The sequence below is a fragment of the Hevea brasiliensis genome, chromosome 14 (genome assembly GCF_030052815.1).
Source record: "Hevea brasiliensis isolate MT/VB/25A 57/8 chromosome 14, ASM3005281v1, whole genome shotgun sequence".
In the NCBI taxonomy this organism is placed as follows: Eukaryota; Viridiplantae; Streptophyta; class Magnoliopsida; order Malpighiales; family Euphorbiaceae; genus Hevea; species Hevea brasiliensis.
Window position 1 is genome coordinate 22471893 of NC_079506.1, and position 72089 is coordinate 22543981.

Below are 72089 nucleotides of genomic sequence, written 5' to 3' on the forward strand. Positions count from 1 at the left end.
AAATTAAAAAAAAGTTCCATTATTTTTTTTTTCCCATCGAAAATGTATGCGTAAATAGTGTGAACTTAAGGGATATGTTGAGTTAGTAAATAACATTAATCACCGATGGTGGATGAATTTCGAACTCATAGAATCCTAGATGATGTCTGCTAGTTATTTCTAGACTTAGGTTTTGAAAATTTACCAGTTCAATATTATTTTCTTTATTAAAGGAGGTTTTTTACTCGCAATCAATTTTGCAAAAGAATTTTTTTTTTATTTTTTTAAATCTGCAAAAAGAAAGTTAAATTTATCGATATTAAATCAAGATGCCCAATTGTTGTTTTAATTAATTTATAATATTATTTATAGTATATAATATTGCAAGCCTGCAATATACATATATTTTTACAAAATTATTACCTCTTCATATTTTAAAGATAACTAATATCCTCTAATATGGTAAGAAACTATATATCTTTCCATAATAATTATTTATTAAATATATTTAGAAACCACAATTTTTTTTGTGCTAACTATGGAAGACCATTAAAAATAAATATATCTAATTACAATAAAATAAATATTTTTAGGGACCATAATTTTTTTTGTCCTCTAATATTTTTTCCTTTTCTCACAATTTTTGTAATCGATGGCTTATTCATTATTATATATATATATATATATATATATATATATATATATATATATATATATATATATATATATATATATATATATATATATGGGTAACTTGATATGGCATGAATGACCATGGTTATCCCTCTTCTCCATAATTTAAAATGTCAAAGAAAATTGGAGAAATTACCAAAGAAAATATCCACTTATAATTTTTTTAATTATACTCTGTATTAATTAAATTATTAATAAATCTTATGTTTTTTAATTTTTTCTAATTATATTTTATTGTCATTGGGCTTATTAATTATTTAACGAACTAATCATGTCAGATGCCACGCTACATTACATCAGATGCTACGTCATGTTAATAAACTGGTGGCAGTAAGATTAAAAAAGTTGAAAAACATAGAGTTCAATTGGTATTTTAATTAGTATGGATTATAATTATATATAAAAAAAATGAAAGTACAAAGTTATTTTCGATAATTTCCTCTAAAAATATTAAATTTTAATTTTTTATACCTTCTAACTTTTTTACTTTATAAAAAATAAATCTCACTTATATAATATAAAATGTTTTTCTTGATAAATCTCTTGTGTTGTGAGACATGTAAATTTATTTTATATTTATTAAGATATTATTAATTGTTATAAATTTATAAGGTATAAGATTCTTTTGATAGAATAGAAATTATTATTTTTAATTTTATTCTTGATAGTAATTTAAAAATAAAAATAAATAAATTTCAATTATGAAATTATACTAAATATAAATTATATAAAATTTAATTGAATTCTATATTTTAAAATGTGTTATATCAAATAGTGAAATTCATTTCACATTATTTTATTTAGAATTCAATTAAATCCCAAAAAATTATAAGTTCACTTTTATTTTCTTTTTTTAAAGGAGGTTTTCTACTCCAATCAATTTTGTAAAAGAAAGTTGAATTTTACCATTACAGCCTAAACGCACTCGATTGTTATGTGATTGTATTTTGGACCAAAATCAGGCCCACATGGGTCAACAACGATCCATGATCCATAGAGTATAAATGAAAAAAAAAAAAAAAAAAAACTCAAATTAAAAAATAAATTGTAAATATTTACATATCGGGCAAGTTAAAAGAATTCCAATGTCCATGTAGGAGTAGGAAATCAGTTTCATTTCCAGATTATTACTTGTAAATAGCTACTCAATAATAATTTCAATTTCTATGTAGAGTAGGAAATCAGTTTCCTTTTAGGATTAGGATTCTTAAATTACTTATAAGTGGCTGCGGCTGTATTTTCAAAGCATTCAATAACTTTGATTTTAACTGATTTCTTGCAATCATAGATGATGATAAAACATCGTGGTAGAGGTAGGCCGAGGAAGAATTCTCTCAACACAATCAAGAAACCAAGGACGAATTCTCTCAACACAACCAAGAAACCAAGGAAGAATTCTCTCAACACAATCAAGAAACCAAGGACGAATTCTCTCAACACAACCAAGAAACCAAGGACGAATTCTCTCAACACAACCAAGAAACCAAGGACTCAATCCAGAAAATGTGCTTCAAAGAGGTATCCTCCCAGCTTGGATTTGGTTTCTTATGCGAGAGAAATTAATCCACATTGGCCTAAGAAATCACGGACTCAACCAAGAAAATGTGCTCCGAAGAGACATCCTCCCAACTTGGATTTGAGTGCTTATGTTAGAGAAATTAAGCCACATTGGCCTAAGGAAGGAATGACTAGAATTGCTGAAAATCGAAACAAGGAATCCACTCCATCTGCAAACTTAGACAACGAAATTCCTGATCTAGATTCTCTAAATTTAGAATATAGTGGTTGTTTATGGGATTTACTTTCTGATATATCAGAATCAGATGATTAATTAGTTTCTATTCTTTGTATAAATATACAATTTATTTAATGAAAAAGATTTTCTACTGATAAATTAATTACTAGATCAACGGTGACTAGAAAAGCACTAGCCACCCATGAGACGACCCAACACACCAAACATCATCACTACTACCAATGTTCTTGATCTGATATTGTCCTCAAGGCTAAAGAAGCAAGGAGCTTGATGTTCTTGATTGCCAGGGAGTTGGAGCCATGGTGTTTGGTGCAAAGAAGAGAAGTAGGAATGCCACGAAGAACAAACAGTCTTGCAGCGAATGATTTGTAGGAAAGATAGCTTTGAAAGTATAAATTCCAGAAGTTCAGGTCGAAGATAACTTTGAAAGTATAAATTCTAGAAGTTCAGGTCGAAGGTCAGACCAGTTTGGTTTGACAGTGAAAGAATCCTCAACAAAAGAAAGCCGTAATCTTTTGGAGTTCATACTCTGGTTTTTCGCCATGGTAGCAGAAGTAGAAATTAAAGAGAAGTCTTTTTTATTGCCACTGCTGTAGAAGTACTAGAAAGGATGATAAATAAATAAATAAAAAGTAAAAAAATAAAAATATCAAGAATTTCAATTTACATAGGAGTAGGAAATCAGATTCCTTTCCGGATTAGGTTTCTGAAATTACTTTTAAATAGATACTCAATCAGATGTATTTTCAAAACATTATTATTCACATCTATAACTTTGATTTCAACTGATTTCTTACAATATAAAATTGATGATGATAAAACACCGTGGTAGAGGAAGGCCGAGGAGGAAGAATTCTCCTAACAGTAAACCCTTTTCACCAAACATGACCAAGAAACCAAGGATTCAACCAAGAAAATTTGCTTCGAAGAGGTATACTTCCAGCTTGGATTTGGTTTCTTACGTTAGTGAAATTAAGCCACATTGGCCCAAGAAACCAAGGACTCAGCCAAGAATTAAATGTGCTTCGAAGAAATATCCGAACCAGCATGGATTTGGGTGCTTATGTTAGAGAAATTAAGCCGCATTGGCCTAAGAAAGGAGAGACTAAAATTGCTGATAATGGACACAAGGAATCCACTGCATATGCAAACTTAGACGATGGAATTCCTGATCTTGATTCTCTAATATTAGAATATAATGGCAATTTGTGGAATTTCTTTTCTGATTTACCAGAATCGGATGATTAATTTGTTTCTATTATTTGTATAAACACACAATTTATTTAATGAAAAAGATTTTCCTCTGATAAATTAAATTACTAGATCTGCAGTAATTTGAAAAATTAAAGGCTTACACAAGATTGCTTAGCTGGATTGATTTGCTTCTCATTATTGATTTGATTCAACGTTGGAGCTAAGAAAGATTCTTAAAACTCAAACGATGTTAATATAAGGCAGATTGAATTATTGTTGTTGTTATTGATTGAAAATTCAATCAATAATATTTTATTAATTGAATTAATGATAAACGCTTAGTTTTATATAAAAATTATTTTCAAGTACTTTTATCTATTATTAATGATAGTTTAAATTCAGGTTGAGAGATGAATTTCGCATCCAAAATTAATATTTTTATTAGAATCGCGTGCACACACACACTATATATATATATATATATATATATATATATATATATATATATATATATATATAAAATATTTATGCATGGTGAATGAAAAATTAATTATATATATATAACGTTTATGCATGATGGATGAAAAATTAATTAATTATATATATATATATATATATATATAATGTTTATGCATGGTGGATGAAAAATTAATTAATTAAATAAAATTTTCAACATCAAGGCAAGGTGCCCAATTATCATTTTATACAATTTATATATTATATAATATTGCAAAGCACATGCAATTCGACCTTTGACCAACTATTGAATGATACATATAACAAAGTTTTCTTTTCTTTTTTTTTTTTTTTTTTAAATAAGAACCGAAAAAGTAAGAATTCTAATCTAAATTTACCTGATAATTTATATATTTTCATTCACTAAATCAAATTGGTTAAATTATATACAAATATTTAACTAAAAGGATATCAGTATGTTATAACATCATATTTTGTATGAACTTGCAGAAAGAATTTACAATTAAAACCAAGCTACTTACAATAGTGATGCTTTATACTAGGTCAAACATGTATAGTATGCTTGTATAACTAGTTAATTAGTTGACAATTTTTCTACGTAAATGACTTGATTTGGCATTGATTGATCCAATGTAATTTGATTTGATATGCAATTTATTCAATTTCGTTCAAATAATTCTGGTTTCATCAAATATGTGAACATTGATCTTATCTAGCATAAACAAACCAAAATTGATCCTTCTTATACTTTATTAAATTGAAACAAACTATTTAATCTGGCAGCTTGATTGTTAACATGAAGGAAGAACATTATGATGTGTGTACACATTAATTTGTTTGACATATATACAAAGGAAAAAAAGAAAAACTTATTTGAATTTGATTTATTATGAATATAAGATGCAAAAATGTGAATATTACTTATTTTATATTTGAATTTCACCATGCATATTGTATTTTCAGTTTATAAGGGCTAATCTAGACAAATTTCAAAAAAAATTATATTAAATGGTAAAAGATCATTGATTCATAAATGATAAATTACAATTTGAAACAATTAAAAGGTATTAAAAAATTTCTAAGAAGTTTTTCAGTCTAGTGGCATTACAGGTAGCTTTGGCGCTAGCTATACCCTTTCTCTTCTAATGATAATTTTTTTTAGGCACAATCTAAACTATGGTTTCACCTGCAATGAATCCTTGTATTAGACGAATTTCCTTCTAAGTGCATGACTTCTACTTCTGGGATACAAATTTGCCTTGGCATCATTATCATCTTCTCTAAATGAACAAGCTCTATCCTCATCAATTCTTCCGATCTTTCCTACCCCAACACTGTAACTCCTCTTCATCCCATTAGACCCCTGGCTATATGATCTCCCATCACCTTCCCTGCAATGGAGATAGCTCTCCAGTTCACTTATTCCCTTAGCAGATAACAACCGCAGAAGTTTCTTGAACTCCTCATCATCATCCACTGCCCTCGAAGAATTGACACTAAAACTCTTAGGCAATTGAGCAGTTCCACCACCTATGCCTCCATAACCAACCTTACCACTACCAGCAAATTTCAACATGCTCTTCACATAAAAGTCCCTTGCCTTGCACATAACTCTAATGGGTGCTCTTGTCATTTGCACCAGCTTGCTCACCTTGTTTGCTTTGCTTCTAATCATTGTTGATTTGATCGAACGTTGTGAATCAAAGGAAGATTAGCTTGAATATTGTTGTTGAGATATTGGGATGAAGATGACTAGTCTTCACACATGAGGGGGTATATATAGGTATAGAGTTTTGATTTAACATGGTTGCTGAAGTAGTTTCTTGGAAGCAACATTGGACATAGATTAAAGCATGTGAAAGTTTCAAACAGAAATTGAAATAAATTTGTTTAAAAACCTGATAAAAAACTAATAGGAAGATGGTGAGTGGTGAGTCTTCTACATTGTGCGCTGAATGCTCTTCGGAGGTTTTTGACTTCTTGGGATTCTCTTGTCAAAGGCGATGGGTTCCTGTGGTCAATGTTCGCCAGTATTATTTTTTTAAATGATGTTGAAATGTATGCAAGCGCAAGATTTAATCTTTCTGCTATTTGGGAATTTTTTTGTAGCCTTCACTTATTATTTGGACTTGTTATTGCATGCCTTTATGTTTTTTTATTTTTATAATCAATTAATAAAGGTACATGGACCTAATTATGTTAACATTAATAAATTAACTAATGTTGATTTGAACTCTTAACGAGAGAATTCCATTGTTGCATAGATGGCATGAGGTATTTTTGAGTATTTAATTCAATTAAATTTTATTAGAAAGATTTTGGATAATAAATAAATAAATTTGAGATGATTTCGAATTCAAAAATAGTACACGTATTAAATTTATATTGAATTTAAATTTTACATATAAGATACTCATTATTTAAATTCGTTTATATAAATAATTAATTAAATATAATATATATATATATATATATATATATATATATAATATTTGAAATAAATAGAGTTTCAATGTTTGATAGTATTAGAAATTTTTTGAAATGTAAATTATGAATAAAATAAATTATTAATTAAGAAAAGCTAAACCGAATTGGATATTATTTGAGTAATAATTAAATTTAGGACAATTAAAATTAGTTTAGGACGAATTTTATTCGAATTTAAAATATATTTTGGTATTAAAATTATTAACTGAACTTTTGATTTGAATAGATTAATTTTGCGGATACCTTAGCCTTTGTCACCTCTAGCTGCAATCAGCTATTAGCCATCAAAGATTGAGTGATTAGTAAAAATTTTAACTTTGACTATTGGTTCTTAAAAAATTAATCTAAAATTAAAGAGTGTTTGATTTCACTATAAGCAAAAATTCATAAGAAGATTGATATTTGATTTGATTTATAAGTTTAAAAAAATATTTAAAATAAGTCAGAAGTTATAAATAAAAATATTTTATTTATAACTTATCTACTTATTTTACAATTACTATTTAACTAAGTGGGTGTTTGGTTTACCTGTTGGGTGCAGCTGATAGCTGATAGACACCCAAATAGGTAAATTGTGGTGTTTGGTAAGTTTAAAAAAATAGAGCTGATAGCTGATGGGCAACTGAAATGATACCTATCAGCTGCAGTTTGTATCAGCTCTATTTTTTAGAGTTATTTCTCATCAGCTGATAGCTGATCTGGTTTTATTTTTTATTTTGACCATATTATCCTTTTTTATTTAACTTGAAAATTAATATTATTAATATTTTTATTTTTTTATTTATAATTTTAATATTTTAATTAACGTATTTCAACTTTGTTAAAATATTTTTTATTAATAACATAAAATATAAAATATTTATTTATATCCAAAAACTTAAAATTAATTATAAATTTTTCTAATAAAATAATAATTATTTTATTATTTTATCTATATTTTTAAAATTATTTAATTATTTTAAAAAATAATTATTTTCTTATTTCAATAATAAAATAAATGATATAATATAAAAGATTAATAATTATATATTTATTTAAATAATATAATATATTAATTTAATAATTATATTTAATTTAATAATAAAATAAATAATATAATGTAATAAATTTATAATTTTATATTTATTTAAATAATAAAATAAATTATATGATATATACCCTTATTAGTCATTTCACATATTAACAGCAACAGCTAAATATAATTTTACCAAACACTTAATATAAAACAGCTATCAGTTATCAGCTATCAGCTAACAGTAACAGCTATCCGCTGTATTCAACGGTTAATCCAAACAGGCCCTAAGTAAAAAACTATATTACGTTAATAATTTTTAAATACATTAATATTATCCTCATTTTAACAATTACAACACTTAATTACATATCTTTCTTTTTATAATTTTAACTAATTAAACTACTTTTAAGCACATTTTAATCAAACACTTAAAATATTTAAAAGTTATTTTAAGTAATTTTACTAAACAATTAATTACTCATTTTCAATTTGACTCATTAGTTAAAAAATATATTTTAAGTCAAAAATTAAAAATAAATAGCCAAATCAAATACCCTCTTAATAATTAAAATTATCAATTGAATTATTACTCTACCAAACAAATACTTAAGCTAGCGAGATTCAGTCTTAACCACTCAAAGATAGTCTACCTCCAGCATGTCGTTGTCTTGGATATCGACGAAAGGCAAGTGAATGTAAAAGGGAAAAAAAATAAAAAATTTCAATTTCCATGTGGAAGTAGTAAATCAGTTTCCTTTCAGGATTAGAATTCTTAAACTACTTATAAATAGCCGCTTAATCGGCTGTATATTCAAAACATTATTATTCATATCTATAACTTTAATTTAACTGATTTCTTGCAATCTAAAATAGATGATAATAAAACACTATGGTAGAGATAGGCCGCGGAAGAATTCTCTTAACACCGCATTCTTTTCATCAAACATAACCAAGAAACCAAGAACTCAACCAAGAAAATGTGCTTTGAAGAGGTATCCTCCCAGCTTGGATTTGGTTTCTTATGTTAGAGAAATTAAGCCACATTGGCTTAAGAGCCAAGAAAATGTGCTTCCAAAAGATATCCTCCCAGCTAGGATTTGGGTGCTTATGTTAGAGAAATTAAGCCACATTGGCCTAAGAAAGGAGAGACTAAAATTGCTGAAAATGGAAACAAGGAATCCACTGCATCTGCAAAGAGATGGATTTTAGACATTGCAATTCCTGGGACAATTCCTTATCTAAAATCTCTAAAATTAGAACACAATGGTATTTTGTGGAATTTCTTTTCTAATACCAGATGATTAATTTCACATGGTGTGCAAATCAAGACCAAATTGGAATACCTGTATTTTCAAAATTATTCAATAAAATTTTCTTTTTCACAAAACTTTGTTTTGCTTTACTTATCCTTCAACTTTAGATTAAGTCTTGTTACTTCAAGATCTTATATTACATCTTATTTATTTTCAAGGGTTTAATAGTGTATTCATCACTTTCTGCATTACAAGCTGCATTATTATTTTTTTCTATTTATTGTATAAATACAAAATTTATTTAATAACAAGATTTTCCATTATTAAATTAATTACTAGATCAGTCGCAACTCGAAAAATTGAAGTTTGAGTAGTGTATGTAAAAATTAGATTGAATAAAATTTTAATCTTTAATATTTTTATATAAAAATTAAAAAATTCCAGCTTGTTTTAAAGCATCAGCTTTGAACCTACTATATTTTCATTTTTTTATTAAGTTTTTCATTATTATTAATATTTGTGATTGAATTACACAATGAATAGTATTTTTAGAATAATAATATGATATTAATATAGGACAAAAGCTAATATGCAATAAGAAAATAGAAATTAAATAGCTTTTGTGCCAATTATAGATAGAAAAATCTTGTATAGATACAATTGATATTGGACTTAACATATTAATATAACTCATATATTTATATTTTAAATATATATGAAAAGCAAGTTTATCTCGTGTCAAATACCCTTTTATGGAATTATCTATCTACACGAATTTCCTTCTTATTGCGTGGCTTCTACTTCTGGGATACAAATTTGACTTGCATCATTATCATCTTCTCTAAATGAACAAGTTCTATCCTCATCAATTCTCCCGATCTTTCCTACCCAACACTGCAACTCCTCTTCATCCCACTAGACCCCTTGCCATGTGATCTTTCATCACCTTGCCTGCAAGGGAGAAAGGTCTCCACTTTACTTATTCCCTTCGCCGATAACAATTGCAGAAGTTCCTTGAGCCCCTGATCCTCCACTGCCCTTGAAGAATTGACACTAAAACTCTTAGGCAATTGAGCAGTTCCACCACCTATGCTTCCATAACCAACCCTGCCACTACCAGCAAAGTCCAACATGCTTTTCACATAAAAGTTTTTGCCTTGCACAGAACTCCAATGGGTGTTCGTGAAATTTGCACGAGTTTGCTCAGCTTGATTGCTTTGCTTTCATTGTTGATTTAGTTCAACGATGAAGCTAAGAAAGACTCAAAAGTTGTGAATCTAAGGCAGATTTGAATTACTGTTTTTGTTTTTGAGATTTTGTGATGGAGTAGTTTACGTCCCACTGGGCGCAAATATATAGCCATGGAGTTTGGAAATGGTGTTGACGTTGTTTCTTGGAAACCATACTAACCACTGACTAAGTGATTGTTTGGCATTGCGTTTGAAGGCTTGAAACTGTTTTTTTAAATAAAAGCACCATTTTAAACACTTTTAAGAAAGTAATTTGGAAAAAATTATTTTGTTATTTTAGTGTTCTTATAACTAAAACTTATCAAATTTAATTTTAAATTATTTTTTAATACTTGCTAACTAATATATCTAAAAAAATGATTTTTTCAATATCAGTTCTAACAGTAATGCCAAACAAGCTATAAAGAATATGAAAAATATAACTAAAATATATATTCAACCCTATACAATAAATATTTATATAATAAAATATAATATTTTATTTATTGAATGAAAAGTTGAGCCTAGTTTTATATAAAAATTAATTATTTTTAAGTTTGGCTTACTACAAATACAAGTTGAATGTCAAATTGAGAGATAAATGTCAAATTTAATATAAAAATATTTATTATTCAGTTCAAATTTAATATTCATTATAATAATTTTAGGCTTTAAAAGCATACCTCACTGTTTTATAGCACTATTGTCACGACCCAACCTATGGGCCGGACCGGCACTAGGACCTGGGCCAGCTTAAAGCCCCCGAGGCCCATAGTAAGCCTAACTATTCCTCAAATCCATAACCAGGCCCACAATTTAGGCCCAACATGCACATAAATTAATTTAAATTAAACTGTTATAATTATATTTTGAGCCAACTTAACCCAGAAATTTTCCGAAACTAAAATCAGGGGGAGCCCAGCTCAACCCTGTTACCTCATTTACAAACTGTTTAAATACCATACAAATCTTCATTTATTAATTTTAAAAATTTAAATTAACACAATTTCTAACAAGGTCCACACTATTACTAACACATGCGGAGTTCTAGATTTTAAATTTAGAAAAGATAGTAAAACAATTAAATAATCGACGTTAAACCTGCGAGGAAGAAAACAGGTTGCTCTGTAAAATAACTCCTCTTGTGGCCTGAAAAAATATTGAACAGGAATGAGCGTTCGACTCAGAGAGTAAAATATCAATTTTAACCATAATTTCTATAACTATCTAAAACTAATGCACTCTGTAGAGTGAAATGCAACATCAGTAATAAATTCACATCATAACAGCAAAAAGTAATTTGGAGCACTCACACACTCAGTAATGTCAATCATAATATATGGGAGCTGATCCCCTATACAGCTCTCTTAAATCCAACCTGATGCCAGCGAAGAACTCAAGCCGGACTTTCGCTTAATAAACCAAATCGGGGTCCCAGCGAAGAACTCAAGCCGTGACTACCCCCGAAGGATTGGGTTCCAGCGAAGATCTCAAGCCGTGACTACCCATCCTATCCATAGTCCACACCACATCACACGCACGCCAACGCACGCACGCCAATGCACGCACACTGCTCCAAATTACCACAACAACATCCATGGCACTTTAACAGTTATGAATGCAACATAAATCGTGCCTAGAGTTTAACTACATAGATATATGCATATAAGTGATGCATGGGCATGCTTGAACATATAATAATATCGAAATTACAATTAAAATTAATATTTTACTCACAGTACACCGATGACTATTGTGGCTGCTGAATGCAGAAAATAGCTGACCTCGATCACCTAATAATTAAATTATAAATTTATTAGTACTAAGTTAAGATAAAACTCTAAAGAGGCAATAGACAGCCTAATTCATGCCGGAAATCCGGCAGAGTTTCCCCTATACCTGGAACCTACCCAACCTGCAAAAAGGCTCAAATAACACTTATAAATTCTCAATTTCCACAATCACATCTCATCAATATCACATGGCCCCTCCTGGGCCCTCCAAATCAGACAATACTCAAAATCTTCAAAATTACGTTTTAATCCCTATAATTGACATTTTTCAAAAATCCACTCAAACAAACTCTAAAAATTTTAAAATTTTGCCCCGCGGTCCTTAATAATATTATAAGGCTATTGCAAAATGAATTGTAATTTTCTAATCACCCACGAATATTTTATTTAAGAATTTTACTCGATTCCATAAGTTTCCAACATCTAACGTATTCTTAATTTAACCCAATTAAATATTTACATATTTAAACCTCCATCCTCAAGCTTCAACCAATTATATAAAATTTAATTATCTTAATTTCAAATAATCTTATATGCCCATATGCTAAAAATCTAACTAAAATTCATCTATATTTTTCAAAAATATTCTACAATCACTCAAAAATTCAACAATCACCATAGAATATCTCTAAATAATTTTACTTTCATCATATATTTTTCTTAGAATTTTTCTCCAATTTTTCCTGTTTAAGAAACACTGTATTTATGCTCCACAGACAGAGAAATAATAAAAATTGTCTTACCCAAAGTTTATCTGTGTCTCAAAAATTCTAAAAATTTATGAGGAAGCCTCTGGAAGTTGAATCATCTCCATAGCCCACCGGAGCCACCGCTGGAACCACCGCGCACGGTAGCTGGCCGCCGGCGACATTTGTCGGATCTGATCATACCACCATGTTCCTCTTCTCTTCCTCAGTCCATAGGTGGTCTCGGATAGTCGATCCAACGGTCGGATCGTCGATCCAACGGTCGGATCGTCGTAGATATGACGAAAAAGCTTGAAAAACCAGAAACTTCTCTCCTCCATATCTCACTCATCCGACCTCCATTTGCTACAAAATTGGTATCAAAAGAAAGGTCTCGGAACAAGCTTTCCAACGCCACCTGAATCGCCTCGATCGGACATCGGATGAAGCCGGAATCGCGCCGGAAAGTCGCTGTCCACTGTGCGCGCGTTTTCTCTCTCTTCTCCCTCTCTTGCCGCCGTTTCTGGTGTCTGGCCGTCGCCGAAGGGTCGCCGGCCAGGTGGGGAGCTGCTCGGGAGGTCACCGGCCGGTCATGTGATTATGTATCATAACTCCAAAATCATGTAATTGTGTCTTTCATGATCCATGGAGCACGCATTTTGCATGTTTTTAATTTTTAATTTCATTCTTATTAAAAAAAATAATTTCATTCTAATATAATCATATAAAATAATTAAATATCTATTTTATATTGAACATATAAAAGAAAAATAAATTATATAAAATGTTAATTTCCCACTTAGAATATTTCATATATATGACTGATATCAGAATTTACATTTAATATAAATTTGACTTTTTATAAAAATAAATTAAATATTTTTATATTATGGGAATTTTTTTTATTGTGAATATCCAAGAAACAGGTACACCTACAACACACCGGATCTCAACCCAAACAAGTCAAAAGAAATAGCCGACGGCAAATGGCAAAATCGTAATAAAGAGAGAAACCGAATCCAAATTTGACCTTCATGTGAATAAAAACTCCGGAGTCAGGATCTGCGAAACCACTTGAGAAGGTAACAAAAGCAGAGCAGTACAAAGAAAAGAAAGGAAAATGCAAGATTCATAGAGAAAACCCAAATCCAATTCTATTTCCTTGTGGGGTTGTTTCTTCTTCTTGAGGTAGAAACCCAGATGGCAAACCAGCTGGAGAATCTGGTGCAGTCAATAAAATCGAAGGTGAGAGCACTGAAGAAGTCGAAGAAACCATACATAAAAATGGACAAGAGCTCCAGTGTGAAGGTTGAGATCCGAAGCAGGAAAGCGAGACAGCTAATTGACAAGACTCTCAAAGTAGCTGATCGTCCTGGCAAGGGAAGCATTTCCTGATTTCTTTCTTCTTTAAATTTCTCTCTTCTTCTGTAATTTCTCTGTATATAAAAATTAAAGCTGGATTAATTATTCAGAGTTTTCTCCCTTGTTTTCTAAGTGCCTGCCGATTCTGTGTTGTTATCTTTCTTTATTGGGAAAGCTTTGAAGGGTGATTGAATTGAACCGTTTCGGATTTGGCTTAGCAGACTCTGTTTTTTGTTATCTGTTTTTATTTTTTATTTTTTCTGTTAAAGAATATTAGTAGATTTTAAGTTTTGGTTATTATTATTATTCGGGTGGTTACTCAATCATGCGGCTGACAGCATTTTGAGTTTCGTTATCTGCCAGAAACGTTGAGGATCAATTAATTTGGCACTATGAGAGAAGGGGCTGTTACTCTGTGAAGTCTGAGCATGTCTTTTGGTTGATAATTTTTTGACTTCTAGAAATAATCAGTCTCATGCTAATTGGAAGAAGCTTTGGAACCTTCAAGTCACTTCGAAGTTGAAAATTTTTCTTTGGAGGGCTTGTCGTGACATCCTTCCAACTATTGATAGCTTGTTCTAAGTGTGGTGTTAGTGTTAATGGGATGTGCCTTGGGTGTGGTCACTTTGAAAATCTTGTTCATGCTTTGTTGTTTTGTCCTAAGGCCATTTGCTGTTGGGGTAGTGCTAGGTTCTTTATTCCCCAAGATGTTGAGCATTTTAATGTTTTGTTCATGCATTTCCTAGATTCCCTCGACTCAATTACTATGGCCCGTTTCAGTGTTGTGGCATGGAGCATTTGGTCACCTAGAAATCTTTTGGTTTGGCAGCAAAAATTTGGGTCTCCTACTTAGATTTTCTCATTTGCTTTGGATGTTCTTCGTGATTGGGAGCAAGTCGGAGGAATGTTCATATTCATCCCTCTTGTCTGCTGATTTTTGTTTCGAGGTGGATAAAGCCTAGTGCTAGTAGACTAAAGTGCAATGTGGATGCAACCTTTTTTCCTAGTATGCAGAAGACAGGATTTGGTGCCATCTTGCGTGATAACAGGGGTACATTTGTGGCTGCTGACAGTGGTCATTGGGATGGTTGTATCCAGGCTGATTTGGGGGAAGCAGTGAGTCTAAGGGAAGTGCTGTAGGGATTGTTTGGATGGAGTGAGGGAACGGTAAGTAAGTAATGAAAATGTAAGAAAAGGTAAGGAAGTAGAAGGGTAAGGAGGGTTATAATAAAAAAAATTTTATATTTGAGAAGGGGTGAATTAATGAAAAGGTAAGAAAATATAATGTATATTATTTATGTTTGAAAAAAGGTGAATGAGGGGTAAATTTAAGGGGTGTATAAATAGAAATATTCATAACTCTCATATCTCCCTCTTTACCTCTCTTTACACGTGAAAAAAAATTAAGATTTAAGGGATAAAGAATGGTAAGACTTACCTTTACTTACCTTTACCCTTTACCTTCTATCAACTCACATTTTCCCAAACAGAGGTAAAAGAGCTACTTTCCATTCCTTATCTTTATTTACCTCTCCCTCACTCTCATCCAAACAGACCAAGTTTCAGTTTCGAAACTAGTTGAAAAGAAATGAATTATTTTACTTATTATATTTTCAAACATCATAATTATAAAAAAAATAAACTAAATTGAATTTTTACGGCTCTAAAGGTGCATTCTTTGCACTTATTCTTTGTGTTTAAAAATTAATATATATAAGAAGTAGATTGAATTCTCACCCAATTACATAACTTTTAGCCTAATTTATATTATTTTAAAATGAAATTTAAATTCATTTATTATGTTTCTAAACATGGAATTTACAAGAAAATAAATTAATTAAATTAAAATTTTGTAAATTTTAGCTTCACTTGAAATAAATCATATGTAATAAAAGAATTCAATTTAATTTTCTCACAATCATACATCTTTTGGTCTGATTTCTATTTCTTTAAAATGAATTCTTTTTCCAAGTTTAAAAAGATTGAATTATTTCACTTATTATCTTTTCAAACTTGAAAAATTAATAAAAAAAAATAGTTGAATTTAATTTTTACAAATTTTTAGTTTGCAAACAGGTTTCACTTTCCTAACTGGCTGAAAAAAAGATTTATTTACTTATTTTGTTTTCAAATATTAGAATAAGAAAAAAAATCAATTAAATTAAATTTTGACAACCGTAAAGGTGCATCCTCTACATTTGTTCTTTGTATTTAAAAATTATTAATATTTTTCAAATGATCATAAAAATTAAAATTTGAATAATAAATTAGAGACTAAACATTTGATTATCACTCAATTTTTGTTCATATATAGTAAGAGATTTTCTCACACTAATTTACACCTATTAAGATTATTATTATTATTATTTTTACAATAGTTTTAAGTAATTTTAAAATATTCTTAGTGAAGTTAAATTTTAATTGAGAAAGAAAAAGAAATTCTCATCATTATCAATTAAACTAATATTATCAAACAATTACCACTTAATTTATCTTTATGATTAAATGTTTATATTTTTGAATGAGATATCATGTGTAGGAGATTAGCATGGGTGGGCACAAAGGGTGGATTTTAAAATTAATGAGATTTCTCTTTCCATTTAGATAGCTATATTGCCTGTTGAAGGTTGTCTTTCTCTAATTGTCTAAACAAAGTACAGATTTTTGAAATTATTCACAATAATTCATTTCATAAACAACTTATATGTATTAAAATACAAGTTCTTAAACATATTCATTTACAAATGGTTGGAACAATGTGAATCAATAGGAATCAATGGTGGGTTGAAGCTAATGGTTTTGGGGAGAGCTTGAGAGAATTGGTAGAGGATGAACAAGAAGAAAGGGTCATGGAGATTCATTGTTATGATAGTGAAGATATATATTAGTAAAAATGAAAAGGATGATTGCAGTAACAAGAGACAGAATCGGCCAGGGATTAATCCTGAAATTGTACTGAAATGTTTTAGCAGGCCATTGATTCCAACTCTTCTCACAGCAGGCATTGATCATATTCTTCTGCACTGCATATAGCTTGCTTTCTGGGTCTAATCTAATGTTCTTAGTAAGAGAATTGAACAATTTAGCCACTTCTTGGTCACTTTCTAGACCATTTTGGATGATTCCCTTGGAATGCAGAAGGGCTACATCCTGCTTGTCTTTAATGATACTTCTCATGAAGATGAAATAAGATGTCACTTCAGTACCCGCAAGAACATGCAAGCTCTCATAGGCTATCAAATTCAGAAATATCGACTCAGTGGTTTCATCTACCACAATCACTGGAAGCTTGAGGACTCCACTTTGGAATGAGATGTCGTCCAAGCATCTGGTTTTGCTTTTCTGGAATTGGATTCCAGCTTGATTGAGCTTTGTTGCAGACCTGATAAAAACGTTGTCATGATCTTCATGGACATCTTCTGATATGCTGTAATGGGTTTTCTCCGATACTTGTTGCTGAAGCAGGCTTCTTCTGTACACATCTAGGACATGAACACACTTTTCCCGAACTAAGATGGAAGTGTTGGGAAAGAAAAAATTGAGAATGAGCTTGTTGATGTACTCTGCACTCTGCATAAATTTACACAAGTTTTTGGAGTGCATGAACGCAATCAAATGAATTGAAGCATCAGAGAGTATAAATCTGTGAAACGAGATTCAATATATTATACCGTTTCTGCGCCTCTTCCAATAGCAAGTAGCTTTTCCAGGACAAACATTGGCAATTGATTTTCAAGCATTAACATGTCACGCCTAATAAATGGCATGATATATAGCTTCCCATGTTTGCTAAAGATTGGATCATCAGGACCATAGTCATTGAGCGTATCAGAATAAAAGTGTAATATTTCCAAAATGAAACACCCATCAAAAATCATCGTTTTCAGCAAACCACTATCACTGTATTGGTAATACTTAATACCATATGAATCTCTTAAATCATTAACAACTTCAGCTAATGATTCAACAAAAAGCGAAAGAGGTTTTCCTGATCTTCTTAGAAAATGAGCAGAAGCTCTTTCCTTGTGTTCCTGCATTTCACCAAATGTAGAGAAAGGGCCAAAAGAGACTACCTGAGGCCGATAGGCTTGCTTGTTCAGGTCTGGGATTGATGCAGCTCGTATATCGTATATTGAACGTTTCATCCGCTGCTTATCCTTCTTGTCTGACACATCCATAATTGCCTTAATTTCTTGTTCAACATTTTCGGCAATTCGCTTCCTTTCGTCCATTACTAATGCACAAGAGTTTTTCCTTTTCTGTTTCGGTGATTGGGTTCCTGCTGATGCTCAAGAGAAAAACTATAATTCTGATGTTATAACTGGAGAAATATTCCTTTCTTGGAAATATTCCTTTCTTGCAGTACTCATGAATCATGATTACTTATTCTTTGCCCTTCTCTAAGGGCAGATAAAATTTTATCTTCATCATAGGGATAATACATATCTTTTGGCCTAAGGATACCAGAAATTGAGAATCAAATAGAAGAATCATGGAGAGAACAAGGATATAAGGGTCACAGAAGTTTAGCCAAGCCATGAAGAAAAGAATAATTCCCTGAAAACTTTTGAGGAAATTGTGATATTTAATTAGGCTAATCTTGGCGCATAATCATATCAGCTAAAATCAACTGATTAAATTTAATTTTTTAATTAATTTAGTACAAAAAAAAAAAAAAAAAAACTGATTCAGCATATTGTTGTTGTCTTGTATATGGACGAAAGAAATGTAAAAGAAGAAAAAAACCCATGAATTTCAATTTCCAGAGTAGGAAATCAGTTTCCTTTTCCAGATTAGGATTCTGAAATTACTTAAAAATTACTCAATCAGGTGTAATTTCAAAACATTATTATTCATATCTATAACTTTGATTTCAACTAATTTCTTGCAATATAAAATATATGATGATAAAACACCATGGTAGAGATTCAACCGTGGAAGAATTCTCTTAACACTGCATTCTTTTCATCAAACATAATCAAGAAACCAAGGAGTAAATCAAGAAATTGTGCTTCGAAAAGGTATCCTCCCAGCTCGGATTTGGGTTCTTATGTCAGAGAAATTAAGCCACAGTGGCCTAAGAAAGGAGAGACTAAAAGTGCTGAAAATAGAAACAAGGAATCCACTGCATCTGCAAAGAGATGGATTTTAGACATTGTGATTCCTGAACCGACTCCTGATCTGGATTCTCTAGAACTAGAATATGATAATATTTTGTGGAATTTCTTTTCTAATAAATTATTTACTAGATAGTTCTCAATAATTATTCATATTATTATTATTATTATTATTATTATTATTATTTTTCCCTCTCATTTTGTGGGTTTCTCTTTAAGGCTGGGTCTTACTTTTTTGCCTCGCATGGCGGTTTTCCTATGCCCCCTTGAGCAGAGCGAGGTTGCCTTCCCTTTCCGGTTATTGATTTCTCTCCTTAATAACGGGTAGCGTTGTAAATAGATTTTGATGATGGGCAATATTAGTTGATTTGGTGAGGGATCCTTAGGTTTGCGTTTTCTGTGGTGTTGCTATATAGGTTACACATCTAGTGGTGCACGTTATGAGGAGCGGTTATGGTAGTAGATCGTGGGGTGCAATCCAGTGGGTTGGCCCGAAAGGTGTGAATGGGATGCCAAATAACACCATCGCCGTTTTCTCCTTTGCTCTTATTGGATTGTTTGCAACCACTGGAGGTTTTGACTTTTGGCCTTGGTTGGATTGCCTGAACACTTTGAGATGCATCTGGGAAGAGATGATCCTCCAAGCATGGTCAGGCTTAGCATGGTTGCCGTTTTGCTTTGAGGAGGCTTCTTTAGTACTGATCTGAGTGTTGTGAGTTGTCTCGTTGGCAGAAAGGTGGGCCTATTGATGCTGGTGGCGCTGAGGGATGTTTGCTTCATGGAATGTCAGGTCATGGTCTCCCGATTGGATACCCGACACCCTAGGCTCTAGCCCTCTTGTTGGGGTGTTGGGTTTGGCTCAAAACATGGTTTATGCTTGGGCCTTATGTATAAAATTCTTAGTTAGAATATGTTTAGAGTTTGGGTTTAAGTTTTTTTGGCTTAGAATTCTATGAGATCCTCTCTATGTAATGCCCTAGACCTTTTATTGCAATGAAATTTATCCAATTGGAGCTCTAAATCATCCATTGAATAAAGGCTTAATAATCGCCTTACATCACCTATAAAACAAGTCTATTAGGAGAGTGAGTACAACTACTTAGTGAACAGATAAATAAATAATAAAAGAGAAATTGATAAGATTTTAATACTTAAAAGTACTAATTTACTATGTTAGAATAAGTCAATTAAATAAATATCATTCATTCCAGTCATATGACTGGGTTAAAATAAAATTCATAATGTAAACATATTATTGAAATAAATATAATAAAGTATCATAAAATTTTCAATATCATCATACATTTGCAATACACTTCCTATAGAAAGTACTAGGGCTGAGCAGAAATCAATTTAAATCGAAAAATCGAACCGAATCGAGTCAATTCAGTTCAATCGGTTCGATTTTAAAATTCAATCGGTTCGGTTCAATTTTATATTATAAAAATTTTGATTATTTCGGTTCGGTTCGATTTTGAAGAGAAAAAATCGGTTAAACCGAACCGAACCGAATAATAATTTATATAGTCAAATTGAACTAAATCGAACCGAATTGATTTTTAAATTGATTTATTTTTATGAAAAATTTATGAATTATATTTAATTATATATATATATATTAATTGTTTAATTTCATTGATTAATGGTTTTTAGGTTCAAACCAAAGTTAAAATTAGACCAAATAACTTGAAAATCATATCTAAATTAAAAAATCAATAAAAAATCAAACCGATTAGTTAAAACCGAACCGAACCAAAATAGAGTGGTTCGGTTTGATTCAGTTTTTCACCTATTTCGGTTCGATTCAATTTCTACAATTTACGGTTTGATTTTTATAATTTAATTCAGTTCGGTTCGAACCAAATGCTCACTCCTAGAAAGTACAGATATCTCAAGCGTATAAAATAAACTCTGACAGCCTGAGAGTAATATTGACATTTTGAGCTCTATGATGACTCAACCTACCCAAGAGCAATAAAAATGTTGGTTATACACATGTGCAGAGCAACCCTAAAGGGTGACTACATGATATATGCCCTAAGTATTATGTTTATATTAAGCGTTATCTCAAAGACAATATAAATATAAGCTGTGTTAAAGATAAATCACCTATCATCGAGGTGCTGTCTATTTAGTGCATATATTGAGTATATTTCACCATTTATTTAGCTATAATGGTAAATAAAATACCATTCTTTGTTCCCATTTGCATAATGAGATTATGTATATATATAATAAAATATCAGTATTATATATTTATCCACTTACAGATACCACTTTTCATTCATTTAAAACCATAAATAAAAGCTTATCTTAAAAAAATTTAATAATATAATGATAAGAATCAATCACAAGCTTCACCTTTCATAATAAATTTTTAATGAAAATTTGATAACATCAACCAAACTCATTGTCACAAAACTCAAATCCACAACTTAATAATTATGCCAAGATATTAAATTTCCAACTTATACCTTCATATAAATATTATTTCTAACACTTCATACCCAAATCTTAATTAAAATATTCCACATTATATCCATATCACAAAAATCCAACTCTCTCTCTATATATATTTGAAAATTTTCTTCAAATTTTATAGTCTAAGAAATACTACAATAAAACACCATAAATTGAAAAATAATGATAAAATCATTACTCAGAGTTTATCCATCTACAATTTCTAATAAATCCATTATTGTTATTTCAAAATTTGAGGTATTTCATATAAAATAGGTAAGAATCCCATATTTAAATTTTAAGAAATTAAAAAAAAAGTTCCATTATTATTTTTTTTTTCCCAACGAAAATGTATGCGTATATAGTGTGAACTTAAGGGATATGTTGAGTTAGTAAATAACATTAATCACAGATGGTGGATGAATTTCCAACTCATAGAATCCTAGATGATGTCTGCTAATAATTTCTAGACTTAGGTTTTGAAAATTTTCCAGTTCAATATTATTTTCTTTATTAAAGGAGGTTTTTTAATCGCAATCAATTTTGCAAAAGAATTTTTTTTTTATTTTTTTAAATCTGCAAAAAGAAAGTTAAATTTATCGATATTAAATCAAGATGCCCAATTGTTGTTTTAATTAATTTATAATATTATTTATAGTATATAATATTGCAAGCCTGTAATATACATATATTTTTACAAAATTATTGCCTCTTCATATTTTAAAGATAACTAATATCCTCTAATATGGTAAGAAACTATATATCTTTCCATAATAATTATTAATTAAATATATTTAGGAACGACAATTTTTTTTTTTTGGTGCTAAATATAGAAGACCATTAAAAATAAATATATCTAATCACAATAAAATAAATATTTTTAGGGAGCATAATTTTTTTTGTCCTCTAATATTTTTTCCTTTTCTCACAATTTTTGTAATTGATGGCTTATTCATTATTATCAAATATATATATATATATATATATATATATATATATATATATATATATATGATGGGTAACTTGATATGGCATGAATGACCATGGTTATCCCTCTTCTTCATAATTTAAAATGTCAAAGAAAATTCTCAGAGAAAATATCTACTTATAATTTTTTTAATTATACTCTGTATTAATTAAATTATTAATAAATCTTATGTTTTCTAATTATATTTTATTGTCATTAGGCTCATTAATTATTTAACGAACTAGTCATGTCAGATGCCACGCTACATTACATCAGATGCTATGTCTTGTTAATAAACTGGTGGCAGTAAGATTAAAAAAGTTGAAAACATAGAGTTCAATTGGTATTTTAATTAGTATAGGTTATAATTGTGAAAAAAAAAAAAAAAATGAAAGTACAAAGTTATTTTCGATAATTTCCTCTAAAAATATTAAATTTTAATTTTTTATACCTTCTAACTTTTTATTTTATAAAAATAAATCTCACTTATATAATATAAAATGTTTTTCTTGATAAATCTCTTGTATTGTGAGACATGTAAATTTATTTTATATTTATTAAGATATTATTAATTGTTATAAATTTATAAGGTATAAGATTCTTTTGATAGAATAGAAAATTATTATTTTTAATTTTATTCTTGATAGTAATTTAAAAATAAGAATAAATAAATTTCAATTATGAAATTATACTAAACATAAATCATATAAAATTCAATTGAATTCTATATTTTAAGTTGTATTATATGTGGAATTCATTTCACATTATTTTATTTAGAATTCAATTAAATCCCAAAAAATTATAAGTTGACTTTTATTTTCTTTATTTAAAGGAGGTTTTCTACTCCAATCAATTTTGTAAAAGAAAGTTGAATTTTACCATTACAGCCTAAACGCACTCGATTGTTATGTGATTGTATTTTGGACCAAAATCAGGCCCACATGGGTCAACAACGATCCATGATCCATAGAGTATAAATGAAAAAAAAAAAAAAAAAAAAACAACTCAATTAAAAAATAAATTGTAAATATTTACATATCGGGCAAGTTAAAAGAATTCCAATGTCCATGTAGGAGTAGGAAATCAGTTTCATTTCCAGATTATTACTTGTAAATAGCTACTCAATAATAATTTCAATTTCTATGTAGAGTAGGAAATCAGTTTCCTTTTAGGATTAGGATTCTTAAACTACTTATAAGTGGCTGCGGCTGTATTTTCAAAGCATTCAATAACTTTGATTTTAACTGATTTCTTGCAATCATAGATGATGATAAAACACCGTGGTAGAGGTAGGCCGAGGAAGAATTCTCTCAACACAACCAAGAAACCAAGGACGAATTCTCTCAACACAACCAAGAAACCAAGGACTCAATCAAGAAAATGTGCTTCAAAGAGTTATCCTCCCAGCTTGGATTTGGTTTCTTATGCTAGAGAAATTAATCCACATTGGCCTAAGAAATCACGGACTCAACCAAGAAAATGTGCTCCGAAGAGACATCCTCCCAACTTGGATTTGAGTGCTTATGTTAGAGAAATTAAGCCACATTGGCCTAAGGAAGGAGTGACTAGAATTGCTGAAAATCGAAACAAGGAATCCACTGCATCTGCAAACTTAGACAACGAAATTCCTGATCTAGATTCTCTAAATTTAGAATATAGTGGTTGTTTATGGGATTTACTTTCTGATATATCAGAATCAGATGATTAATTTGTTTCTATTCTTTGTATAAATATACAATTTATTTAATGAAAAAGATTTTATACTGATAAATTAATTACTAGATCAACGGTGACTAGAAAAGCACTAGCCACCCATGAGACGACCCAACACACCAAGCATCATCACTACTACCAATGTTCTTGATCTGATATTGTCCTCAAGGCTAAAGAAGCAAGGAGCTTGATGTTCTTGATTGCCAGGGAGTTGGAGCCATGGTGTTTGGTGCAAAGAAGAGAAGTAGGAATGCCACGAAGAACAAACAGTCTTGCAGCGAATGATTTGTAGGAAAGATAGCTTTGAAAGTATAAATTCCAGAAGTTCAGGTCGAAGATAACTTTGAAAGTATAAATTCCAGAAGTTCAGGTCGAAGGTCAGACCAGTTTGGTTTGACAGTGAAAGAATCCTCAACAAAAGAAAGCCGTAATCTTTTGGAGTTCATACTCTGGTTTTTCGCCATGGTAGCAGAAGTAGAAATTAAAGAGAAGTCTTTTTTATTGCCACTGCTGTAGAAGTACTAGAAAGGATGATAAATAAATAAATAAAAAGTAAAAAAATAAAAATATCAAGAATTTCAATTTACATAGGAGTAGGAAATCAGATTCCTTTCCGGATTAGGTTTCTGAAATTACTTTTAAATAGATACTCAATCAGATGTATTTTCAAAACATTATTATTCACATCTATAACTTTGATTTCAACTGATTTCTTACAATATAAAATTGATGATGATAAAACACCGTGGTAGAGGAAGGCCGAGGAGGAAGAATTCTCCTAACAGTAAACCCTTTTCACCAAACATGACCAAGAAACCAAGGATTCAACCAAGAAAATTTGCTTCGAAGAGGTATACTTCCAGCTTGGATTTGGTTTCTTACGTTAGTGAAATTAAGCCACATTGGCCCAAGAAACCAAGGACTCAGCCAAGAATTAAATGTGCTTCGAAGAAATATCCGAACCAGCATGGATTTGGGTGCTTATGTTAGAGAAATTAAGCCGCATTGGCCTAAGAAAGGAGAGACTAAAATTGCTGATAATGGACACAAGGAATCCACTGCATATGCAAACTTAGACGATGGAATTCCTGATCTTGATTCTCTAATATTAGAATATAATGGCAATTTGTGGAATTTCTTTTCTGATTTACCAGAATCGGATGATTAATTTGTTTCTATTATTTGTATAAACACACAATTTATTTAATGAAAAAGATTTTCCTCTGATAAATTAAATTACTAGATCTGCAGTAATTTGAAAAATTAAAGGCTTACACAAGATTGCTTAGCTGGATTGATTTGCTTCTCATTATTGATTTGATTCAACGTTGGAGCTAAGAAAGATTCTTAAAACTCAAACGATGTTAATATAAGGCAGATTGAATTATTGTTGTTGTTATTGATTGAAAATTCAATCAATAATATTTTATTAATTGAATTAATGATAAACGCTTAGTTTTATATAAAAATTATTTTCAAGTACTTTTATCTATTATTAATGATAGTTTAAATTCAGGTTGAGAGATGAATTTCGCATCCAAAATTAATATTTTTATTAGAATCGCGTGCACACACACACTATATATATATATATATATATATATATATATATATATATATATATATATATATATATATATAAAATATTTATGCATGGTGAATGAAAAATTAATTATATATATATAACGTTTATGCATGATGGATGAAAAATTAATTAATTAATTATATATATATATATATATAATGTTTATGCATGGTGGATGAAAAATTAATTAATTAAATAAAATTTTCAACATCAAGGCAAGGTGCCCAATTATCATTTTATACAATTTATATATTATATAATATTGCAAAGCACATGCAATTCGACCTTTGACCAACTATTGAATGATACATATAACAAAGTTTTCTTTTCTTTTTTTTTTTTTTTTTTAAATAAGAACCGAAAAAGTAAGAATTCTAATCTAAATTTACCTGATAATTTATATATTTTCATTCACTAAATCAAATTGGTTAAATTATATACAAATATTTAACTAAAAGGATATCAGTATGTTATAACATCATATTTTGTATGAACTTGCAGAAAGAATTTACAATTAAAACCAAGCTACTTACAATAGTGATGCTTTATACTAGGTCAAACATGTATAGTATGCTTGTATAACTAGTTAATTAGTTGACAATTTTTCTACGTAAATGACTTGATTTGGCATTGATTGATCCAATGTAATTTGATTTGATATGCAATTTATTCAATTTCGTTCAAATAATTCTGGTTTCATCAAATATGTGAACATTGATCTTATCTAGCATAAACAAACCAAAATTGATCCTTCTTATACTTTATTAAATTGAAACAAACTATTTAATCTGGCAGCTTGATTGTTAACATGAAGGAAGAACATTATGATGTGTGTACACATTAATTTGTTTGACATATATACAAAGGAAAAAAAGAAAAACTTATTTGAATTTGATTTATTATGAATATAAGATGCAAAAATGTGAATATTACTTATTTTATATTTGAATTTCACCATGCATATTGTATTTTCAGTTTATAAGGGCTAATCTAGACAAAAATTTCAAAAAAAATTATATTAAATGGTAAAAGATCATTGATTCATAAATGATAAATTACAATTTGAAACAATTAAAAGGTATTAAAAAATTTCTAAGAAGTTTTTCAGTCTAGTGGCATTACAGGTAGCTTTGGCGCTAGCTATACCCTTTCTCTTCTAATGATAATTTTTTTAGGCACAATCTAAAATATGGTTTCACCTACAATGAATCCTTGTATTAGACGATTTTCCTTCTAAGTGCATGACTTCTACTTCTGGGATACAAATTTGCCTTGGCATCGTTATCATCTTCTCTAAATGAACAAGCTCTATCCTCATCAATTCTTCCTATCTTTCCTACCCCAACACTGTAACTCCTCTTCATCCCATTAGACCCCTGGCTATATGATCTCCCATCACCTTCCCTGCAATGCAGATAGCTCTCCAGTTCACTTATTCCCTTAGCAGAAAACAACCGCAGAAGTTTCTTGAACTCCTCATCATCATCCACTGCCCTCGAAGAATTGACACTAAAACTCTTAGGCAATTGAGCAGTTCCACCACCTATGCCTCCATAACCAACCTTACCACTACCAGCAAATTTCAACATGCTCTTCACATAAAAGTCCCTTGCCTTGCACATAACTCTAATGGGTGCCCGTGTCATTTGCACCAGCTTGCTCACCTTGTTTGCTTTGCTTCTAATCATTGTTGATTTGATCCAACGTTGTGAATCAAAGGCAGATTAGATCGAATATTGTTGTTGAGATATTGGGATGAAGATGACTAGTCTTCACACATGAGGGGGTATATATAGGTATAGAGTTTTGATTTAAAATGGTTGCTGAAGTAGTTTCTTGGAAGCAACATTGGACATAGATTAAAGCGTCTGAAAGTTTCAAACAGAAATTGAAATAAATTTGTTTAAAAACCTGATAAAAAACTAATAGGAAGATGGTGAGTGGTGAGTCTTCTACATTGTGCGCTGAATGCTCTTCGGAGGTTTTTGACTTCTTGGGATTCTCTTGTCAAAGGCGATGGGTTCCCGTGGTCAATGTTCGCCAGTATTATTTTTTTAAATGATGTTGAAATGTATGCAAGCACAAGATTTAATCTTTCTGCTATTTGGAAATTTTTTTGTAGCCTTCACTTATTATTTGGACTTGTTATTGCATGCCTTCATGTTTTTTTATTTTTATAATCAATTAATAAAGGTACATGGACCTAATTATGTTAACATTAATAAATTAACTAATGTTGATTTGAACTCTTAACGAGAGAATTCCATTGTTGCATAGATGGCATAAGGTATTTTTGAGTATTTAATTCAATTAAATTTTATTAGAAAGATTTTGGATAATAAATAAATAAATTTGAGATGATTTCGAATTCAAAAATAGTACACTTATTAAATTTATATTGAATTTGAATTTTACATATAAAATACTCATTATTTAAATTCGTTTATATAAATAATTAATTAAATATAATATATATATATATATATATATATATATATATATATTATATTTGAAACAAATAGAGTTTCAATGTTTGATAGTATTAGAAATTTTTTGAAATGTAAATTATGAATAAAATAAATTATTAATTAAAAAAAGCTAAACCGAATTGGATATTATTTGAGTAATAATTAAATTTAGGACAATTAAAATTAGTTTAGGACGAATTTTATTCTAATTTAAAATATATTTTGGTATTAAAACTATTAACTGAACTTTTGATTTGAATAGATTAATTTTGCGGATACTTTAGCCTTTGTCACCTCTAGCTGCAATCAGCTATTAGCCATCAAAGATTGAGTGATTAGTAAAAATTTTAACTTTGACTATTGGTTCTTAAAAAATTAATCTAAAATTAAAGAGTGTTTGATTTCACTATAAGCAAAAATTCATAAGAAGATTGATATTTGGTTTGATTTATAAGTTTAAAAAAAATATTTAAAATAAGTCAGAAGTTATAAATAAAAATATTTTACTTATAACTTATCTACTTATTTTACAATTACTATTTAACTAAGTGGGTGTTTGGTTTACCTGTTGGGTACAGCTGATAGCTGATAGACACCCAAATAGGTAAATTGTGGTGTTTGGTAAGTTTAAAAAAATAGAGCTGATAGCTGACGGGCAACTGAAATGATACCTATCAGCTGCAGTTTGTATCAGCTCTATTTTTAGAGTTATTTCTCATCAGCTGATAGCTGATCTGGTTTTATTTTTTATTTTAACCATATTATCCTTTTTTATTTAACTTGAAAATTAATATTATTAATATTTTTATTTTTTTATTTATAATTTTAATATTTTAATTAACGTATTTCAACTTTGTTAAAATATTTTTTATTAATAACATAAAATATAAAATATTTATTTATATCCAAAAACTTAAAATTAATTATAAATTTTTCTAATAAAATAATAATTATTTTATTATTTTATCTATATTTTTAAAATTATTTAATTATCTTAAAAAATAATTATTTTCTTATTTCAATAATAAAATAAATGATATAATATAAAAGATTAATAATTATATATTTATTTAAATAATATAATATATTAATTTAATAATTATATATTTAATTTAATAATAAAATAAATAATATAATGTAATAAATTTATAATTTTATATTTATTTAAATAATAAAATAAATTATATGATATATACCCTTATTAGTCATTTCACATATTAACAGCAACAGCTAAATATAATTTTACCAAACACTTAATATAAAACAGCTATCATCAGCTATCAGTTATCAGCTATCAACTAACAGTAACAGCTATCCGCTGTATTCAACAGTTAATCCAAACAGGCCCTAAGTAAAAAACTATATTACGTTAATAATTTTTAAATACATTAATATTATCCTCATTTTAACAATTACAACACTTAATTACATATCTTTCTTTTTATAATTTTAACTAATTAAACTACTTTTAAGCACATTTTAATCAAACACTTAAAATATTTAAAAGTTATTTTAAGTAATTTTACTAAACAATTAATTACTCATTTTCAATTTGACTCATTAGTTAAAAAATATATTTTAAGTCAAAAATTAAAAATAAATAGCCAAATCAAATACCCTCTTAATAATTAAAATTATCAATTGAATTATTACTCTACCAAACAAATACTTAAGCTAGCGAGATTCAGTCTTAACCACTCAAAGATAGTCTACCTCCAGCATGTCGTTGTCTTGGATATCGACGAAAGGCAAGTGAATGTAAAAGGGAAAAAAAATAAAAAATTTCAATTTCCATGTGGAAGTAGTAAATCAGTTTCCTTTCAGGATTAGAATTCTTAAACTACTTATAAATAGCCGCTTAATCGGCTGTATTTTCAAAACATTATTATTCATATCTATAACTTTAATTTAACTGATTTCTTGCAATCTAAAATAGATGATAATAAAACACTATGGTAGAGATAGGCCGCGGAAGAATTCTCTTAACACCGCATTCTTTTCATCAAACATAACCAAGAAACCAAGAACTCAACCAAGAAAATGTGCTTTGAAGAGGTATCCTCCCAGCTTGGATTTGGTTTCTTATGTTAGAAAAATTAAGCCACATTGGCTTAAGAGCCAAGAAAATGTGCTTCCAAAAGATATCCTCCTAGCCAGGATTTGGGTGCTTGTGTTAGATAAATTAAGCCACATTGGCCTAAGAAAGGAGAGACTAAAATCGCTGAAAATGGAAACAAGGAATCCACTGCATCTGCAAAGAGATGGATTTTAGACATTGAAATTCCTGGGCCAATTCCTAATCTGAAATCTCTAAAATTAGAACACAATGGTATTTTGTGGAATTTCTTTTCTAATACCAGATGATTAATTTCACATGGTGTGCAAATCAAGACCAAATTGGAATACCTGTATTTTCCTATTTCACAAGGATTTCTATTTTTAATTAGATTTTTTTTAAATAAATTTTTTTATTTAGAATTCTAAAATATTATTACTATTTAGTATAAGTCTTTTAAATTATTTGTTACTCAGATTAAAATTTTTTATATTCTTATGTGCTTAAATTAAGATTTAAAACTCTATAAATATCCATTCTATTCTTATCATAAACAAATTTTTCAAAATTATTCAATAAAATTTTCTTTTTCACAAAACTTTGTTTTGCTTTACTTATCCTTCAACTTTAGATTAAGTCTTGTTACTTTAAGATCTTATATTACATCTTATTTATTTTCAAGGGTTTAATAGTGTATCCATCACTTTAGCTGCATCATTATTTTTTTCTATTTATTGTATAAATACAAAATTTATTTAATAACAAGATTTTCCATTATTAAATTAATTACTAGATCAGTCGCAACTTGAAAAATTGAAGTTTGAGTAGTGTATGTAAAAATTAGATTGAATAAAATTTTAATCTTTAATATTTTTATATAAAAATTAAAAAATTCCAGCTTGTTTTTAAGCATCAGCTTTGAACCTACCATATTTTCATTTTTTTTATTAAGTTTTTCATTATTATTAAAATTTGTGATTGAATTACACAATGAATAGTATTTTTAGAATAATAATATGATATTAATATAGGACAAAAGCTAATATGCAATAAGAAAATAGAAATTAAAGAGCTTTTGTGCCAATTATAGATAGAAAAATCTTGTATAGATACAATTGATATTGGACTTAACATATTGATAAAACTCATAAATTTATATTTTAAATATATATCAAAAGCAAGTTTTTCTCGTGTCAAATACCCTTTTATGGAATTATCTATCTACACGAATTTCCTTCTTATTGCGTGGCTTCTACTTCTGGGATACAAATTTGACTTGCATCATTATCATCTTCTCTAAATGAACAAGTTCTATCCTCATCAATTCTCCCGATCTTTCCTACCCAACACTGTAACTCCTCTTCATCCCACTAGACCCCTTGCTCTATGATCTTCCATCACCTTGCCTGCAGGGGAGATAGGTCTCCACTTTACTTATTCCTTTCGCCGATAACAATTGCAGAAGTTCCTTGAGCCCCTGATCTTCCACTGCCCTTGAAGAATTGACACTAAAACTCTTAGGCAATTGAGCAGTTCCACCACCTATGCTTCCATAACCAACCCTGCCACTGCCAGCAAAGTCCAACATGCTCTTCACATAAAAGTTTTTGCCTTGCACAGAACTCTAATGGGTGTTCGTGAAATTTGCACGAGTTTGCTCAGCTTGATTGCTTTGCTTTCATTGTTGATTTAGTTCAACGATGAAGCTAAGAAAGAATCAAAAGTTGTGAATCTAAGGCAGATTTGAATTACTGTTTTTGTTTTTCAGATTTTGTGATGGAGTAGTTTACATCCCGCTGGGCGCAAATATATAGCCATGGAGTTTGGAAATGGTGGTAAGTTTGTTTCTTGGAAACCATACTAACCACTGACTAAGTGATTGTTTGACATTGCGTTTGAAGATTCGAAACTATTTTTTTAAATAAAAACATCATTTTAGATACTGTTAATAAAATAATTTAGAAAAAATTATTTTATTATTTTAATGTTTTTATAACTAAAACTTATTAAATTTAATTTTAAATTATTTTTTAATACTTTCTAACTAATATATCTAAAAAAATGATTTTTTCAATATCAATTCTAACAGTAATGACAAACAGGCCATAAAGCATGTGAAAAATATAACTAAAGTATATATTCAACCCCATACAATAAATATTTATATAATAAAATATAATATTTTATTTATTGAATGAAAAGTTGAGCCTAGTTTTATATAAAAATTAATTATTTTTAAGTTTGGCTTACTACAAATACAAGTTGAATGTCAAATTGAGAGATAAATCTCAAATTTAATATAAAAATATTTATTATTCAGTTCAAATTTAATATTCATTATAATAATTTTAGACTTTAAAAGCATACCTTACTATTTTACAGTACTATCATATATGATATTGTATATATTATTTATTCATATTATTTATTAGTTCAATATCATGTATAAAATAATGTTAAAAAATTATTAAAGTTTAAATTTGTAACAGTGATTTTTATTAGAAACATACTAAATAGATATATTCAAACTATGAACACCTCCAAATATATAATACTAATGTGATTTTAATTTGGAACACACTAATGCGATATATTTTCATAAATTTCAATTAATTAAAATAGAAATACAAATTATGTATCAGGACATAATATATAAAGTAAATAGTTTAATTAGTAATACTTTTTTATTTTCTGAAGTTTTTGTAGATGGTGCACGAAAAATTAATTAGATAGCTAGTGATACTTTATTATAATTTGTTTTTTTTTTTAAAAAAAAAAAAACATTTAAACGCACTCAACCTTTGGCTCATCACAAAGAAGATGGTAGGAATTTGGATTAATTAAATTTATCAACATAAAGTCAAGGTGCCCAATTGTAATTTTATACAATCTACATATTATATAATATTGCGTTGCACATGCATGTAATTGATGGGCATAAAAATTAAACCTTAGACCAACCATTGAAAAATACATATAATAAGGTTTGACTTGAAGGATATAGTATAGCATCATATTTTGAATGAGCTCGTGGAAAGAATTTACAATTGAATTCAAGCTACCTACAGTAGTGCTCAAACATCATTGCCAATTTTCCATATGTTGTCAAACATCATAGCATGCTTGTATAACTCGTTAACTAGTTGATAATTTTTCTTCGTGAAAGACTTATTTGGAATTAATTGATCGAATGTAGTTCAATTTAATATGCAATTTAATCAATTTTATTTAAGTAATTTTAATTTCGCAAAACTTATGAAAATTGACTTATTTGGACATAATTTATTAGGGATTTATTGAGATATAAATTTGTAAATTTCATTTATTTTACCTGTGATGTTCAGTTGGTAATGAATTTATTTATAAATTTTTTTAAAAAAAATTATATTTAATGGTAAAAATTCACTAATTCATAAATGATAATTACAATTTCAAACAATTAAAAGGCATTAAAAAATATTAAATTTCGAACAAGTTTTTCAATCTGGTGGTATTGCAGGCAGATTTCGCACTACCTATACCCTTTCCAGGACAAGAAATTTTTTAGGCACAATCTATGGTTTCATCTACAATCCATCCATCTATGTATTAGACGAATTTCCTTCTAATAGCACGACTTCTACTCCTGGGATACAAATTTGCCTGGGCATCATTATCATCTTCTCTAAATGAACAAGCTCTATCCTCATCAATTCTTCCGATCTTTCCTACCCCAACACTGTAACTCCTCTTCAACCAACTAGACCCCTCGCTATACGATCTCCCATCACCTTGCCTGCAATGGAGATAGGTCTCCACTTCACTTATTCCCTTCGCAGACAACAACCGCTGAAGTTTCTTGAACTCCTCATCATCATCCACTGCCCTTGAAGAATTGACACTAAAACTCTTAGGCAATTGAGCAGTTCCACCACCTATGCCTCCATAGCCAACCTTACCACTACCAGCAAAGTTCAACATGCTCTTCACATAAAAGTCTCTTGCCTTGCACACAACCCTAATGGGTGCTCGTGTTATTTGCACCAGCTTGCTCACCTTGTTTGCTTTGATTCTCATCGTTGTTGATTTGATCGAACGTCGTGAATCTAAGGAAGATTGGATTGAATATTGTTGTTAAGATTTTGGGATGAAGATGAACTAGTCCTCCCAATAGAGGATGTATATATAGGCATAGAGTTTTGGTTTAAAATGGTTGCTGAGGTAGTTTCCTGGGAAAAACATTGGACATAGATTAAAGCATGTGAAAGTTTCATATAGAAAGTGATATAAATGTGTTTGAAAACATGGTAAAAAACTAATAGGAAGATGATGAGTGGTGAGTCTTCTACGTTATGCGCTGAATGCTCTTCGGAGGTCGTTGGGATTCTCTCGTCAAAGGCAATGGGTTCCCATGGTCAATATTCACCACCATTATTTTTTTTAAATGATGCAGAAATTTATGCACACAAGATTAGTATATAAATTAATCTTTCCTCTATTTAATACATCAAATTATCAATTAAAGTTAAAAGTCGAAAGTTAATTACTCTACCAAACAAACACCTAGGCTTTAAGACTTTGTTAATAAAATTCTGGCGAGCTAAATTTTAAGAATAAATATCTGAAATTTTTCTAATAAATTATCAAATAGACTAATATTTTACATTTGTATTAGAAAACTCAATTTCACTTTAAATTTTTTGGTGTAACGGAAATTTTTAGAAAACTGAGTTAATGAAGATAAGTAATTTAAATTTTCGATTTCTTACATCACCAGATAAGTATTTAATTTAGCTATTGAGTTATTCAGATGAGAAAATTTCAACCCTTTTTTTTTTGGCATGTTTTGAATTTAGACCTTATAGACTTATAATTTTCAACTTGTTTAAGGTTAATGCAAGTTGAATATAAACAATGATAAGCTCAACGTAATTATCAGAGAGAAATTTCCTGTTATTTACAAAAAAATAATTGTTAATCTGCTTTACTTTGTATTTGGAAAAAAAAAAAAAAAGATTAGGCACCTAAAAGTCAAATTGAAATAGTTAGGCAATTGCATACAAATAATGGAACGAAAGGAAAAAAATAATTACAATATATATTATTGGTGTATTTTATGGTTGTTTTATTACAAAATAAAATTATTTGATTACAAAAAATAAAATAATTTAATAAAATTTTGCAATTTATATTATGTAATTTTCTTAAATTAATACTTTCTTTTCGAAAAATTTATTAATTAATTTAGTGAAAAAAAATAAAATTTTTTAAGCTAAAAGGAAACACATAATTTTTTTTAAAAAAATTAACAGATAAAATTATGTCTAATAAATTTTATTAAAAATTTATAGAAACAGATCATCCATTCGCTATAGCAAATTACATTAAAATAAAATATTAATTGCTAACTATTTTCAAACAAAATATATCAGTCTACAAAAATCAGTATTTTGAAAAAAAAAAAAATCAATTTATAAAAATCACATAAAATTAATTATAAAATTTTATTAAATTATCTTCTTTTTCATAATAAAGTAAATTAATTTTATAATAAAATAAAATAATTTTTTTACTACAAAATAAGATAAAGAAAACAATAATCTTTATTATATATAAATATATGAAGGGGAAATATTGAATTTGCCTAAATTTCCCTTTATTCATTAAATTAATTACAATTATATTTTTATTATTTAAATTAATTTTAAAGTTTGTATAAATTTAAAATTCTTAGTTTTAAAGTTTGTATAAATTTAAAATTCTTAATTTTAGAGTTTATATAAATTTAAAATTATCAATCTTATATATACTTAACTTTAATTAAATATAAAATTTTATAAGAAGTAATTAATTAAAAAATTAATAAATGAAAAATAAAAATATTATTAATCTATTAGTTATTTATAAAAATATATTTATAGCCACGGATAAATAATTTGTCGCCAATAATGTATATTAAAGGCAAACATGTAGCTAATCCAAACTATGGGTTTCTCTCAACCCATCTTCACAAAATCCCTCTCGGCAACCATCCTCCTCCTAGCATCTCGCCCCATGTAATGCCCAAAACAATCCTAGCCATCATAATCCCTCACAAAATGTTAATCGTCAGAGCATCTATTTCGAGAACTTCCCCTTTAGATGGGATGCAAAGTCGCTGTTGCAATCCTTCTCTTAGTTGGGAAGAATTGACGATATCTATATCCCTAATAAGCTTAGTCAGAGAGGTAGATAGTTTGGTTTCATCCACACATCATTGAATGGTTTTTGTTGGCTTTTGAATGCGATAAATGGAATTTGGATAGGTTAATATAAATTGCGAGCTTTTCAGTCGAGATATGACAAGGACAAAGTAGAGAAGGGGAAGGGTAATACTGCAAGTATGGGCAGGCAGCCTGCACATCGTGTTGTTAATGTTTATGCCAGGGAAAATTTTTCAAAAGCAAAGGCTCCTCCTCTTCTTCAGAGGCAAGTTGATAGACAATAGGTCTCTTCTCTTCATAGTAATTCCCATAACAGTGTTAGTGCAATCAAAATTGACAAAGGGTCTAAAGAAACAATGAGGCCTTTTGATATTTGCCATGGAAGGCTGGGGGATGGGGATGGGGATACTTCATTGAGCTATATCATGAGTGGTCATTACAATCCCTGATGAGTTAAAGAAGGTGAATTTGGAATGGTTGGCAAGGTGTGCGGTGGCCACTGTGTTAAACATTCACACCATTTCCAACTTGGAATAATAGTTCATGAAAGAAGGTGTGTTCTCAATATCAATAATTCCAATGGGAGGTTATAGTGTTCTACTAATTTTTAAGGATACAAAGTCTATGAAGAATTTCATGAAGAAGTCATTTCCAAATGAATGGTTTGCAAAGGTTAACCTCTAGAGCAAGGAGTTCACTTCTCATAAAAGTTTAGTTTGGCTAATGTTGTTTGGTGTTCCCATCTCTTTATGATCTGAGCATTTTTTTAATTGGATTGGGGGTATTTGTGCGACCTTCATTTTAATGGATCCTCTTATGCAAAAGAAATCATAATTAGGTTATGCCAGAATTTTGCTATTAACAGATTCATCCTCTGCTGGTTCGAGAACAATAGTTGTCGATGTTGAGAAAACATAGTTTAATGTTTTAATGGTAGAAGAATGTATTAGTAATGGTGATTTCTTAAGATCCTATTGTCTTGGTCATAGTTCTAAGAAGCATAGTGTTGTGAAGGATAGTAGTTCTGATGAAGAAGAAGATACTAGGCAAACAAACATGCCTAGTGAAATTGGTTTATCCAATGCTTACAAGGTAAATGAAGGGTTAGAGAAGAGTTGTTCTTCAGTTCATTCCTTAGACCAACAAACTGCATGTGACGATTGGACGCATCTTGGAAATCATCAGTTGCATGTTTCTCCCATTGGTGGAGATAGTTGTGATGATAGCTCGTGCAGCCGTCAGCCCTTGAAAATGGCGCTTTGGAAGACTCCTTTAATCATTATAAATCTAGCGCTCAGAGTATTGATACTTTAAGGAATGTCAAGAGTGATTCTTCAGAGAAGGTTGAGTGCTCTAATACTCAAGGGAACATTAGCTACAATTTTGAATTGGATGTGTTTCCTTTGGCACCCACACCCAATCAGTTGTTTGCTCTTAATTTGGAAGAGTTTGAACTTACCTAGGTGCTGCCATCCATCTCTCCCCCTCACAATGGCCATTCAACTCACTCTGAGTCTTTATCTAGGCCTTATCCTTAATCTGGTCCTGTACCCTTAAGATCCATTACAACTACTTCTCCAGTTAGTGATTGCGTATTCCGCAAGTATACGGCTAGTTTAAGTAGTAAAGAAAATATATCGTCCCACAGAGATTTGTTGTTTGAGTACCAAACTATAAAAGTCACGATTATTTGGGCTATTGATAATGTGTTCCAAAATGAAAGTAAGAGATGCAGTAAAATAAATTGAGAAAGTAAGGAAATTATAATGAATTAAGCAATTAAAATTCTAAGCACTATACTAATTTACTAAAATTTCAGCAAGTGACAAAAGATTTAATTAATTAATGATAAAAATTGATTCCAGAGTTGAAGTTCATGAAGTAAATTTCATTGGGATTTGGATAGGCAAAACCAAGATTAAGGAAAATACAAGTTTAACGGAAGTTGATTTTGATTTCCTTTAATTTCTCTTTCAAGCAAACTAAAATGTGTTTTAAAGGAAACTAAACTCCATTCTCATGCAATGTTTAATTACCCAAAACCCTTTAAGCACTTTAATCAACTTGAAATTCCTCTTAACCCACTAGTTTGTTTCTAACACTAGGTGATTAAGTTCATTATCTTGATTATCTATCATAAATTTTCACCTCTCGGTCCTTCAATCTAAGATTAAGAACAAAGACCAAGGGGTACCAACAATGGGTATGTAAATAAGCACATAAGATAAGAATCAAAACTTATATATGTTAAAATCTGGCTAAAATCGGTCCAAATCCACAAATAAAACTTAAATTATTACACCTAACTCTGAAATCCTAGGTATCTACTCACTCATGTTTGTATTTACAAATAGAAAATATGAAATAGAGCAAGAAAACATGAAAATAAGACTAAAAATAAAAAACTCAGAAGAAGAAAATCTAAATATCTGAAAATGGAAGCTGAAAAATGTCACTCTGCAGGTGTTCTTCCTCCAAAAGTGGCATGGTTCCTTCTTTCCTTCCTCTTTTGATTTTTCTCTCTTTCTTCTTATGGTAAAAATGAGAATATGATGCTTATATATCCCCTCAAGGTTTACCCTAAAAATAGTCTCTAAAGGAATAAAAATAAAAGGTGTAAAAGGCGTGAAAAGAGAAAATTTTTCCATGTCAGTAAATTTGCCAGCGCCATCCCACATGCCTTATGTTGATTCAAGTTATTTTTAATATGCCTCATGTTGATTCAGAGGAGGAGCCTTTAGATTCTGCACGACCAGCTACACGGGGCAGGTGGGAGTCCCTGAAACTTTCGGCGTGTTTTGCTCTAAAATCTCTGTTTACACGACCCGCCACACGAGGCACGTTGAAGTCCTTGAAACTTTCGGCGTGTTTTGTTCCAAAATCTTTGTTTACACTACTCAGTGTTGAATTTACATGCCTCATGTGGATTTCTGCTGGCTAACTCTTATCTTCACATGACCCTTAACACGGGGCATGTTGAAGCCCTTGAAAATCTCGGCTGGTCTTCTTCTTTAAGCGAATTTTCTTCATTTTTCACACTACTTTAAGCTTCCAAATCACTTTGAATTTCTTCTATATGGACCTTTTTGCCTTTAAACCTTATTAAAACCCATCAAAAACATTAAAATCCAAAAATCAAATATAATGAAACTAAAATTAATAAATTAACTAAAATAAGCATTAAAAGCATAAAATTACTAAACTAAAAAGGGCAAAATGGATGCAAAACTACCCTAAAATATCTATATAAAATGGGTTTATCAAATTTACCCAAACTCAAATATTTGCTTGTCCTCAAGCAAATTAAAAACAATTATATGCAATTAGGGTACCTTTTTCTTAGATTCATGAAAATTACTCATCCAAGCTTTCAAACTTATCTCTAGCCACCAACAAACCATATACCCACCTTCAAGATATAAGGAATTCAATTCTCACTAAAGTTATCACCGTTTAGCCTTGGGTTAATTATTCATCCCATTAAACCCAAAACCAATCAATTACATAGAGAAATCATGCTCAAATAAGCTCTAGAACAATCCATAAACTAATGTGCCTCATATAATGATGGAAATAGTTAAGTGGGTGAATAATGTGCCAATCCCATAGGCAAACCAACTAATCCAATCTCCACTAATGTAGCAAAACACAATCAAGAAATCAAAAGGACTTCTAATGGTTGTAATGGGGCTAAAGGGTAATAATGTGGCTAACAAAGAAAAGGTAAAAGGAAAGCAAAACATGAGAATAATTAAATTGTTAAAAAGATCAAGATACACTTTTCTTTTATTTTCATTTTTTATTTTATTTTTATTTTTTATTTTATTATATATATATATATATATTGAATTAAATGGGAGGAAGAACTTTACAATAAATCACCAATACTACCATAAAATTTTTTTGAAACTCTTTTAGGGACTACATAAATAACATTGAATTTTGCATTGCAATTGTTCCTTTTTAATCCACCCCCAAACTCATTTCTTTATGTACTTGGGTGGTAAATAATTTTTATAACATGATATAATTGCTAGCCAATTTTACTTTAGTACTTCTCCCATTTAATTATTATACTTTTTCTCCTTCTTTTTTTTTTATTTTTTATTTTTTTTATCTATTACTTAAACAAATTATTCTCATAAAGGGTAGGTAAGTGTTAAGGTTTATGGCTAGGTAGATTATGGGTACCAAGGAAATAAGGGGTATAAATGAAGGCTCAAATTAGTTTCAAAAGGGGAAACTTTAAAGTGGGGTTGGTTAAGGCTAAAAATGTGGATTTAAAATTCAAAGAATGCCTTAATCACTTCTCTTTTCAAGTGAATACTAAAATTTCACCTCGAAAGGTCTAGAAGGCTTGTTCTAGGATTGGTGAGACACAATTAGTTATTTCTCACTCTAGAGTTTTCTTTAAACGCTTAAAATTCAATGTAATTAATTGGTGGCCCTTGGCTAAGAAGATATAAACCTAGATAAGAATATTATAACCTTATACCAATCCGGAACTTTCAATCCATCAAACCCATCTAGAGGCAAGCTTAATTGCTTTTCAAAATGATTCTCAATCTTTTAAGAATTAGGTGGAAATTTATTTAATTAATTATTTATTTTATGTATGCATGATTCTAAAAAATGAATGCAAAAATGATATAAAAACTATACATAATCTATATGATATCTATATGCAAGTGTATATATTTACATGGTGTAAGTGTATGGTGTATGTGAACTAAGTAACTAAGTTTACATGAAATGCAATTGAAGTAATGTAAATAAATTAAAAATTTTGCAAAAATTTTACTCTCCCCCAAACTCAAATTAGACAATGTCCACATTGGCTTAATCGAAGTGGCAAAAATGTCAATTAAATCAATAAATGATAGCTGGAGAAATATAAACTAAGAAAGAGTAGAAAAGAGTTACCATGTAAAACGTATAGGCCTAGGGGTGAATGATCAGAATATGTACATGAGGCATGTGAATTATAAGTATTGGGAGCATGAGGCATGTTAATCAAAAAGCATGAGGCGTGCTGAAGTAAAGGTAAATTAGCATGCCCTGTGCTAACTGCTAAGCAATTGACACTAGGATCAACATGGGGCATGTCATACTCCATGAAAATTTCGATGGGTTTAAAAAATTTTACAAATTTTGAAGCAATTCAAATAGCTCATAGGAGAGCATAACCCTTAGCATGAGGCATGTGAACGTCCAGAAGTTACTTTAGATGCTGTATTGTCAGGGCTAACAGAGGAGCAGCTGCTGTATTTTCAATAATCCAGTTATATGACTATCAAAAAGCAATATTAGTAATGCTATTACAATAGCCAAGAGAAACTGAGATTAAAGGAATCTGGATTGCAAAGACAATTCAAGTAGCATAGCAAAAGAAATTAATGCAGCCAACAATGATGAACCAAGCCAACTTAAGATTCATGAAACAAATAGAAATAAAGAAAAACATAAATTTAAACTATTCACAGATAAATAAAACATGTAAAGTTCCAATTTAACCAGGAAATTAACAGTTGAAATATAAAGAAAACTGACCAATGTACACAATGAAGAGCTAAAGTTTCATAAATTGACTAAAATTAATTAAAAAAAAAATGAAGTTCTAAAACTAGGCAGTTGGTTGGTCTTGATCATTTGTGGATTGTACTAGTTGATTTGCTGCTGCATGTGCTTGCTCATTGGATTTCTCAGAAGCAGTATCTTAGTTTTTTACCATAGCCTTCATTTCTGCAAAAATATCTTGGCCCTATTTGTATAGTTGGTTAAAAGAGGTTGCCAGCTTATTGTAAATGTCAATCATTTCTTTGTTATGAATTTTCTGCTTTTTCCTGAATGAAGAAAACTTCTTTTTAATCTTTTTCTCAAGCTTGGCTTACTTTTGACTTAAAGTATAAACCTTAGCCTCTAAAGTTTTCAAAGCAACCACAATGTCAGAATCAGCATCAGAAACAGGCTGCTGTGCTTCACCCAATCTGTCAATTTTGGCTTCCAAATTTTTAAGAAAAGCAAGTAAGTTTGATTGTCCAGCAATAGGTGGGTGAGAGTTAGAAGGACCAGCATCAGTTTGCTGTCTTATACCCTGTGATTGTTGCTATTCTTCACCCTCATGTCCCCCATTTACCAGCACATAAACATAACCCCTTTTTACACAAATTTTCATTTGAGTCATGATAATTCTGTCTAGAAAAGACTGGCCAACCATAAACACCATAGCATATTGGTCAGGCTTAAAACCAAATGATTTGGCAATTACAGTCACTAGCCCTCCAACAACTATACTACCAGCTGAATTCTTAGACACTATGCATTCCATATGAGAGCAAAGAAAATAAGCACCATTATGTTCTTCTTTTCTTTCATGCACCATAAAAAGAATAAATCATTCTTCCCTACAACTCCATTACTGTGCCCTCTGCCTAGTATAGTGTAAGACATAAGCCTTTGCAAGTATCTCAGAGCAAGGTCTTGGATGGCTAAGGCCTTAACAGAACTAGGGTTGTAGTATTTTCCATATGGTGCAATTGATTTCCAAAATGAAGGGGGGTCATAAATAGTTCTTTGTCACTCAATCACTTTTGCTCCATCATTATAAAAACCAAATAAAGTATTCACTTGAGCAATGTCAAGTTCTCTGTCCTGACCCAAACACCTAAAGGAAATGGTATCCCTATGGTTATTGTTCATGGGCCGGAAGTCCATTTGCAGTGAGCTTAAAAACTCAATTGTCAATTCCTTAGAAGCAGGTTCTTGAATCCTAGCAAAATCACTCCAACCTATATTTTCCAAATATTCACTAACAGATTCATAAAGCCCTATCTCCCTGAGACTGTGTTCATCAATGTACTTGGTGGCTAGAATTTTCTTTATAGCAAGTGCCTCATAATTTTTCCTCATTTCAAAGTCTCTAAAAGTCCATGGGTAAGATGAGTTTACCTGATTACCAGATTGAGGGATAACTGGAGCATTTTGAGACACTGTTGGTGAATGATGCAAAGGCAATTGGACCCTAGTTAGAGCAGAAGAGACTTGCGGTGAGATAGGACTTTAGGCAGCAGAGCAGGTTCTTGCACTAACGGTTCGTGGGGAAACCACCCTAGGCTATTTTGATGGAGCAGAGGAGTTGAGAACTGATTTTTTTCTTTTTCGTATCTCATGCACAACTAAAGGGGCAGATTTTGTGTGTTTTTGGGAGGGAGGTGTGACGTCTTGGGTTGTATTGTCGGGATTAGGGGTGGAATAAGAGGATTGGCAAGGTGGGGAACTAGGGTTCGTATTGGGAATTTGGGGCCAAAATGGGTGTTTCAGGTTGAGCATTGGGTGGTGTAGGGTTTGGTGTTGGGGTTAAAGAATTACAGTTAGTAGCCATTTTTATGGCTCGCAGCTTGGGTATGTGGGTTGAAAGCTGTTTGGTGCGCACCATTGAAGGAACAGTGAAGATTTTGAGTCATGCAGCTGATGAGGTGAAATAGAATGAGATGGCTAGGGTAAAAGTTTAAGTGGTGACATACCTAGGGTCTGACATGAGGCATGTTGGAAATAGTTGGGAGGTGACATGCCCTGTGTGATTTGGTGTAAGATGAATAACATGAGGCATGTTGGAATAAAAGAGAAAAGTGACATGCCCCGTGTGATTGTACATGAGGTGCTACATGAGGCATGTGAGATCCCTCGAAACACTCGGCAGGTTTTACATTTTTAGCAATTTAGAGTGCTAAGAACAGGTTTTGATGGTGACACTACCCCCAACATACATCATGTTGAACCTAGTGCCAAATGACCTGATATAAAACCCAAAAAATGTAATCCTAAACACACTAAAACCATACCCAAAATATAATTTGCACAAAAATTTCAGTCAAAATCCAATCAAAACCCAATTAATCACTAAGAACAATTAAAATCCATCAACCTGCCAAACATAAACTAAAACATTATTCAATTAATATTCACATTAACAATCACACCACAAGTAATAACACTTAAATTCGACCCCAAACTTAACATTAAAAATTCATGAACAAGAAACAAAATTCTGCTGCAGACACTGTTCACATGACTAAATTCTGCATAATTGTATCATGAAATTTTACAAAATTTTCAATGGCAAATATGTCAATCTCAGTACAATACATCAAAATTAATTACCCAAAAAGTAAAATCAAAAGCATGTTGCTATTGATTACCATGAAAATTCTTATATTTCTCGCCAATTTCCTCAAAATGTTGAAACAAAAATGGCCTTTTCACTCCACCATGTTGCTGTGACGCCTCTCACCCGTCTACAGTGTAGCCGAGTGATGAGTGCCACATTCAGTGATGGAGCACTCTATCTTGTCTTGTCATGTCTATTGTAATTTTTAATGTCATTTAAAACAGGTAATTTATGTGTAGAATTTTTTTTTTTATATCTTATTTCTGTGGAGACCCGGACAGATCCTCCTCTATTTCATTAGCATCTGGTGGGTTCCACTATCACCTGTTAACATATTCATAGTCATCTCACATCTTTCCATATCATATTCTCTTTTATCATATCATTCACAACTATTTATGAGATCTCAAAATGAAGTATCATCTATTGCATTCATATGGAAATTCATAGATAATAAATTACAAATTTTCATTTCAATCTCAAGTTTAATTTCAAGTCCAAAATGAAATACATCATAAACTAGTAATTACATCATGACTAAACATAATGAATCAAAATACTAGTCTATACATGGGCCCTACCAAAATACAAAAGACTGATGAGGTGACTCTGGACATTGGCAGATCTGGTTAGAGCTCTGTCAGTGCACTACTAGTACTGCTGCTGCGGCTGCTGGGATTGATCTCCAGTACCTATGCAATGGAAAACCAATGCGCTAAGCATAACGCTTAGTGGTGCATAATTTATAATAACAATAATTTAATAATTTGAAATAATATCTGCAACTCATAATTTCTGGGTCTTTTATTTTTTCTTTATTGCTTTTTGGAAGCAATTAATATTATCAGGATCTTTTATGATTACTTATTGTATTTTAAGTCTTAATTAATTTTTTTATCAGTGCCCAAGAAACCTATAACAAATTATAAAAGCTGGATGCACGGGTGTATACTGGTTAGACAGCAGTATGTCTATCCAGTATACGTCTGTCAGGCACGAGGCCAGCTGTCGGGCACAAGACCCGCTGTCAGGCTTGTAAAGCCATAAATAAAGTAGGTACAATGGCCAGTAAGTAGGCATATAGCCTGTAGAACAATCATACCAGACATATATTGTCAGTTCATGATTTTCTCGGTAGGCAGTACTGCTATCTATAGTCCCTAATTGATATACCAATTTATCCAACTAAATAAATAAGTCTAGGTATACTATGAGCAATTAAATATTTTTAATTAATTTAGCACTATTCACTATTATTATTTTCTAGTACTGTTCATTGGTACCATTAATTTTATATTAATAGTATATTAGTCCTAATTTACATATTCATATCATTTTTAATATTTAATTTTCCTTATGAGTATTTTAATTATCATATATAGCATTTTTCCCATGAACCTTTCTTTAGGTTCATGTTGATGTGTTATCTTTATTTAGGAATTTGACTAGGTTAGGATGTTTATTTAGTCACACTTCCTTCATAACAATTGCTCCTCTATGTTTAAACTTGAATTTCAGTTTTTGAATCACTGAATTTGGAGTTATAGAACTCAAGTTATGGTCAAAATACCAAAGGAACAGTATTTTGATCAATTTCTTGGTTGGCAATTTTAGTGACTAAACTTATGCTAATAATTTGATTTGGTTAAAGGCAAAACTGGGTCAAGTGGTCTTCATGAAAAGTGTAGCCCTATGTCTAAACTTTCCATTGATGAAATTTTAGGTCATTTGGACATGTATAGAGAGAGTTATGACCAAATAAACACGCTCAGAGCCGCTCGCGTGTCCTCTTGGGCGTTGGTGGGGCAAACCTCAGCGAGGACGCTGAGTCCCGAAAGGAGGGGAGAAAGGTCCCTTAGGCAAATCCCACATCGGCAAAGCACAGAGATGGTCTTGGGTTCAAAAAGTAATGATATATAAGATGGGGGAACTAATCACTAGAGGCGCCTTTTGGTGGAATGGCCTGGAGAGTTGGAAGAGCTCCGGGGTTAAGCGTACTCGCTTGAGAGAAATCCTAGGATGGGTGACCTCCTGGGAAGTTCTCCATTCCACCTATGGGACAAAACCATGAGTCTTATGGCCAAAGCGAACAATTCCTCTAGTGGTTGGAGCCCAATCGTTACAGTTGCTGCAATCAGACATAAAGCTCAAATTAGTTCAGATTTGACTTTGTTAAGAGCAGTATGCATCATGGAAGACAAATATAAGGTTCAGCAACCTCCTAAACACTTATTTCTTTCAATTCAACATACACATTTGCTTAAAAATCTCTATTAACTTGTAGAAAGAAATTTTAATGTCAAATTTGAGTTCAGTGGGGTATAAAATGAAACAAAATAAAAGAAAATTAAGTATAATGAAAAATTTTGGGGTGCCTCTCAAAGAGCACTAATTTTAGGTCATTAGATTGACGTTCCTTAATTTAGTGAATTGGTGGATCATCAAGAAAACAACTTGTTCTTTTCTCAATGGACTGGCCCGTGATATAAATCTTGAGCCTTTGACCATTAACTTTAAAGATCCCAGAATTTTCACTCCAAATATCCACAGCTCCATGGGGATAGACTTTGACAACCTTGAAAGGACCAGACCATCTTGATTTCAACTTCCCAGGAAAGAGTCTAAGTCTAGAATTATACAATAGGACTAGGTCACCCTCTTTAAACTCTTTTCTTTTAATACACTTATCATGCCAAAATCTAGTCCTTTCCTTAAAAATTCGAGCATTCTCATATGCATCTAACCTTATCTCTTTAAGTTCATTTAATTGAAGCAATCTTTTCTCTCCAGCACTTTTTAAATCAAAATTCAAAGTTCGGATTGCCCAATATGCTTTGTGTTCCAACTCAACTGGCAAATGACATGATTTCCCATTGACTAGCTTAAAAGCTATAGTATCAATGGGTGTTTTGTAAGCTGTCCTGTACGCCCATAATGCATCATCTAGCCTTAATGACGTTCCTTGAATGATTAATAACTTTTTTCAAAATTCTCTTCAATTCCATATTAGATGCTTCAACTTGCCCACTGGTTTGAGGATGGTAAAGTGTAGCTACCTTATGAGTAACCCCATATTTCTTCAAAACATTTTCAAATTATTTATTGCAGAAATGAAATCCACCATCACTGATTATAGCTCTTGGAGCTCCAAATCTAGTGAAAATAAACTTTTTCAAAAATTTCACTACTACCCTTACATCATTTGTAGGGGAAGCAATGGCCTCAACCCATTTTGACACATAATCCACACCTACCAAAATGTACTTATTCCCAAAATATGATGGGAATGGTCTCATGAAATCTATGCCCCAAACATCAAATAACTCAATCTCCAAAATTTCTTGTTGTGGCATTTCATTTTTCCTTGAAATATTCCCCACTCTTTGACATCTATCACATCTCAAAATAAATTCTCTCACAATTTTAAATATGTGTGGCTAATAAAATCCAGCTTGAAGTACTTTAGCCACTATTTTATCCACATTGAAATGACCTTCATAGTCAGAAGAATGACAATGCTCTAAAATGTTTCCTATTTCCTCTTTAGGCACGCACCTTTTAACTAGGCCATCATTACATCTCTTAAATAACAATGGATCCTCCCATGTGTAAAATTTTATATCATGCAAAAATTTCTGTTTCTGTTAATAGCTCAAATCTGGTGGGAGAACTCCACATAACAGTAATTGATAAAATATGCAAATCATGGCAATGCAGCAACAATGACCAGCAATTGCTCATTTGAGAAAAACTCATCAATTGGCAATTCCTCTTCATTTCCATCTTTACTGTCATATTTAATATTTGATAAATAATCTGCTACAACATTTTCAGCTCCCTTTTTATCTTTAATTTGTAAGTTAAACTCCTATAGCAATAAAACCCATCTTATCAGTCTTGATTTTGCTTCTTTTTTATTCATCAAATATCTTATGGCGACATGCTCTGTATAGACAATCACTTTTGATCCAACCAGATATGACCTAAACATTTCCACAGTAAATACCACAACTAAAAATTTCTTCTCAGTGGTGGCATAATTTACTTGAGCATCATCTAAAGTTTTGCTGGCATAATAAATTGCATAAGACCTCTTCTCTCTTTTCTGACTAAGTACTGCTCCCACAGCAAAGTCACTAGCATCACACATAACCTCAAATGGCAATGACTAATATGGAGGTTGCATAATAGGGGCTGTTTGTTGGAGCTTCCTTCAACTTGTCAAAAGAATCAAAACAAGCTTGGTCAAAATTAAAAGGAACATCATGATTCAACAAATTTGTAAGAGGTTTACCAATTTTTGAAAAATCCTTTATAAGTCGCCGGTAGAAACCAACATGCCCAAGAAAACTTGTAATTCCTTTCACTGAAGTTGGTGGAGGCATCTTCTCAATCATTTCTACTTTGGCTTTGTCCACTTCAATTCCTCTATGTGATATCAAATGTCCAAGAACAATGCCTTCTTACACCATCAAATGACATTTCTCTCAATTTAGTACTAAATCTGTTTCTTCACATCTTTTAAGCACTTTAGAGAGGTTAGATAGACAATTGTCAAAAGAAAAATCATATACAAAAAAATCATCCATGAAAACTTCCATAATCATATACCACTGAAAAGTAGCTGGTGCATTACATAAGCCAAAAGGCATTCTTCTATATGCAAATGTGCCATATGGACATGTGAATGTGGTTTTCTCTTGATCACTAGGATGTATTAGGATTTGGAAAAAACCAGAATACCCATCCAAATAACAAAAATATGAATGTTTTGCTAACCTCTCTAACATTTGATCAATAAAAGGTAAGGGAAAATGGTCTTTCCGAGTGGCACTATTAAGCTTCCTGTAATCTATACACATCCTCCACCATGTGACAATTCTAGTAGGTATTAGCTCATTATTTTCATTTTTCACAATGGTCACACCTCCTTTCTTGGGAACTACACGAACTGGGCTAACCTAACTATTATCAGAAATAAGATAAATGATCCCAGCATCAAGCAGTTTCAAGACTTCTTTCTTCACCACCTCTTTCATATTAGGATTTAACCTTCTTTGATGTTTTATGGTGGCTTTAAAATTATCTTCTAAAAGCATCCTATGCTTGCACAAGGTAGGGCTTATACCCTTGATATCATCAATGGTGTAATCAATGACTTTCCTATGTACTCTTAACTCTCTCAGCAGTTTTTCAACTTATACATCACTCAAACTTGCACTAATAATGACAGGATAAGTTGAATTAGGTCCAAGAAAAGCATACCTTAATGTAGATGGAAGTGGTTTGAGGTCTACCTGTGGTGCTTCTTTCTCATCTAGCAAAGGTGGTTGTGCAACTTCATGTTTCAACTCTTTAACTTGCAAAACTTGATCTCCTATAACTTCTTGAGTAGCTTCCAAAATTTGAGCAAAAGCTGCAACTTCCGGATTTTCATCTTTTATTGTTCTACTATGTACTAAACAATTCTCCAAAGGGTCCTCAGGATATCTTTTCCTAAATTCTGCTTCCATGATCTCATTAATAATATCCACCCTTAAACAAAGATCAACTCCATGATGTTTCTTCAAAGTCTGATTTAAATTAAATTCTACCTCATCTTCTCTAACTTTTAATGTCAGTCTACCATTCTTCACATCAATTATAGCTCTGGCTGTGGCTAAAAATGGCCTTCCTAAAATGATAGGTATATGATTATCTTCTTCCATTTCAAGAACCACAAAATCCACAGGAATGAAAAATTTTCCAACTTTTAAGGGCACATTCTCCAAATTTCCTGCTGGATATTTGATAGATCTATAAGCTAGTTACAAAGAAATGGTGGTGGGCTTCAAATCTCCTACCTTCAACTTTTCACAAATGAAGAGTGGCATCAAACTTACACTAGCTCCAAGATCACACAATGCTTTGTCAATGCTAGTGTCCCCAATGTGACAAGGAATAGAGAAACTTCCTGTATCCTTCAATTTTGATTGGAGCTTATTCTATAAGAGAGCACTACACTCCTCTGTTAATGCCACAGTTTCATAATCTTCTAATTTCCTCTTGTTTGATAAAATTTCTTTCAGAAATTTAGCATATGAGGGCATTTGAGAAATTGCATCTGTAAATGGGATATTAATATATAATTTCTTTAAAACTTTCAAAAATTTCTCAAACTGCTTATCTAGCTTTGCTTTCTGAAACTTCTGAGGATATGGCAATGGTGGCTTAAATGGTGGTGGAGGCACATAGTTTTCTTCTTCTTCTTTTTTCAACTTCCTCATTTTTGTTTGCTTCCTCATTAACTTCATCATGATTTGAAGTAGATTCATTCTTGTCTTCATCTTCTTTCTTCTTTTCCTTTTCTACCTCATCTTTTTTTTCATCTCCCACAATTTTCCCACTCCTTAGGATCACTGCCTTGCAATGTTCTCTAGGATTCTCTGGTTGACTTGAAAGTTTTCTTTGTGCTTTGCTAGAAGAGCTTGCTTGTTGAGCTATTTGGTTTTCCAACATCCTGTTATGAGTGGCAAGCTAATTTATCCTTGAAGTTAATTGTTGAATCACCTCTCCTTGTTTTTGTTAGGCAGTTAAGAAATTCTCCATCATAGACTTCAAAATTGAATCTTAGTCTGAAGACTGAAGTGGTGGTTGTGGAACAGGTGCATTTTGATTCCTTTGTGGTAAAAATCCAAGTGGTACTCTGTTTGCTGAAAATTCTACTGTTGTTGCTGAAAATTAGGAGGTTGTTAATAATTCTACTGGTACTGTCCCTGTCGACCTTCCTAAGAAAATTTAGGGTGATTCCTCCATGCTGGATTATATATAGCAGAAAAAGGATTACCAACTGGCTTCTGATTGTAATTCCCAACAAAATCAACTTGCTCATTTCTAAATTCTTGCCCATAAGAAGGAAAATCATTGATACAATGCATATTTTCTGCACCAACATCTTCTGTATGACTAGATCCTCCAATTGAAGAATCAACCTTCATGCTTAACTTATCCTTTTTTCTCATTAAAGCATCAAATTTGGCATTGAACATACTCATGGCATCTAACTCATACACACCAGCTGATGGCTTCTTCATTTCAGTTCTTTCACAGCTCCATTGATAATTATTATAAGCAATTTTATCCAATGCTGAATAAGCTTCATCTTCTGACTTCTCCATAAGATCACCTCCTGAAGATGTATCAATTATACTTCTAATTGCTGGAGAAACACCATTGTAGAAATGTTGAACTAGCATCCATTTAAGGATTCCATGATGTGGACATCTCCTTTGAAGATTCTTATATCTCTTCCAAGCTTCATAAAGACTCTCATCATCCCTTGGTCTGAAAAAAGTTAATTCATTTCTCAATTTTACAGTTTTGCTAGGAGGAAAGTATTGAGCCAAGAAAGCTTGTGACAACTCATCCCAAGTAGTTATTGAACTCAGAGGTAATGAATGCAACCACTCCTTAGCACGATCCTTCAAAAAAAAGGAAATAATCTCTACCAGATGGCATCATCTGACACTCCATTTATCTTCAGCATGTCACTAATCTCAAGAAAATGTGCAAGGTGCACATGTGGACTCTCAGTAGGACCTCCCCCAAACTGTGATTGTTGAACCATTTGACAAAGTGAGGGCTTCAACTCAAAGTTATTAGCTTCCACTCTAGGACTTGTAATACTTGGTCTAAAATCTTCAAAACTAGGGAAAACATGATCCTTAATTGATCTGTTGTTGTTGTTTGCCATAACTTCTATCACTTATTGTTCTTGATGTTGCTCTTGCTGTCTTTGAATTCTGAGTTCAGCTTTTTTTCTTTTAGACTCTGCTCTCAAAGCTTTAGCTATCTTTTCAATCTCAAGATCAAAAATTAAATCAATCTCTACACTTTTTGTTCATCTCATATAAAAGATATGTACTTGAAAAACCAAAACAAGAAAATCTCAAAGGAAAATAAGAAAGAAAAGAAATTAAAATAAAAAATAAAATGCCCAAATTAACCAAACAATCAATCGTTTAATTATCAAACAAAAACAAATCTCCAGCAACGGTGCCAAAAACTTGATTGCGTATTCCGCAAGTATACGGGTCATTCAAGTAGTAAAGAAAAGATATCATCCCACAGAGATTTGTTGTTTGAGTACCAAACTATAAAAGCCACAATTATTTGGGCTATCAATAATGTGTTCCAAAGGTAAAGTAAAAGATGCAGCAAAATAAATTGAGAAAGTAAGGAAATTATAATGAATTAAGCAATTAAAATTCTAAGCACTATACTAATTTACTAAAATTTCAGCAAGTGACAAAAGATTTAATTAATTAATGGTAAAAATTAATTCCAAAGTTGAAGTTCATGAAGTAAATTTCATTGAGATTTGGATGGGTAAAATTAAGATTAAGGAAAATACAAGTTTGAAAGAAGTTGATTCTGATTTCCTTTAATTTCTCTTTCAAGCAAACTAAAGTCTGTTTTAAAGGAAACTAAATCCCATTCTCATGTGATGTTTAACTACACAAAACCATTTAAGTACTTTAATCAACTTGAAATTCCTCTTAACCTACTGGTTTATTTCTAACATTAGATGATTAAGTTTATTATCTTGATTATCTATCATAGATTTTCACATCTTGGTCCTTCAATCTAAGATTAAGAACAAAACTCAAGGGGTATCAATAATGGGTATGTAAATAAGCACACAAGATAAGAATTAAAACTTATATATATATATATTAAAATCTGGCTAAAACCGATCTAAATCCACAAATAAAACTTAAATTATTACATCCAAATCAAAAAAAAAAAAAAAATAAAATATATATATATATATATATATATTCAATTTTAATTAAAACATGCATGATTAAATTTATATTTATATTTTTGAAATTTGTTATTATATTTTTTATTATATTACATTTAAATATATAATTAGGTTAATATTACATGTTAATAATGACATATAATTTTTATAAAAATATGATCGAATATTAAAAATAAATTTTAAATTAATAAATATAATTAAGTAATTAATTAATTAAAATGATATTAAAATTAAAATTTTAATTTAAATAATTAAATATAATATTTATAATATTATACAATATATAAAAAAATAGAAAACTATATAAAAGATTAAAACATGAATTATATAACGAATATAATAATATGTAAAAAAAAAATTAGTTGATTATAAAGTTCAAAGGAAGCCCACGTGGAGAGATGATTATTTGGCCAAGCTGTTTTCTTTACCCTTACGAAACCACTTATATATATATATATATATATATATATATATCACCTCAAGATTCCTATTTCCACTCCAATGTGGTTTTGTATGGACTTAAACAAGCCCCCAGAGTATAGTTGGCAAAATTCAGCTCTACAATTAATAAATTGGGTTTCTCTTCTAGCTCTTTTGATAGTGCTCTTTTTATTTACAAGATTCATAAGGGATATACACTTTTATTGTTATATGTGAATGATATGATTATCACAGGTGATGATTTGCAGGGTATTAAAGAGGTGAAGAATTTTCTTTGTACTTAATTTGAAATGAAAGACCTTAGTCGTTTGAGTTATTTTCTTGGGTTAGAAGTCTCTTTTGACAGCACAGGCTACTATTTGTCTCAGGCCAAATATGCCGCTGATCTTCTTTGTCGAGCAGGTTTGATAGATAATAAAACTGTTAATACTCCTTTTGAGACAAATGTGAAACTTTCTCCTACGGATGGAACAATTTTGGAGGATCCAACACTGCAGTTGTTTGGGAGTTTTATTTATCTCACCGCCACTCAACCGGACATAGCATATGCAGTTCATTTTATTAGCCAATTCATGGTTGCTCCTCGCACTTCTCACTTTAGTGCTATTCTTCGTATCCTTCGATACATCAAAGGTACATTGTTCCATGGTCTTCATTTTTCTACTCAATCATCACTTGAACTAAAAGCATATTCTGATGCTGATTGGGCTGGAGATCCTACCGATAGAAGATCTACAACTGGCTTTTGTTTCTTTCTAGGAGATTCTCTTATATCTTGGAGTAGTAAGAAGCAAACAGTAGTTTCTTGATCTAGTACGGAAGCAGAGTACAGGGCACTAGCTGACACTACTTCTAAACTTCTCTAGTTAAGATGGTTATTACAGGATATGGGTGTCTTTCAATCTAATGTTGCAACAAACATCTATTGTGACAATCATAGTGCCATCCAAATTACCCACAATGATGCTTTTCATGAACGAACTAAACACATTGAGATTGATTGCCATTTTGTTCGTCATCACCTTATGAGTGGCAAGCATTGTCTCATTTCAATTCCTTCTGCTGATCAGACGGCAAATATCTTCTCCAAAGCTCATCCACTTAAGCGATTTCACAAGTTATCTTGCAAACTCAAGTTAGCAAATACTTTGCCTACTTGAGTTTGAGGGGGAATGTTAGAATACAATTGTCTTATTTGTGTTAAACTGTCATTGACCCAATATTCTATCATTAACCCAATATTACGGACCTTGATTTAGGCTTTAATCTAAGCTATATTTTTGTTATCAGCCTTCTTTCTTTTCTTAGCTCAATTATACTTGTATATATAGGACCTTGTAAATCTTGTAATACACAGATTCAGAAATACAAAAATTCTTTCTTTTATCATCTTCCATGGAGATTTTGGCTTGCGGGGAATGTTTGAAAATCTTTTATTTTTTGTTTTTAGAAGTTAGAAAATCTTTGGCAGGTCAGGAAATGGTTAAGAAATGGAACCTATGGGGAAGAAGGGAAGGCAAGCAGAAGGGTCCTGAATTGGGAGCAGATGGGCATCACCTTTCCAAAATATACATCACTAACATGCCTATGCATGAAGCTTCTACGAAATTAGCCAGAAAGTTATCAAATTCCTTGCCTAAGTTCTGTGCATCCAACAGCTTTCTTAAATAAGCATGGAAGAGCTTTCACAATAATTGCTTGTGGATCTTTTATCTTCTTTTTATGAAATTGTCAATGATTTTTTTTTTTATATTTAAATATTTAAATTTTTAAATTAATATTTTTTTTTATAATTTCATATGAATTTTTAAATTACTGTAAATCCTTATATTTATTAAAATTAACTAATCAATTTTTATCTTTTTAAAACTCATTCACAACCTCCCTTTATTTTATAAAATCAAACTCTTTTGCCCTTTTATTAAATTTCCATAAAAGATAATTTAAATCAACTTGTTTTAAACTTTAACAAAGGGATTAAATAGTATACATTGTTAAAATTATAAAGATTAAACAATAAGAATAATTAAAATTGCAGGAATAAAAAATATAAATATTTAAAGCTAAAACAAGTTAATTAATGTTTTTTTTTTTACATAAAGATTAAAGAATTTAATTTTATAAAATATAAAAATATTTTAAATAAAATTTTAAAAATAATTAGGACTAAATAATTAATTTTGATAAATTATAAACACCTTTATCCATTTTAAAATTTTAAGTTTTTGATTGAATGAAGCATCTCATACAATGAATGAATGACATTGGCTACCAAGCACTCCATCAGTCGTCACTAACAAAATCCGTAATCAGGCTTCACCAATGTCTTCTGGAGACCTGGACTGGAAAGTTCAATATTGATGACTGCATGACATTCACGAACAAAATCATTGCCTTCCCAAAACTCCAACCTCCAAAATTTATTATTATTATTATATATATATCCACCAAAAAACTAATGATCACTACATCCACCAACGTACAAGGCTCATCAGTGCCTCTCTCTAAGAGGCTATAACCCCACATAAATATTCTAAGGATCATATAAAAAACATTAGTTATTTTAATAATTATTAATTATTTTTATTTATTAATAATTAAATATTAATTATTTATATAATAATTTAAAAATATTTATATAATGAGATCGCTAGAAGTGTTTTTTCAATTGGATTTGAATAGTCTTATATTCATATATTTATATCTTTTTTTTTTCTTATTCTCAAGTCATCTTTCATATATTAATGTTTAGTTTTCTTAAAAATACACCCTTTCACATCAATTTGATACATTAAAGATAAATAATTTTGAAGCACTATTTAGCAAAGTTAATAGGAAGTGAGAGAGCTCATTTTTATCTATTAGGGTAACTCTATTAGTTATATCAATTTCAGTTTTTATGATTTTGAATAAAATTTACATTTAATATTTATTTCATATAATAATTAGAGTCGATTTTCAATTTTTAGGCTTTGAATATCCTTGACAATGCAGTGTTTGGTAAACAAAATTTTAAGATTAACATTTCAAAAGGTTAAAAATAAAATTCTATTTCTGAAAAGCAAATATCCAGCTATTAGTTTTTGTCATTTAGATGAGAGCTATTATAATTATGTCGTGTACCAATTATTATATTTACTATAATTATGATGAGAGTTATTAAAAAAATATAAATATATTCATTGCGTTATTGTTGACACCAAAGGTGATGGGAGCATAGCACATTGAAAAATAAAAATTTGAAGTATTAAAAAACATATTCTTTTATTAAAAATTTAATAAAAATATTTAAATTTTGTTTTTAAAAACGTGATATTTCAAATTTATAATTATATTTAAATATATTTTTATATTTAATTAATAATTTATCTAAAAGAATTCCAATAACAGAATATTCAATATATAAATCAATATTTAAAAAAACTAAATTTTACCATTTGTTTGGATTGAAAAAAATTCAGAGAAAAGAAAAAAAAAATAAATCAAAGAAATTTAATTTTGCTTGTTTGGACAATAAACAAAGAACTAAAAAAGAAAGGAAGAAATTTGATTTCTCAAATTCTTTTTTTTTTCTTTCTAAATATTTCACTTCAAATTAAAAAAAATGAAAATAATGATTAAAAATATTTGAATATCTTTAATCTACGGTTAGGCATAAAAAAATTGGCGTAAAATAGTTTTTTTTATTTTAATAATTTATTCAAAAAATAAATAAAAATATTGTGAATATATATATACACACAATCAATCGTTGCTATTTATATATATCAAAAACCAATTTTATGTTACAGTATTGTAAAATTTTCATTATGTGTTTTTTTTTCTTTTTATTTTAATTGGTTAAATTCTACCTGTTTCTACTTTTATATATATTTTTTCACTATTTAATTTTAAATTTTATTTTATTTTAATTATTTTTAACTTTTAAATGATTACATTTATTTTAATTATTATAAATTATTTCTAAAGAAAAATATACTAAATAACAATCATACTATAATTATAATATATATATGAATTGAAACGATTTTTTCTATCAAAACAATTACTTATAATTATCACTTTAACTTATTAATTCATAAAATCTTAAAATTATAATTTTTTAGACTAGACTATGTATGAATATATTTTACTTAAGTGAAAAATGAAAATAATTAAATAACTTTTTATAATAAATTATAAATAATAAGTTTATTTAATATATATATATATATATATATATATATATATATATATATTACTTATTAATAATATTGTAAAAATTTTATTAATAAAAAAATAATCAGCAGTTTCTCACGAATATTTATTGATTGTTGAATCTAATTAGGTTAACTTTGGATCAAAATAATACGAATTATAAAGTTGGTCCTTAATTTTATAAATTATTTTAAATAAATTACAATAAATTATGGACAACTTTAAATTAAATGAATTTAATTATATCTATAGTTGAATTAAAATTAATTCTAGTGAGTTATATAACATAACATGATCATGATAAATCAAATATTTAACTAATGAATAATATTGAATGAGAGAATAGTGAGAATTTTAAAATATTATTGAAAATTATAATAATTATCAAAAATTAAGACAATTAATAGGAGAATAATTCTTGTATTTTTAATTTAGAGTGATTTAAATTTGGGCATGTATATTTTCATATTTAGTCAACCAAAAATTTTTTAACAAAATTTTAAAAAGTTAATTATTTTATTGACCTAATTAAATAAAAATTTTAATAAGATCATATTATAATAATTTAAATTTTTTTTTATTAGCCTAACTAAATTAAAAAACTAATGGCGCATATCATTTTTAAAATTTTCTTTTAAGTAATAAAATAAATTAGAAAGGAATCAAATTGTGAATAAGGTACACAAGATAAGTCTAAATGTTGCATCCGTCGTTCACTTCATATCTAAATATTTTTGTTGGCCAATTAAATAAAAAATTTTAATGAGTTATTATTCTAATAATTTAAAAAAATTTTTATTGATCTAACTAAATTGAAAAACTAACAGCTCATATTTTTTAAATTTTCTTTTAAATAATAAAAAAGAAAATACAAAGAAGACACATGCGTCTAAATATTACATCCGTAATTGACTCCAAGGACTGAATGTTAGCCCATCACTAATTAATACCATATAAACAACAAAGGCTATGTGATGAGAATAAAACAATAAAAATATACTTTAATAACATTTTTTTTTTTCTAGTTACTTCTCCTCGTAAGTTAACCAAACAATGCAACGGAAATATTTTTTTTTTCAATTTCTATTGCACAATTAAGAAACTAAAATAATTTTTGAGGTGTATCGAAGATCTTAAAATATCTCTCAATTAGATCTCCTCTTTCACTCTCTGCAATTTCCTCACCATGAGTTCTACATCTATCTAATAACAATAAAGTCTCTCTTGTTTCTTGTCTGCTAAATGATGATAATTATTCAACCTAGCATAGAGTCATGACCAATGCCTTGTTTGGAAAAACCATGTTTGGTTTTATTGATGGCACACTCACTTGTTCACCCCAAAATATGCCGGATTCAACCGCATGGATCAAGAACAATTCTATAGTGATATCTTAGCTTTTTAATTCTTTACATCTCTCTTTACATGATAACGTGCCTTATTTTGACACAGCAAGAGAATTATGGTTGCATTTGGAAGAACATCTTTCTCAAGGAAAATGATGGTCCCTATTACATTATAAAGACCATGAGAGATTATGAATACGGTTAATTTTACTCTTGAGAGTGGTTTAAGATATGAGAGCAAATGAATTCAATTATAAAATTATATCAAATACAAATTATATAAAATTTAATTAAATTTTATATTTTAAGTTGTGTTATATCAAATGATTCTATTTTAAGTTCAATTTTATTTTCTTTATTCAAAGGAGGCTTTCTACTTGCAATCAATTTTGCAAGAGAAATTTGAACTTTACCATTACAGCATAGAGGCTCGATCGTTATGTGATTATATTTTGGGCCAAAATCAACTGCACATGGTTCAGCTGCAATCCACAGGGTATAAATGAAATGAAATCCTACTCATTTCAGAAATAAATCGTAAATATTTGTACATCGAGCAAGTAAAATAAATAAATAAGTAAAGAATTCCAATGTCCATGTAAGAGTAGGAAATCAGTTTCTTTCTAGGATCAGCATTCTTAAACTACTTATAAGTAGCCGCTCAATTTGCTGTCTTTTCAAAGCATTCAATGACTTTGATTTTAACTGGTTTCTTGCAATCATAGATGATGATAAAACACCATGGCAGAGGTAGGTCGAGGAAGAATTCTCTCAACACTACATTCTTTTCATCAAACACAACTAAGAAACCAAGGAGTCAATCAAGAAAATGTGCTTCAAAGAGGTATCCTCCCAGCTTGGATTTGGTTTCTTATGTTTAGAGAAATTAAGCCACATTGGCCTAAGGAAAGAGAGACTAAATTTGCTGAAAATTAAAACAAGGAATCCACTGCATCTGCAAACTTAGACAACGGAATTCCTGATCTAGATTCTCTAAATTTAGAATATAAAGGTATTTATGTGATTTACTTTCTGATATATCAGAATCAGATGATTAATTTGTTTCTATTCTTTGTATAAATACATAATTTATTTAATGAAAAAGATTTCCTTTAATAAATTAATTACTAGACCAATTGTAACTTGAAAAGCACTAGCCACCCATGAGACGACCAACGCACCAAGCATCATCACTACCACAAATGTTTCTGATCTTATATGCCTTATTATCCTCAAGACTAAAGAAGCAACTGCTGTAGAAGTAGTAGAAATTGAAGAGAAGTCTTTCTTTTATTGCCACTGCTGTAGAAGTAGTAGAAAGGTTTGTTTCCTAGTTTAGTAGTCTTGCAATGGCAAGTAAATGTAAAATGATAAATAAATAATTAAAAAGTAAAAAAAAAAAAAATATATATATATATATATATATATATATATATATATATATATATATATATATATATATATATATATCAAGGATTTCAATTCACGTAGAGTAGGAAATCAGTTTCCTTTTCAAATTAGGATTCTGAAATTACTTTTAAATAGCTGCTCAATCAGATGTATTTTCAAAACATTATTATTCATATCTAGAACTTTGATTTCAACCGATTTCTTGCAATATAAAATTGATGATGATAAAACACCGTGGTAGAGGAAGGCCGAGGAATAATTCTCCCAACATTAAACTCTTTTCACCAAACATGACCAAGAAGCCAAGGACTCAACCAAGAAAATTTGCTTCGAAGAGGTATCCTCCCAGCTTGGATTTGGTTTCTTATGTTAGTGAAATTAAGCCACATTGGCCTAAGAAACCAAGAACTCAGCCAAGAATTAAATGTGCTTCGAAGAGCTATCCTACCAGCTTGGATTTGGGTGCTTATGTTAGAGAAATTATGCCACAATGGCCCAAGAAAGGAGAGACTAAAATTGTTGAAGAAGGAAACAAGGAATCCACTGCATCTGCAAACTTAGACGATGGAATTCCTGATCTTGATTCTCTAATATTAGAATATAATGGTATTTTGTGGAATTTCTTTGCTGATTTACCAGAATCAGATGATTAATTTGTTTCTATTATTTTTATGTGATTTACTTTCAGATATATCAGAATCAAATGATTAATTTGTTTCTATTCGTTGTGTAAATACATAATTTATTTAATGAAAAAGATTTTCATCTTATAAATTATTTACTAGATCAATCGTAACTTGAAAAGCACAAGCCACCCATGAGACGACCAACGCACCAAGCATCATCACTACTAACAATGTTCCTGATCTTATATGCCTTATCATCCTCTAGACTAAAGAAGCAGCTACTGTAGAAGTAACAGAAATTAAAGAGAAGTCTTTTTTAATTGCCACTGCTGTAGAAATAGCGGAAAGGTTTGTTTCCTAGTTTAGTCATCTTCCAACGGCAAGTCAATGCAAAATAATAAATAAATAAATAAAAGGTAAAAAATAAAAATAAAAGTATCAAGGATTTCAATTTACAGTAGACTAGGAAATCAGTTTCCTTTCCGGATTAGGATTCTGAAATTACTTTTAAATAGATACTCAATCAGATGTATTTTCAAAACATTATTATTCACATCTATAACTTTGATTTCAACTGATTTCTTACAATATAAAATTGATGATGATAAAACACCGCGGTAGAGGAAGGCCGAGGAGGAAGAATTCTCCTAACAGTAAACCCTTTTCACCAAACATGACCAAGAAACCAAGGATTCAACCAAGAAAATTTGCTTCGAAGAGGTATCCTCCCAGCTTGGATTCGGTTTCTTATGTTAGTGAAATTAAGCCACATTGGCCTAAGAAACCAAGAACTCAGCCAAGAATTAAATGTGCTTCGAAGAGATATCCTACCAGCTTGGATTTGGGTGCTTATGTTAGAGAAATTATGCCACAATGGCCTAAGAAAGGAGAGACTAAAATCGTTGAAGAAGGAAACAAGGAATCCACTGCATCTGCAAACTTAGACGACGGAATTCCTGATCTTGATTCTCTAATATTAGAATATAATGGTATTTTGTGGAATTTCTTTGCTGATTTACCAGAATCAGATGATTAATTTGTTTCTCTTATTTGTATAAACACAGAATTTATTTAATGAAAAAGATTTTCCTTTAATAAATTAATAATTAGATCTGCAGTAAATTGAAAAATTATGGCCTTGCACGGAACTCTAATGTGTTGCACGAGTTTGCTTAGCTTGATTGATTTGCTTCTCATTGTTGATTTCATGCAACGTTGGAGCTAAGAAAGATTGCTTAAAACTCAAACAATGTTAATCTAAGGGATTGAATTACTGTTGTTATTATTGAGATTTTGGGATGGAATAGTTTACGTCCCACTGGGAGCGAATATATAGCTATGGAGTTTAAAATTGGTGTTGATGTTGTTTCTTGGAAACCAAACAAACCATTGATTAAAGCATGTGAAACATAATACAAAGATTTTATATTCAACCAGCTATATTAAATATTTATATGCTAAATATATATTTCATTAATTCAATTAATGATAAACGCTTAGTTTTATATAAAAAATTATTTTCAACTACTCTGATCTATTGAGAATGAGTTTAAATTTTGGTTGAGAGATGAGTTTCACATTCAAATTTAATATTTTAATTAGAATCACACAAAATATATATATATATATATATAATTAATTAGACAATTAATGAACATCTCTAAATATATAATATAATGTGATATATTTTTCATAAATTCCAATTAATTAAAATAAGAATATAAATTATGTAAATGCACCCAACGTTGACTCGTCACATGGAAGATGGTGGAAATTTGTATTAAATAAATTTATCAACATCAAGTCAATGTGCCCAATTGTCATTTTATACAATTTATATATTATATACTATTGCATATGTAATTGGACCTTTGATTAACCATTGAATAACACATAATAAGATTTTTTTAGTAGTAAATTGAGAGAGTAAATATTCGAATCTAAATTTATCAAGTGAGTTATATTTTTTCAATTACTGAATTAAATCAGGTTAAGTCATATGAGCTCGCAGAAAAAATTTAAATCAGGTTAAATTACTCATAATAGTGTTGCACTGTTGCTTTATACTAGGTCAAACATCATTGGCAATTTTTTCCATATATTACAAAACAGCATATTGTGCTTGTATAACTGGTTAATTAGTTGAAAATTTATCTACGTAAATGACTTGATTTGGAATTGATTGATCCAATGTAATTTGATTTGATATGCAATTTATTCAATTTCGTTCAAATAATTCTGTTTTCATCAAATATGTGAACATTGATCTTATCTAGCATAAACAAACCAAAATTGATCCTTCTTATACTTTATTAAATTGAAACAAACTATTTAATCTGGCATCTTGATTGTTAACATGAAGGAAGAACATTATGATGTGTGTACACATTAATTTGTTTGACATATACACAAAAGAAAAAAAAAATACATATGTACTATATTTCATTTATTTTATGTTTGAGTTTCACCATACATATAGTCAGGCTCAGGCTAAGCATGGTTGCCGTTTTGCTTTGAGGAGGCTTCCTTAGTGTTGATCTGAGTGTTGTGAGTTGTCTAACTGGCAAAAGATGGGCCTAGTGATGTTGGCGGCGCTGAGGAGAGCTGGCTTCATGGAATGCCGGGCCATGGTCTAAACCGATCCGATACCCGATATCCTAGGGTTTGTCTCTTAGGCTCTGGCTCTCTTGTTGGGTATTGGTTTTGACTCAAAACATGGTTTATGCTTGGGCCTTATGTGTAAAATTCTTAGTTAGAATGTGTTTAGAGTTTGGGTTTAAGCTTTTTTTTTTTTTAGCCTTAAAATTTTATGAGATCTTCTCTACGTAATGCCCTAGACCTTTTATTGCAATGAAATTTATCTTTTCATGAAAAAAATAATTACTAGATCAATCGTAACTTGAAAATACTTGAAAAATTAAAGGAGAATTGATTTTGATTTTTGTTTGAGTAGTGTATATAAAATTAGCTTGAATAAAATTTTAAGTTTTAATATTTTTACATAAAAATTTAAAATTAAAAAAAATCAAATTGAATTGATTGTGATCAAAATTTTACATAAAAATTTTGAATCTACTATATTCTCTCTCTTTTTTTTCTTCAGTATTAATATTTGTGATTAACTTACACATTGAATAGTTTTTTTGTTTTAGAATAATAATGTAATATTAATATAGGACAAAAGATAATATGCAACAAGAAAATATATGCTTTGCGTTAATTACATTTAACTTTTGTGTCAAGGAAAAATCTTGCTTTGATCTGATTTATCTTGGACTGAAAATACATTATGTATGATGCAATCTACATGTAATGTAACATCCCCCTCCTTACTAAAAATTTTTTGTTTCTTTACTTCTCAGGACCGTAGAGTCTAACCAATCGGAGCTCTAAATCATCCATTAAATAAAGGCTTAATAATCACCTTACATCATCTATAAAACTAGTCTGTTAGGAGGGTGAGTACAACTACTTATTGAACACATAAATAAATAATAAAATATAAATTGATAAATGAGAAACCAGTGATTTGAGGTTAGAAGGATTTTACTGTATAAAATTTAAAAGTTGAAGGGGGAGTTTTATGTTACATTTTAAAATTGAAGAACTACAATGTTACAATCATATAAGTTCAGAGACAGTTGTTAAAATTTATCTTAGAAGTTGAGCTGAAGATAAATTATCTATCATTAAGATGCTATCTATTTAGTACATATATCGAGTGTATTCGACTATTTATTCATGTGTAATTATAAATAAAATACCATTCTTTGTTGCCAATTGCATAATGAGAATATATATATATAACAAAATACCAGTATTATATATTTATCCACTCATAAATACCACTTTTTACTCATTTAAAACCATAAATAAAAGCTTATCCTAAAAAAACATAATAATGTAATGATCAAAATTAATCACAAGCTTCACTTTCCATAATAAATTTCTTATGAATTGAATTGAACTAATTGTCATAAAACTCAAATCCACAACTTAATAATTATGCCAAAATTTTCAAATTTCTAACTTATACCTCTATATAAATATTATTTCCAACACTTCATATCCAAATCTCAATTAAAATATTCTACATTATATCCATATCACAAAAATTCATTTCTCTCTCTCTATATATAAATATATATAGATGATGTCTGCTATAATTTCTAGACATAGGTTTTGAAAATTTACGAGTTCAATATTATTTTCTTTATTAAAGTAGGTTTTTCACTCGCAATCAATTTTACAAAAGAAATATTTTTTTTTTAAATCTGCAAAAAGAAAGTTAAATTTATCAATATTAAGTCAAGATGCCCAATTGTTGTTTTAATTAATTTATAATATTATTTGTAGTATATAATGTTGCAGGGCTCTAATATACGTATATTTTTACCAAATTATTACCCCTTAATATTTTAAAGATAACTAATATCCCCTAATATGGTAAGAAACTATATATCTTTCCATAATAATTATTCATTAAACATATTTAGGGACCATAATTTTTTTTTTTCGTGCTAAATATAGAAGACCATTAAAAATAAATATATCTAATTACAATAAAATAAATATTTTTAGGAACCATAAAATTTTTTTCGTCTAATTTTTTTTCCTTTCCTCACAATTTTAATAATCGATGGCTTATTCATTATTACCAAAAAAATAAAAAATTATTGATGGGTAACTTGATATGGCATGAATGACCATGGCTATCCCTCTTCATCATAATTTAAAATGTCAAAGAAAATTGGGGAAATTACCAAAGAAAATATCTACTTATAATTTTTTTTTAATTATATCTTGTATTAATTAAATTATTAATAAATCTTATGTTTTGTAATTTTTTCTAATTATACCCTATTGTCATTGGGCCCATTAATTATTTAACGGACTAGTCATATTAGATGCCACGTCACACTATGTCAGATGCTATGTCATGTTAATAGACTTGGTGGTAGTAAGATTAACAAAAAGTTGAAAAACATAGAGTTCAATTGGTATTTTAATTAGTATAGGGTATAATTAAAAAAAAATTGAAAGTACAAAGTTATTTTTGATAATTTCTTCTAAAAATATTAAATTTTAATTTTTTATGCTTCTCAGTTTTTACTTTATAAAAAATAAATCTCACTTATATAATATAAAATGTTTTTCATGATAAATCTCTTATATTGTGAGACATGTAATTTTATTTTATATTTATTAATATATTATTAATTGTTATAAATTTATAAGGTATAAGATTCTTTTGATAGAATAGAAAATTATTATTTTTTATTTTATTCTTAAGGGTAATTTAAAAATGACAGCAAATAAATTTTAATTATAAAATTATACCAAACATAAATCATATAGAATTTAATTGAATTCTATAATTTAGGTTGTGTTATATCAAATAGTAAAATTCATTGCACGTGATTTTATTTAGAATTTAATTAAATCCCAAAAAAATTATAAGTTTACTTTTATTATCTTTATTTGAAGGAGGTTTTCTACTCCAATCAATTTTGTAAAAGAAAGTTGAATTTTATCATTACAGCCTAAACGTGCCCAATTGTTATGTGATTGTATTTTTGGACCAAAATCAGGCCCACATGGGTCAACAACAATCCATAGAGTATAGATGAAAAAAAAAAATAACTCAATTAAGAAATAAATTGTAAATACTGACATTTCGGGTAAGTAAAACAAAAAATTGAGAATTCCAATGTCTACGTAGAGTAGGAAATCAGTTTCATTTTCGGATTATTACTTGTAAATAGCTACTCAATAATAATTTCAATTTCCATGTAGATTAGGAAATCAGTTTCCTTCTAGGATTAGGATTCTTAAACTGCTTATAATCTTAAACTACTTATAATCAACCGCGGCTGTATTTTCAAAGCATTCAATAACTTTGATTTTAACTGATTTCTTGCAATCATAGATGAAGATAAAACACCATGGTAGAGGTAGGCCGAGGAAGAATTCTCTTAATACTGCATTCTTTTCATCAAACACAACCAAGAAACCAAGGACTCAATCAAGAAAATGTGCTTCAAAGAGGTATCCTCCCAGCTTGGATTTGGTTTCTTATGCTAGAGAAATTAATCCACATTGGTCTAAGAAAGCACGGACTCAACCAAGAAAATGTGCTCCGAAGAGACATCCTCCCAACTTGGATTTGGGTGCTTATGTTAGAGAAATTAAGCCACATTGGCCTAAGGAAGGAGTGACTAGAATTGGTGAAAATCAAAACAAGGAATCCACTGCATCTGCAAACTTAGACAATGAAATTCCTGATCTAGATGTAAAAGAACTAAGAAATTTTGGAATAAGAATTCTGATGTTTATTGCCCCAGAAATCAAAGATATATATAAAAAATTACAGCTAACAAATAGGTTCCTAATCAAGCTAAATTACCAAAATTGTATCAGAATCATACAACAAAAGATAAGAACAGATATGCACACAAAAATTCCGAAACAAATGCCCTAAATAAATGCAAAATAAGTGGCAGCTAACAGCTGCCTTTCCAATACCCCCCCTCAAGTTTGAGCATAGAGATCTCGAATGCCCAACTTGCAAAGAATAAAGTCAAACTGATCCTTTCCCAATGCCTTTGTGAAGATATCCGCAGGTTGCATTGAACTACGTATATAATCTGTTCGAATGTTACCATTCAATATCTCATCATGGATAAAATGACAGTCCACTTCAATATGCATGGTACGTTCATGACAGACAGGATTAGCAGCTATATGCAGAGCTGCCTGACTATCATAATACAAATTTATAGGTTCAGTATGCGCTACACCAAGTGAATTCAATAATCCTTTCAACCATTTAAGTTCACAAGTTGTAGTACTCATAGACCGATATTCAGCTTCAGCGGATGAGCGAGACACTGTCTGTTGCTTTTTAGTCTTTCACGAGATAGGGGATTCACCCAAAAGAACAAAATAATCAGTCAAAGACCGTCTCGTCAAAGGACAGCTAGCTTAATCAGAATCACAGTAAGCAGACAATTTGAGATCACAATTGGCATGCAGTAGTATACCCTGACTTGGATTTCCTTTCAAATAATGCACAACTCTAACAGCTGCCTCCTAATGAGCTTTATTCGGTTGTTGCATGAATTGAGCAAGAATATGCACACAATAAGACAACTCGGGCCTAGTTATTGTTAGATAAATAAGCCGTCCCACCAGACGCCTATACTGAGTAGGGTCATCCACATCATCACTCTCGGTAAGGGCTAGCTTGTGATTTTGTTCAAGAGGAGTTTTAGCTGGCTTACAACCCAGTAATCCAACTTCTGAAATTACATCTAACGCATACTTACATTGACACAAGAAAATACCATTCGAGTTTCTGGCTACTTCAATCCTTAAGAAAAATTTCAATTTCCCCAAGTCTTTCATATGAAAGCAACGACTCAAATAGTTCTTGAATTTTTGTATAGTGGAAACATCATTGCTGGAGATAATAAGGTCATCCACATAAAGAAGCACATTCAATTGAACAGTCCCAGCTCGAAAAGTGAACAAAGAGTAATCTGAATATGATTGCTGAAATCCATAAGCTTTCAGAGCTGCAGCCAATTTCGTAAACCAACATCTAGGTGCTTGCGGCAAACCGTATAGAGATTTCCAGAGTTTGCAAACCTTCCCTGGTGATTGAGAAGCAAATCCAGGCGGCATCTTCATGTAAACCTCTTCCTCCAAATCACCGTGTAAGAAAGCATTTTGGACATCCATCTGATGGAGTTCCCAATTCTTTGCAACCGCAACGGCAAGAAAGGTGCGCACAGTAACCATTTTTGCTGTAAGAGCAAAAGTCTCCTGATAATCTATGCCTTCAACTTGATTACTTCCCAATATCACTAACCGTGCCTTGTATCGTTCAACACTTCCATCAGAATTGTATTTAATTTTGTATACCCACTTGCTTCCTATTGCTTTCTTCCCAAATGGCAGATTTTCAACTGTCCATGTACCATTATCCTCCAAAGCCTGTATTTCTTTTCTCATAGCCACTCTCCACCGTTCATCCTTAACTGCTTCTGCATAAAAGCTTGGTTCATGTCCTGTAGTAATGGCTGCCAAAAAATATTGATGTTGTGCAGAGAATTTATCATAACCCACATAATGTGCTATAGAGTAAGGCGTACCTGAGAAATCAAATTGGGAAGGTGAGCATACCGAAGGGCTTATTTTGATGGCGTTTATCACATAATCCTTCAAACGAACACTAGGTTGCTTGGCCCTTTGTCCTCTACCTAGTTGCTCTTCAACAACTTCACCTCTATCCACTCCCTCACTGTTTTCATGGATTAATTCTTTCATTTCAGGATTCACCTCACTTTCTCTACCCACACTTTCATCGTGCTCCTTTCCCAAGTTGTTCTCTAAACCATCAACTTCATCACCCAACTCCTCAACTCCATTTTTAATGAGTTCATCACCCATTGTTTTCTCATTTGCATATGGAAATTCTGTTTCAGCGAATACCATGTCTCTTGATACAAAGTATTCTTTAGTTTCCAAATCATACAATCTCCATCCCTTCTTTCAAATGGATACCCAACAAAAACACACCTACGACTTCTACTATCAAATTTATCTTTATCCCGATTCAGATTATGCGCATAGCACAAATAACCAAAAACCCGAACGTGTTTGTAAGAAGGTACTTTCCCAAAGAGCATCTCATATGGGGTTTTACCATTTAATAACATAGATGGAGTCCTATTAATCAAATACCCGGCTGCAAGTACACATTCTCCCCAAAATTCTATGGGTAAATTTGCTTGGAAACACAAGGCTCTTGCCACATTAAGAATATGGCGATGTTTTCTTTCCACTCGGTCATTTTGTTGAGGTGTTCCTACACAGGAAGTCTGATGCAACATCCCTTGTTCATCAAAATATTCTTTCAAGCACATAAATTCACTTCCGTTATCATTTCTGACAATTTTCACATTTTTTTCAAATTGGTGTTTAACCATCACAACAAATTTCTTAAGAACACAAGCTACTTCTTGTTTTCCATTTAGCAAATATATCCAAATAGCACGAGAGTAATCATCAACAATTGTTAAGAAGTAAATTGCTCCACAAGAAGTTGGGACTCTATAAGGTCCTCACAAATTAGAATGTATCAATTCAAAACAACCATTAGCTTTATTGTCACTAGAAAAGAAAATCTCTCTTGTTTGCTTTGCTCTAAAACAAACTTCACAAGTTTTATTAGTTTTCCTAACTATGCTACCAGCTTCTGGAATTAACTCTACCACCTTATAAGAAGGATGACCCATTCTCTTATGCCAAAGCCCAAAAGACCCCACATCAGCTACCTTGCAAGCATGTACCGATGTCACTCCTTTGAGAAAGTACAGCCCCTCGCGTTGTTCACCCGCTCCAATCAGGTTCCTCGAATTTAGGTCCTGTATAGCACAAATTTTGTTAGTGAGTTGAATAACCAAATTTGAATCATTAAGTAGTTGTGATACAGAGATCAGATTGCAATTCAAATTTGGCACATAAAGGAATCGTTGCAATTTCAAGTCTCCTCCAAGCAACACAGTTCCTTTTTTCACCGCCAAGGTCTTTTCTCCATTAGGTAACCCGACTGAGCATGGCACAATGTCAAGCAATTCACTAAAAAATGCCAACGTTCCTGTCATATGATGGGAAGCTCCTGTGTCAATAATCCAAGGAAATATCCTCTGTGTACCTGTCAGCCTCTCATTGCCACCATTCTGACAAGAATTCAACATGCCCAGCAAAGCAGCCCCCTGCTCTTCATTTAATCCACTAAGACCCTTTCGATCTGAATCTGTCACAATTCCACGCCCACCATCAACTCCAGTTGCTTGTGCGGCATTGGCATGAGCAACTCCTCCCTTGCTATGTCCTGCTCCATTGCCCTGCTTTTGACCACCTCCTCGTCCAATAAAAGTTTCACGTGGTCTATTACCCCACCATTCTGGATAACCTATCAGTTGGAAACAACTTTCAGCTTCATGTCTCTCTCGGTTGCAATTAGAACAAATTAAGGATTTGTCTTTATCTCCCCCTGAATTTTGACTACCTGCTCGAATTGTAAAACTCATAGGATTGCCTCTTTCTTCCTTGGTTCGCGTCATAGTTCGCACCCGCTCTTGCTGAACAACCATAGCATAGGCACGATTCAAATTGGGCAAGGGTTCAGTGCTCAAAATATTAGAGCGCATTGTTTCGTATCCTTTTTCATCCAAGCCCATCAAAAACTGATGAACTCTCTCTTCTTCACGCTTTCTTTCTAATTTAATGGTAAGATTGCATCTGCAGCCTGCACAGATACACACTGGTATCTGATCATAGTTGTTTATTTCATCCTATAATGTTTTGAGTCTTCCGAAATAGGACACGATCGGTTAACCTTCCTGCCTATAATTCGCTAGATTCGATCTCAGTTGCTACATTCGTGGACCATTCCCAACGAGAACCTCTGTTTAATATCCTCCCACAGATCCTTTACATTTCCATGTGAGAGATGGTCGAGCGAAGCGTCGGTTCAATGGTGTTAAACACCCAAGAAACCAAGGTAGAGTTAACCGTCCACCAATCTTCGAGTTCCAGTGAGTCATCTGCTGGT

At 30.4% G+C, this 72089-nt stretch overlaps 4 protein-coding genes, 1 non-coding gene and 1 pseudogene across 5 annotated transcripts; 2 read left to right on the top strand and 4 right to left on the bottom strand.

The window, feature by feature from the left end:
- Nucleotides 1-5303: 5303 nt before the first annotated feature.
- Nucleotides 5304-5774, bottom strand: LOC110649223 (uncharacterized). Its single transcript, XM_021803704.2, has one exon. It carries the CDS (start codon nt 5772-5774, stop codon nt 5304-5306), a length of 471 nt encoding a protein of 156 aa, XP_021659396.2.
- Nucleotides 5775-16419: 10645 nt separating this feature from the next.
- On the bottom strand, nt 16420-18199 carry LOC131169143 (UPF0481 protein At3g47200-like). Its single transcript, XM_058135653.1, has 2 exons — nt 17596-18199; nt 16420-17494 (listed from the first exon to the last, which is right to left on the bottom strand). The coding sequence occupies exons 1-2, from the start codon at nt 18154-18156 to the stop codon at nt 16772-16774; spliced, it is 1284 nt and encodes a 427-aa protein (XP_057991636.1). The 5' UTR covers nt 18157-18199; the 3' UTR covers nt 16420-16771.
- Nucleotides 18200-26983: 8784 nt separating this feature from the next.
- LOC131172906 (uncharacterized) lies at nt 26984-27454 on the bottom strand. Its single transcript, XM_058134449.1, has one exon. It carries the CDS (start codon nt 27452-27454, stop codon nt 26984-26986), a length of 471 nt encoding a protein of 156 aa, XP_057990432.1.
- Nucleotides 27455-33878: 6424 nt separating this feature from the next.
- Nucleotides 33879-34346, bottom strand: LOC110649222 (uncharacterized). The gene has a single exon (XM_021803703.2). The coding sequence runs from the start codon at nt 34344-34346 to the stop codon at nt 33879-33881; it is 468 nt and encodes a 155-aa protein (XP_021659395.2).
- Nucleotides 34347-51884: 17538 nt separating this feature from the next.
- Nucleotides 51885-51991, top strand: LOC131173492 (small nucleolar RNA R71). Its single transcript, XR_009143808.1, has one exon. It is a non-coding gene; the product is annotated as a small nucleolar RNA R71 (small nucleolar RNA).
- A 1955-nt stretch (nt 51992-53946) lies between these two features.
- LOC110665226 (uncharacterized mitochondrial protein AtMg00810-like) lies at nt 53947-55046 on the top strand (annotated as a pseudogene).
- Nucleotides 55047-72089: the final 17043 nt, after the last annotated feature.

Bases quoted from the DNA above. Each gene is read 5' to 3' on its own strand.
- LOC110649223 (XM_021803704.2), bottom strand. From the start codon at position 5,774: ATGATTAGAAGCAAAGCAAACAAGGTGAGCAAGCTGGTGCAAATGACA.
- LOC131169143 (XM_058135653.1), bottom strand. From the start codon at position 18,156: ATGGACGAAAGGAAGCGAATTGCCGAAAATGTTGAACAAGAAATTAAG. The intron at 17,495-17,595 runs GTATAATATATT...AAATTTATGCAG, and splicing joins TTGGAAGAGGCGCAGAAACG to AGTGCAGAGTACATCAACAA.
- LOC131172906 (XM_058134449.1), bottom strand. From the start codon at position 27,454: ATGATTAGAAGCAAAGCAAACAAGGTGAGCAAGCTGGTGCAAATGACA.
- LOC110649222 (XM_021803703.2), bottom strand. From the start codon at position 34,346: ATGAGAATCAAAGCAAACAAGGTGAGCAAGCTGGTGCAAATAACACGA.